Here is a 63,498-nt window from a genome sequence, read left to right as displayed (position 1 = left end):
TTTATAAAGGGTATAATACATAAATAGGCCCTTTAACTTGGATTCGAATCACATTTATGCCCTTCAACTTTTGGTGGGCACAAGTAGACACTTAAACTTGTATAAAGTTGAACAAACAAACACACATGTCCTACATGTCATCCTGCATGTCATTTTTTATCACAACGCGTATTATGTCATGTAGGACTCATGTGTTTATTTATTTAAAAGTTAAACAGTTTAAGTGTCTGTTTGTGTATCATGAAAATTGAAGAAACTTAAAATCAAATTTAGGGTTCAATACACGTATTATGCCGTTTATGAAGTCCCTAACTTTCTTCTTTCGTTTGGAGGTTAAATTAATTTAAGGCCTCTTGCCTACGTTACACAATATGATAATGTGGTCCAAATTAAAATTAAATATTAGTATAGTGGTATGGGCATGTATTTAGTTTAATTTAATATGAGATGTGCACTATGATCCGCTATAATGTTTGATATTGATAGAAAATACTTACATTCTTTGTTTCTAAATAATTAATAAATTAGGAAAAATGGCTAGTTGTAGAATTGATACACACATATACCGTTACAATATATTGGAACAACTCTTCTATATTTCTTACTCTACCGACGTGTGTATATGATTAGAAATTAACGATAGATAAATTTTATAATTAAATAACAAAATTTATTATTGATTTAATTTAGCAACATATTGTCACAATTTTATTAGTTATAAGCAATTTAGCGAGAAATATTGAACGATGACAAAGTTCATAGCTGATCTTATTTTTCTTTGTAGTGCTAGTTTATTTTCGTTGTTTGCCTCTTCCCGAGGGATGCAGAGGTTAGGTTAGTCGAAAAATATTCATGAATTTCAATTTTATAAGGTGAGAAGGGCTATGTAAAGAAAAATATTTTCGAGTCCATATTTGAATATCAGGTGATACAAAGTTGAAATAACTCGTGATAGGACTAGGGAAAAAACCCAAAATTTAAATTGAATAGAAATATATAGGTCGAAAACATAGAATACAAATTTGTTTATTTGATTCAATTTTCGTAGGACTCATTCAAGATTTACTCGAATTATTGCTCAACAAAAAATGAAAGTTTTAGTTTCGTTTCATTTAATATTTTTTAAAAAATATCAATCTACTAGGAGGACATATTTTTTTCCTGTTTTTTTTTTAATCCTGTGAAAATGCAATAAAAAAAATATTTACATAAACTGATATAAAATATTTTTTAAAATGAGAAGAATAAATAGCATACATTATAATCCAAGACAAAAAAAAAATACTAATTTTAGTCACTATAAGTTAGGACCATATAGTTCCCTACCATATATTGACAAAAATAATTATAATAAAACTTTTATATTTTAATCTAAATTACAATATATAAAAATAATCTATTTATTTTCATTTGTTTTGTAGTGAGAAAGTTAGACAACACCACAAACATTCTGCAAATAGTTGTTCAAGGAGAATCATATTAGGTTACATTTAATTTTATTTCATTCGATCCTATTTATAATAACGTTGTTTGTTTAATTATTTATTGATTATGATAAAACATAACAAGAAATAACAATGTTAAAAAATAATTTTTATAATAAAATGTTATTTTCTTTTTAAAAAAACAATTATTATAGAAAAATATGACTGATTGTATTATATACAGGATTATTATTAGTTGACATGCAAAATACTACAAGATTCCATTTATTAAAATAATAATAATTGATGTTTTTTTTATTTGTTAGAGTAGATAAATTAACCATATAGACTACATAGCCAATACCAACAAAATAAGAAATCTTTTTGTTGGTTCAATGAATCACTTAGTAAATGAGTACATAAATATAATGACATCCAAAAAGAAAAAAAAGAGAGTCGAGAAAATAGTTTAATTCTTGTAAAATAGTTTTTAAACGTTCAAAATATGTAGAAAAATAGTGAAACTTTACGTACTAACTCCTCAACTTTCTACAGAGATATTCATAATAATTTTATAAAAAAAAAATATCTAATTGTATCATTAAAATATTCAAAAACTAATGAATACGAAAAATTTAGAAAAACATCGTAAATTAACTTCTAAATGATAAAAATAATACTTCAAACACTAGTCATATAGTACACCATTAATTGAATCACCATGTCTATAGAGAGTTTAATTGCATGCATTACTTCCAAAATTCATTGATTATTTACTGTTGAACTCAATCCATATATATTATGGTATATATTGTTATTCAATCAGATTTTATTATTCTTAATTAGAGATTTTAAATTCAAATTTTAGGGAAAATGCACAAGTACCCCCTCAATCAATGCCCGAAATCCCAGAGACACGTTTATACTATAGTAAGGTCCTATTATCCCCCTGAACTTATTTTATAAGTAAATTTTTACTCCTTCTCGGCCTACGTGGCACTAGCTTGAAAAAAAAAGTCAACCAACATTGGACCCACAAGATAGTGTCATGTAGGCCAAAAAAGGGTAGAAAATTCTTAATAAAATAAGTTTAGGGGGTAATAGGACGTTAACGTAGTATAAATGTGTCTCTAAGATTTCGAGAGCGTAGGTTGAGGGGGTATTTTTACATTATACAACTTGAATAAATTTTTAAAAAGATCGATGATTTTATTATAGGTTTTAGCTCATTGTTTCCTATACTTATTTTTTCGTTTGAGTAAAATGTCGAATTATATGACATGAAATAAATTTGTTCGTCGTTTACAAGCTGGAGTTAAATTAAATTTGCTCGTGAACTATGTAAAATTAAATAATTTGTTTTGTTGATGTCAGTATCTGTCTTTTTTAGAATTTTTCCACAAATTTCTCTACATCTGTCCAAAGACAATAAATAAAGAAGTTGAAATTAACAAGACAAAGTTTAGTGATTTTAATTAGTAACCTCTAAATTAATGATTAATGTGACATCTCATCCTTTTCATTTCATAGGAGGATTGTGAAATCACAAACTTTTTTTTTCAAACTCATTATTCACTAATAGAAAACTCGTGAATCACTTTATCCCCTTTTGGAAAATTAATCCGTGAATATTTATCTGATATTCGATATTCAGTGATTAGATTAATTAAAAATTATATTATATATAGTTAATTAAAAGAGAAGCACTCTCTCATAAACTTATTCATTCCAACGATTTGTTTAGTACTTGAAAATTTTATGAGAAAATATTAATATTATGGTCTGAAATAATTATAAACTATTGCACATATTAGATAAAATTTCTATAAGGTATAGCAATATATAAACAAACATTAAATCCGAGTTTATATTATCCAAGATGGTAAGAAAAAAAAATTCCACCTTATAACATATGATTAATTAAGCAAAGAAAAATTGGCCATGAATTATTATTAGCTAAGACAAAATTTCAGATAGAGATGTGAATTAATATATTAACATCAATCAATTATCTATCTAAATCAATTTAAATGTACTAATAATATAAGGTAATAGAAATTGAGTAAGAGTGGAATTTCTTGAGGGGAGGTCTTTTTCTTATCCTTGAAAAAAAAAATTCATAATTATTTTTGTATAATCATCTGATATTCAATATTTACTTATTAGATTATTTTTATATGTGCATTGAGAAAAATATATCAAAAGGTAAAATATTTCATAATGAGTTTGTAAACATTGAAATTTTCTGAGACTCTACAAGATGTGTTCAATTTGAGTTGAGACTCTACAAGGTGTGTTCAATTCAAATAAAACTCTCGAAGACATCTCAACCCTAAACCCTAATTCACGCGTATATAAAGGTTATGAAATATTCATATAGAGGTCAAATCTAAATCATGCTAGTTCGAAAAATATACAACTAACAATCCTAAAATCGTGAATAATTAATCTTTTAAGAAGAGAATAAAGGGAGAAACAAATTTATACTCATGATCTTGATTAATAAAATCATGTTTCTTCATATTTTATTTGTGTAATTTATTTATTTTTTATATATTTAAAATTTATTACACACAAAGTCATTTCATTTTAAAAACTTGTACTAAAAACCTTTATTTAAAAGATTAGAAAAATCATGCCAAAGGACAAGAATCTAGCCTAATAGATTTTACGATTTTTTTACACATATAGTGTTATAGGGATGATATGTGGACACATTTAATTGCAAGGATTTGGAGAAAAAAAGAAAAAAAAAATTGTTTTTTTTCTTTTAATTAGTTTGTTTTTGTTCCATACGGTTTTCTATAAACAGCCAAACAAATTCTTCGTTCGTTATTTTCCATCCAATCAATTTTTATCTTTTTGAAAAATAATAATAACAATCGGTAAATTATAAAAGTTAAATAATAAAATTTTATTGCTAATAATCGATGACTATCAAAATATTCTATGAGCTATGAGTTATTGATAAGCAGTAGATTAACAATGAAATTCATAACCAATTTTAATATTTTTTTTATAAGCAGTAGGACAATACGTGGTGCCTTACGTGTATTGTGTCATGTAAGACTCATGTGTTTATTTATTTAAAAGTTGGATAGTTAAAGTGTCTGTTGGAGGTCAAAGTTAAAATTTGAAATCAAGTTTAGGGTCCAATTTATATATTATGCATAATATAAAATTATATTCTAGGCGACTCCATTTCTTATACTATTTAATTGTAAAATTTTTCATTATTAAGGATAAAAATATAATTATAATTGCCAATAAATTATTTTTACCAAACCAAAACATAGGGAAAAGCTTGAAACTTTTTAAACAAGGTTCTACATTATAAACACAAAGAATATTTAATTTTTGGGGCAAAAAATGTGGATGAATTTTATTGTGCCATATGGCTAAAACTTGCCCATGATTCAAAAGCTTGATTGTTACTTCAATTTATGATCGATTTTATATTTTATGCTACGTGTGATAAATTGAACGATTCACTAAACTTTTTTTCACAAAAATCAAGTGAAAATGATTTATAAAAAAACATGTGATTTTGATAGTGAGTTCAATTTGTATCAATCCTTTTTTATAACTTCTCTTCCCTTCTGATGCACTTCATTATTAATTAAATATAAGAAAATAAAAAATTAATAATAAAATAACAAATAACTTTGAATATAATGTATCACAATAGCAGAGTTCGAAAAAAAAACACATCTTGTTAGGTTATTAGCATTTTAATATTAATATTTAACATATTAAATTGCTTTATTTTGGAGCTATAAGAATGAACATTGGAATGGATGACTTCTACATCATCCATTAGCATTGGTTATCCATCAATGTATTTCATTCTTAATTCCTCCATTACTCTTTGTAACCTATGTAACTCCCATTGTAATTTATGTAACATATGTAACTTCCATTGTAACCTATGAAACTCCTAAGGCCATTATCTTCACTATTTACTACCTCCATTATCTTCCTATTCATTGCTAGGAAGACTTCTTGTAGTATAAATAGTGGTAGTTTTCATTTGGTTTTTGGCACACACAATTCATAAGAGAAAACAAAGAGTGAAAGAGTTAGTCTAAAAGAGAGTTCTTATTAGTTGAAGGGAAGTGTTCTTTTTTGTGGAGCTTTAGACTCAACTCTTGTCCAGAGTTGTTGAGTTATACTTTATGAAGGCTGTTGTATCCTGGAGGGGACAAGTCAAAGAGGACTACTGCTGGACCGATGAAAACATTTGCTGCAGTGGGCTTGAATCTCCTTAAAGAGAGCGAGATATCCGCGCCTCAGCCTGAAGAGATTACTTTCTTCATTTTTTTTTTCAATTGTAATCTTGCAATTTTATTATCTTGTAAGTTTTTTCACTAACACATCTCAAAAAAAATGATATCAGCAATATACCTTAATACTAATATTAATAACTATTTTTACAACTTCAATCTATGTCCTCTGTTAAAAAATCTCACATCGGTAGATGAATGAAAATTCAATCTCCTTATATTGACTTGAACAAACCTACCCTCATAAGGTAATTTTTGAGGTTGAGTTACGCTCAGCTATCATATCTTTGCATCGTATTAGAATCAGGTCATCCAAATTTATTATTCACCGATATTGACCTCCCATTTAGAAGTGTTCGATCACGCTCCAGTTGAGAGGTGTGGGAGTGTTAAAAGTCATAAATCGATAGAGGAATGAGAGTTCGGATGGACTTGGTCTAGAAATATCTTGTCACTTGACTAACGATTAAAAAATAAGTTAATACGAAAATATAAACAAGCAACATAATTGGTGTGTAAGTTCAAAAATAATAATTTAGTATCATATTTATCCAACTTAACTTACGATAAAAGATATTTCTATATTCTAGATGTCTAATATATTAATTTTAGTTGTTAAGAATATAGTTGGGAAGATATCGTATACAGGACAAAATTCAATGAAGTCAAATTATTGCTAATTATAATTTTTCAATTCCATATAGTATAAGATTCACCTAAAAGTATAATTTATGTGATTATATATTTTCGAAATGATGTCAATTATCTAGCTAGCTAGCACAATCTCTTAATATTCTACAACTTCCATTTTACGTTTTCTCATTCAACAAACTAATTCTTTTTTCTTTTAAGAAAAAAATATTTATAATATTTGTCAATAATTATATAAATAAATAAAAGATATCTAACATAGGTCTTAGGTTATCTCTCTTGACTTCTGTATATTTCAAATTAAACTTGATGTTCCTTAATCACAAGTTTCAATTTTAAATTCTAAAAAATAAAAATAAACTGTGTTGAAAGCATAGTTTTCAACAATCAATTCTATGATAATATTCAAACTCGAATTAATCAATTATAAATATGAAAAATTAGTTAGACTGATATATATAGAGAAAGCGCGCTATCAAAAGAGGACCATTTTTGATATCTTTCTAAATTTTATCCTAAAGTATTTTTACATAATTATACGTGGCTATGAAATTTAGTGCCAAATTATGTGCATGAACATATTAATTTAAAACTATATGATTAGCCATAGTTGGGTCCCACTAAAGTATATAATTAGTCAAGAAAAAGAAATATGAACAGAAAATGAATGGTAATAGAAGAAGTGACTTTATATGTTCTAGACCACCTAATTATAATTTTATGAAAGATTAGTTTCCACTATAACTTACTTTTAATTTTCTTAATACAAAAGGAATCTTTAAAAAAAATTAAAAAAATAGTCAAAACACCAATGTTTGAAAGAAATAATAGCCTATTTTTTTTCTTGAATTTATTAATATTTGTGGTTAGAAAGATGTCAATTCTTAATTAATTTGGTAAGTTAAATAACAAGGTTGATTTAATAAATAAACTAGACCATAGACTGTTCCTTTTGCTAATAGCCCTATATATAATATTTATAAGAAATTAAGTAATTTTTTAGAAGTGAATTAGTGGAGAGAACAAAAAAGAAAAAGGTGGAGCTAAAGCAATACAAAAGATTTAGAAAAGAAAAAAGAATAAAGAAAAGAGGAAAAAGAAAACTCTTGTGGCCAATATTGTAATCCCAAAAAAAATTGTGATATATATATATATAATTCAATATATTCAGTTTTGAATTAATTAAAATAGATTCATGGTCCATTTAGGTAAAAAATATGTTATGTTTAAACTATATTTTAAAGTATATTACATTCAAATCTGAAATAGCGATACAAAATTTAAATACCAATCGAAAATTAAACGTTGAAAAAGTTATCATTCCTAAAATTTTATGAATAATTGTATGCAACATAATCACATGTATGCTTGAAGTATTTGTTGGTTAAATACGCTTAATCAGATATTAATGAAGTTCATAAATAATTAGGGTACCAAACATTCTATTAACCATATAAATAAATTATAATTAATAATAAATAAGAAATTGTGGAGGAGAAATGTTTTCCCTCTATAATAGGGAAAATATATTGGAGAAAATAAATAATAAATAAAGAAGATAGTGAAAGGATAGAAAACAATAGCTAGATGACAAGTTGCTTGCCAAACAGCAACCAATTATATTAAAACATGGTTCTTGTGCTTAGAAAATGACATTATTCCATAAAGCTAATTACTCAAATTTCCAATTTTGTCTCCTTAATTGATAATCACATAAAATTATTTTTTGTCTATTTTCTTATTTTATATAGTTCATATTCATCCACTTGTAAGTGTTATGGATGTTAATAATTAACTCATATTTATTTTTTCATTTAAACAAGAAAAGATAATAGGAATCTATAAATTTTTCTTCTTTTTCTTAATCCAAAGAAATATTATTTATTGTTCCTTTTTTCTTTCTTTTTTTTTTGGTTCTCATAGGTGGTAGAAGGGTGATCTCATATGGAAGAGTCTATAATTGTGTAAAGAATAACTTTTTTTTCCAAATAGAAATAAAAGAAAAGAAAAAGGGAAATTCTCTAAGAAGAGAACAAGAAGTTTGTTTCTTCTTTATATAGAAAATAAATAAATTAGTGCACCATAGTGATCATAAATTAAAATTCCTAGCTTCATTTCTAGTTTTAAGAATAAGAGTTTTAATAACAGAGAAGTTTCGAGTGCTTTTTCATTTCAGTGAATCTTATTTGATAAATATTTAAATGAATTATCACTTTTAATAAAAGCAAAATAAATTTAGATAATCATTTCTTCGTATTTTTCTATGCCTCAACAAACTAAACGAAATTACTTAATATTTATTTGCAAATAACTTATACTCGTTAAAATAATTAATATATAAAAATTAAAGTTAATCCATACACCATCGTTATTAAATAAATAAAAAACTATTGTATACAAGGAAAAAAAAAAAAGAAGAAAAAACTAGTAGTGGCTCAACTACAATTTAGTATACTCCACAAGTAGGTAATTGTATCATTACAAACCACTTCTTTTTATTATTATTATTTATATATAAAAATCTCAAATAATATTATCCTTTTCTTTTCTTTTCCCCCCTTATTTTCCTCTTTTCCTTTCCTTTTCCTCCCCCACAAAAAAAAAAAAAAAAAAAAAACCATATAAATAGCCAAACATCCCCTCCACTCTCAACTCCAAAATCTCATTCCAAAAAAAAATAAATAAAATTAGAATTTTCTCTTCACCATGGGAACTTACAAAGTTTTCTTGATTTTCTTCCTCAATTTTTTTCATCTATCAATAGCCAAAAATCTTCAAGAAAACAACACCCTTTCACTTTCTTTCCCTCTTACAACAACCCCTTTATCTCAAAATTCAACTTTGAAATCAAATTATTTATTTTCATCTAAAGCCATGACAAATAATATTATCCCATCTTTGAACTATAAATCAAATTTCAAATATTCAATGGCTCTTATTGTTACACTTCCTATAGGGACACCTCCACAAGATCAACAAATGGTTTTAGATACCGGTAGTCAACTTTCTTGGATTCAATGTAACAAAAAATTACCTAAAAAAACACCTCCAACAACGTTTGATCCATCTCTATCCTCCTCTTTTTCCGTTTTACCTTGTAACCACCCTCTATGTAAACCGCGAATTCCCGATTTTACCCTTCCAACATCATGTGACCAAAATCGTCTTTGTCACTACTCTTACTTCTACGCTGATGGTACTTTAGCTGAGGGTAATCTCGTAAGAGAAAAAATTACATTTCCAAATTCCCAAACTACCCCTCCTTTGATCCTAGGTTGCGCGACCGAATCGCGCGATGCGGAGGGTATTTTGGGAATGAATCTTGGGAGGTACTCATTTGTCTCACAAGCTAAGGTGCAAAAATTCTCTTATTGTGTGCCACATAAGCAAGGTAATAAAATAATGCCAAGTGGAACATTTTACCTAGGTCAAAATCCTAATTCACATAGGTTCCAATACATAAATCTTTTGACTTTTCCTCAAAGTCAAAGCATGCCTAATATGGACCCTCTAGCTTACACTCTTGGTATGGTAGGGATAAAAATGGGCGGGAAAAGGTTGAATATCTCCGAAAAGGTTTTCCGTCCGGACGCTGGTGGTTCAGGACAGACGATGATTGATTCAGGCACTCAATACACGTTTTTGGTTGAGGAGGCGTACAGTAAAGTTAGGGATGAAGTTGTTAGGTTGGTAGGTCCGAAATTGAAGAAGGGGTACGTTTATGGAGAATCGCTCGATATGTGCTTTGATGCTATAAATTCCGTACAAGCTAGTCAAGCGATAGGCGATATGACGTTAGAATTTGAAAATGGAGTTGAGATCGTGATAAATAAAGAGAATGTGTTGGATGATGTAGGTGGAGGAGTTCATTGTGTTGGGATTGGAAGATCACAATCACTTGGAATTGCAAGTAATATTATTGGTAATTTTCATCAACAAAATTTGTGGGTTGAATTTGATTTGAGTAATAAAAGAGTTGGTTTTGGTAAAGTAGAGTGTAAGTAGGGTACTATAACTAGTGTTAGTGAGTAGTTGTTGTCACATATTATTGGTGCTTTGTTTGGAGTACATATATTAATTGAAAAACTTTTTGAAATAAAAAAAAATTGTATATGTTAATCTAGAGGAGTTGTTGGGGTTTTGTGTAAATAAAATATTTTCTTTGATATAATAGAAAATTACATATTTAATGTACACTGTGTAAATGTAATGAGTTGGTTTTTAGTTTATGTCATCAAATTTTGTTAATCTATTATTGTAGTAGATATTATTCCTTTTAATGATAGTGTTCCCTTTGAAATATTAGTCTTTATTAACATAGCTTTATAATTACTTTATCCATTAAAGTAGGTTAATATGAGAAGAAATTATCTCTTGTTTTCTATAAAAATTGCAATTCACAAAATTGATTTAATTAACAATATAATACAAATTAAACAAGTATACTTTGGAATTGTGGTCCATATAGTTTTTGTAATTGTGACAAGACAAGAACATTAAATTAATTAGTTAAATGTTTGAAATAGTTTGTAGATCCTATTGAGTGTATGATATCTAATTAGAATTCGACTGTATTTAAATTCGCATTAAAAAATTTCATAATAAAATAAAGTATAGTATTTATGATAAAAACGATTTTGTATTCTAAGTAAATTAAAATTTAAAAAAATAAAATGTATAACTCTATTATTACTCTCGTTAGTTGATTAGTCTGTACATTTATATTATTTTTCATAAATATGAATGAAAAAAAATATAATTATTACACACTGGAAACTTTTTTGTACATGTGTCCTGATCCATTAATTAATTTTGTCATGGTCGGTTACGTAAAAATTTAATTCTTGAAGATTTAGTAATATATTTGTACTATAACCACGGACTCCAAATATTTTACACTATAGTTTTGGTTAGCAAAAAAATCAAAAACAGTAGGTCAAAGTTGCAATATAGAAGGAACTACATAATTATTATCAAGGTGCTATGGACGTACACTTCTTCTTTATAATAAGTTGATACTCGAGTCGATTTTCATGTATCTTAATTATTTTATCGGATATTTACTAACTTTTATAATAATGACATATATTCAAAATTTTCACTTAAAAAAAATTGAAATTAAAAAAAGTAAATACAGGAAGAAGTTAAGGTGATTCAACACATGGATGAAGCTAGTAACAGCCGTTCAAAGAATTCATCCAAACCTATTCGATAAAAAATTATATTGTTCGTATATGGTTAAGATTATATTTTTTATCCCCTTAATGAAATTTTGACTCTCCACTGATTCATCATCTATTATCCATACATAATAATAATTATGATACTATATATACAATTTTAATTTTTCAATGAAAACTATTTCGATGAACCTATTGCATCTTCAGTCTCGATCTTTCAAACATCACAAATATCAAATAATTCTGTTCGCCTAAATTTAATTAGTCGAATCTTTCTAATTTGCAATTTGCATGCAACTTAGATGCCGACCTTTGTTTAAAGTGGATCCACATAAGACATTTTCATGATTAAGAAAGATTAAGATGTTAATTAAAGTCATCTAAATTAATCCCCTTTTCTTTTTTTATTTTTACATAAAAAAAAACATTAACACATGTCTAATCGTACTTGAGTCATAATATATCTCTAATTGTTTATTAACGTCTAATAACATTTAAACACGTTTAGAGAATGTTCTTAATTCTTTTGAGTGCAAAGATAAAAACATTTAAAGTACTAAATATTAGTAGCTTTAAAGTATAGCCACATAAAATTTTATGATATATTCAAAATTACAAATTCAAAAAAATCTTCATTTATTTAAATTTTGTCTGATCAAAATTACGATACGATATCGATAAAAAAAAAAGTTATCAAGGCTGGAAAGCAAACACTTTATATTTGCCAACCTAGAAAAGTTGTTAAGGCAATTAGTAAGTTGTAGACTTAAAAGAAGAAAGTTCTTAGCTGTAAAATTATATGCTTCTAAGTAACAACAAAAATATATCACTCTCAAATATAACTTGAAAAAAAAAAAAAACCTCCTTAGCTGTAAATACATTTATAAATAATATATTTTTCTACGATAATGTATCGTCAAATATTCAATATGATTCTACAAGATCTAGTTTCGTTCAAGTAACGGATTCTAGCCAACTGAAAGGATCTTCTGATCAATCCAGAGATCATTTGGATTCCATTAGTAATGAGAATTCAGAATATCACACAATGATTAATCAAAGAGAGATTCAACAACGAAAAGAAAGATCGATTCTTTGGGATCCTTTCTTTCTTCAAACGGAACTAAAAGAGATAGAATCAGGTCGATTCCCGAAATTCCTTTCTGGATATTCCTCAATGTCTCGACTATTCACGGAACGTGAGAAGCAGATGATTAATCATCTGTTTCCGGAAGAGATAGCTATATTATAGTCTGATCAATTCACATTTGTACTACTTAAAGATATTTATATTTTAAAAAGAAAAATGCTCGTTCATTATTGAATTTTACTTTTATTTATATTCAAAACTTTAATTCTAAATCTCTGATTAAAGGTAGAGAAATCTGAAATTCAATTCGCACCATCAAACAATCGATGGTGAAAAAAAATGTAAATTTAACATGAACTATTGATAATTTTTTTATGAATTCCACATTTTAACTATTAGTTATTTCTTTTTTTCTACGTGAAAACTATATATCATCATTTTTATATCAAACAAACCAAATGAGTATGAGTAAATCGATAATAATAGTTCAAATAGAAAAAAATAACCACTAATAAATTTAGAAACTTCTTATAGCTGTAAAAAGCATATACTTGTAATTAAGAATAAATTAAAGATATTACTTGTCAAAATCATTAAATATATTTGTTCTTGATTCTTTACCAACTATGACTTATCAATCCTACTAAATATATCTTATTTTCTTCACTAAATTAAATTTGAGACAGCTAATAGAGGACCTAATTCTTTTCTTTTTGTTATAATTGACCAAACACTTAAAAATAAATTCTTTCCTTCTTTGAGGTTGAAATTATATCTTTTTATACTATTTATAATAATTGATTCTTTCATTCGTTTAATTTCCTACTTCATATTCGATATCCAATTTTGAATTCAGACTAATTCAGATACACGGTTAAAAGTTGCTTTCAAAGTTAAGTTTATAAGGAAACTAAATACTATGAAAAACAATTATAAAGAAAAATGGTTTATGATTTATTGCAATAGTATCAAAAGAATTATTAATTGTCTTAATTAAATAAGGAAGAGCAAAGACATTAGTTTGGTGCCGAATTTAATGGATAAATGCTTACCAATAATACAACTAATTAAATGTAAATTAATATAAAGAAGCCAAAAAGGAGATAAAAAGAGAAATGAAAAAAAAACTATAAGGAAAAAAAACAGCTGGATTATTTAACTACTAAAATAATAATAATAAATTAAAAAAAGTCTAAAACTAACTTGTTTATATAAATCTAAAAGAATTAATTAAAAGTTTTTTTTTGTGCTCCTCGAGAAGTTCATGAATTAAAGTTTGGACCACCTATAGGGATGTGTTATGGAATTAGTGGCGGCGTTAAAATTTTTATTAACGAGATTTTAAATAATAAAAATAATACTAAATAAATAGAGAAATAAAAAATATTTTAACGATATATCTTTGAAACTTATATATATGACATAATTTTTCGAAGGCTCTATGAATCGACTCCCTTGTATCACTAACTATGCTTTTAAATTGCTTCATTTTTAACTAGAGAATTTGTGTTCCACTAATACGAATGGAAAGAAAACCTTTGAAAGGAAGCGTTTTCTTTTCGATATGACATAACTTTTATGTGATACGAATCTGAATTAATCGAATTAGTAGTTTTCGAATACTAAATATTATACATATAACTATATAGTTTAGATGCACGCTTGGAGAATCTTATCTTTAAAGTACAGCAATATGACAAAAATGTTTGGTCTGCTAAGTGTTACTGTATGAACAGACTTTTGACTATTATTTTCACCAAATTTTGGTCCCCCACACTATATACGTATAGACGCGTGAGAGGTTGACTATTGATTATTTTACGAGAGGTATGTCGAAAAAATATTAGCATAAATATGACATAATTTTAATTTATCGAGGATGTGATCTGAAATAGAAAATTACAAAGAACACAAATTAGAATGATAGGTTAACACGTAGTTGAATTTTGTCTCGCTTATTATTTCTTACTAGTAATCGTAGTATTACTTACTCTTAAAGTTGTTGATTTCTTCGAATTTTTGTTACTATTTATTGTTTCTAAGTACTTCTTTTATTGTATACTTGATTTCATCACTTTTGTTAAAAAAAAATAAAATTGAATCGATTATAGTTGCATTCATTATTTCCTAAGTTACTAATCTATACAGAAAATGTTACTACTTAGATTAATTGTTTTTTTTAAACAAGTTAAGTGTGTAAAAATCTTTCACATTATTAAAACATAATTATTAGACACAATAGGATTTTCAGTTAATTTTTGTCAAATAAAATCTTTGAATTTGAATTTTTATCTCAAAAGTAAAAATCATGAATTTATAATATCCAATCATTGGAAAATAGACTTGTTCAAATATAATTGGAAAATTGAGGCTTTTTATGAGTACTTTATATGCTGGATTCAAATAAAAACTTTCTGGCCTCCAAATTATTATTTTTTTTCAAAATTAACGGCAAATTTTGTTTTTGTTTTGTACTGTACTCATTAATCAACCCACACTATTGTCCCTATTTTAATAGTATTTTTTTCCTTTATTGGGATGATATATAAATATTTTCAAATTTCTGTCAAAAAATATACTATATATAATATAGTTGATTCTTTGGCTTATTATTAGTCTATATCTATATATGGGATAGGTATTAGACCTTAACAGTTGCTATCCATTTTAGAGTTGAAAATAGTGACATTTTGTTATTATAGCTTTGGTGTTCACGATTTCACGCAACTCGACTAATTTCATAACTCTTTATCACTTTCTACAACCATAGCTTGAACAAATGAAAAGAAAACACGTAATATTTCCGTTGAGATTTAAACCTGAAAGTTCATGTAATCACTTTACTATTTTCACGTTATGTATATTTTCATTATTTCAATGTGTTTGTCTTACTTTCATTTTTAGGTTGTTTCAAAAAGAGTGTCTTTTTCTTCTCATTTTTTGAGCAATGCTTTAATTTCAACTTTCTACGTGACATGCTTAAAATCACTAGATTAAAAACCATTTCGGTCGATTCCGCATATATTTAGTTTAAGAACAAAAGATTTCAATGTTCTGTTTACTTTCCTAAACTCCGTGTCAAGTCCAAAACAAATGAAACAAACAAATTGAAACTGATGAGTATTATATTATATGATCTCTGTAACAACATTTCTCTATAGCAGCCGAAAAATATTCAGACAAACGACGAAAGAGCTACAGTTTGTAAAAATTCTAATACATGGCCTCATAGGTAGAAAGGAAAATTCATTTTCAGAACAAGAACTCAACATCTTATATGAACAACCACAGCAACATCAATTATGTCATAAAAGATGAAGTTTTTTTCTTATCAATAAATTGTGTTATCACAGTGAATAATCACCTTCTATGTTCTCTTTGGAGAAATTGACTGAGCAGAAATGAAATGATGTTGCGCGATGGTCGCATGGTATTTCATCGTTTTGAATACTCACAGTATGGTGCATCGGTTCAGGCCAACAGACGCGAAAAGCTTTCTCAATTGAGAAAGAATACCTGGCGGAGGGGGAGGCACTGTAGTCTGACGAGTTCTCTCTTCTTGGTCGTCTAAATTGTCAAGATCATCCTTTTCAACATTTTCACTTGTAGCCTCATCATCTTGTCCATCATTAGTCCCAACTTCTGCGATTTCTCCAGGTCTTTTGTCAAACAATCCCTTAAATTGCTTACGAACCCTCCTCTCGACTTCCTGCTCGCCCAAATGATCGAAATTTAGAGTCAAAAAGCTTCAAATGAATAAAGTTCATGCATAGTACAAAGACAAACCTGTTCCTCCTTTTTAAGTTTCAAAAGAGCTGCCTTTGCACTCGCCTCAGATGACTTGTCGATGCTCATCATCTACAAGCATTGGACGTGTAACTTAAAACGACATATTGGCATCTAATATCAGGATAAAACTTAACATTTTAACTCTGTAGTACAATAACCCAAACTTTAATGACCTCATTAAGAGTTCTCATAATAACATTCAACGTGAGGCACACCACTCAGTATTTACTAGTCATTGCAGCTGACGTTGATGATAAAGAAAAGTTCTTATAATAACATTCCGCGTGAGCACACCACTCAGTATTTACTAGTCAATGCAGCCAACGTTGATGATAAAGACTGAGGGTTGGTATTTACGTCACTCAGTATTTGCTAGTATTGCAGCCAACATTGATGATAAAGACTTGTGGGGATGGTGTTCCATGTTAGTTATTCCAAAACCAGGGAAAGACTTTTTAAAATATTTACAATCTTTAACTAACATTAGCCATTGTAAATGGCATTTCTCACAAAATGATAGCGGAAACCTGGAAGGACATAGAACATTTGAAAGTTGAGGGACTATCCAATTCAAGGACCAATACAGTCAACAGAGCGAGTTCCGCGTTTATGAAATTCCAAATACCCCAGAACCTTTTGCACTAATTGCCTAAATACAAGATGAAGAAGAAGAAGAAGAAACTAACCTTATTAAAATCAGCTCTTGCTTCTTCATAATCTCCAGAAGCCATGTAAGCCATCCCACGTCGATAGAGAGCTTTCACATGAACCGGATTCGCATCTAACACCTACACAAGACCACCAGAACGAGTCTAATTGGATATGGAAAAAGGGAGGCCTGCATATATTCCTGCTAGCACATAGTTTGAGGGTCACCTTATTGCACGTCTCAATAGACTTCTTATGCTCTCCCAATTTCAGTAAGCAGGCAGCAACATTGAGATGCAACAAATTCTGTGTACATTCATTCACAAGGAAGAAAAGGAAAAGCCTACAGGAGTCAAACATTGACAGAAAAGAAATATAACTAATCATTTCAACTGTAACGAAAGCAAAATTTTCCTCCTTTTGAAAAAAAAAGCAATAAAATCTGTTCAGCAAACAAAATTACCCTGGTGTTTGCAAATTCCTTTCCTTCCTCGTCATCCTGAGGATGAACATGATTAAACTCACGAAGTACCTGTAAGAAAAAAACAATTTTAAAATCTACCCTAAAGTTTAGAATTCCTCATCGATCCAAATAGAAATGCTGCATAAAATGGAAAATCCAACCTATATGGGACCCTGGTTTCTCACAAGTATGAAGTACCTTGAAAATCAATTACTAGCAACATCTTTAATTTCGAACCGATATTTATTTATAGAAAGCAAATTCCAGTATACTTGATTCTTTGAAACAGTGATCAGAAAGCACTGAATCTTAACCTTAAGTATTAAAACTCTGATGTTCATAAGAAAACAAATAACTTAAGAAACTTATTTGGTCGCAAAAACAGTTCATTAGAGATTTTTGCTTGCCCTAGAAATACAGTCTTGGTTAAATTGGATCATGATGCTTAAAGTACAAAAAAAAAAGTAACGTTATTAAGTCCTCCTTGAATGACAACAGAATGGGATACAGCTCCAATCTTAACTAGTGAAAGGAAAAATCAATTGGTGAAGAGATCCAGAGAGGAGAAGACCACACTTGCCTTCTCATACTTTGCTTTGGCAAGTTCAAATTTCTCTTCCTTGAAAAGCCTGTTACCCTGAAAAAGGAACACGTTGCAGCAAATGACTTCCCATAAAATGTATACTAGTTTGGTAACCATTTTTATCCAGGTATTACAGACTAAAGCGAGAATGAGACTATCGGATTTCCAACTAAAAAGCAAACTTTCTTAAGGGATAAATATCCAGATTATAGGTTAACAATTATGGCGCTAAAATCTAGTCCGAGCACTGAGATTAATGTCATGACAAAGCACCCGTTTGTTAGACAGATGAGCATTCAAAATCATACTCCAAGCTATAGACATGTATTTACCGTGGAAACTCAATAATAATTTAAAAAGAAGCAGATTATCTGTATTACTCAGATTATCTGTATTACTCAAAGATTCTGAACGTATTTGTTTAATACATACCGTGCCTTTGATCTTCTCTACATCGTCCATTATTTCTCTGAAACTGAAACCAGTCCAGTCCTGCAATTTGCATGGAGAGCACACGGATTCAATCCTATTAACTAGAGAAATCAACAAATGAAAATCTTCACCGCTACACACTAATTCTTTCCCCTTATCTCACCCTATCATACTATTTTCTACGTCGCCACTATTAGTAACTCTACCTTCGGTGTGTTGAAGTCGAGAAGCTCAATCTCCCATTGCACATAAGCACCTTCAGGAACATTAGCTGGCCTGAGCCCATGAAAAATGATTGTAAAATGTTACAAGTAGTGGAAATTTCTCATCAGAAAAGACCTGTTTATGATGACATATTTCATCGGGGAGAACCAAGGGTAAAAGTACAAGCACAAGGTTTCTACCTACTAACCTTTCAAATTTGTCATAGGCATAATCAGGCGGGCATGTTACAAGAGATACCTCTCCAGGCAACATCAAACGAACGGACATTTCAAATCCTTGAGGAACCTGATGTCAAAAATAAAGAACTCAATCATACAAACTGAAAGAGTAAAAACTTAAAAGCAATAGACCGTTTACTTCATCCTACATAAAGTAATCCTTACAAGGAAGCTATACTTACAAGGTGATATAAAAAGATAAAACAAATAAGTGAATTAGATCACTTTATGAGGTCAAAGGACTTACAAGCCCTTCTCCAGAGCTGAACTCTAAAGGCTGACCATTGTTGTCGATTCTTGTATCATAGAACACCGTCTTTTCTTCATTAAGAAGCAAACCTTTGTAGTGTACACGCAGTAGACTGTCTTGCAGAGGGCAATCCATAGGAAATTCACCTATTCATTTCATAGAAGTAAGAAAGTTTTTCAGTTGATATTAACCTTATTATAGATACTTTTAACTCATGACTAAAATGACAAAAAGACTAAAAGAACATAAAGGTATACATGGCATTGAAATGACAAGAACATCTAACACCTCCATCACATCTTAAATACAAGTGACAAGGAAGCTTATCAAGCAGGTCCAATAGAAAATACCAAACTCTCGACTCCATACAGAAATCAAGCAAAACAATTATCATTTCTTGCCAAGAATGCAGTTAATATCCTATAACAAAGTCCAGCATAAAAATGATCTTGGTACCTAACTAAGAACATTTAAACCTATAATAGTCAAGGACCTACTGTCCGTCAATAAGTGTTAGCCGTGACTCAAGGGGTCATAAAATAGATCAGCCGGCATCAGACACTAGTCAATAAGATAAAAACATAAAATGAGTGTCGTGACTCATGCAATATAATTCGAAATGCATTTTGTAAAACAACATCCAAGTCTTTTCACCTCAATGCTGGGCATCACTCCTCCCATTCTCTAAGATAATGACAATCTGAAGATGCTAAATCCAGTCAAAAAGTCCCTTCCAATGGATAAAGTGCAGAAGGTGAGAACGACCCTTAAGCTATCCACACAACTAGGGTAAATTACTAGAGGATAATTGTTGTCTAAGAGATTCAATAAATTTGAGGTAATGTCAAATTAAATTGTATTTACCCCAAAGGAGAAAAATAAGCAAAACTGGGTTAAGTAAAATAAATGAGTTATAGCTTCTCAAAATAGTTTGGGATGACACTTGCCATGTCAATCATAAATACTGCAGTTAAATAATTGAAATGATAACCAAGATTCATGAAAAAGGAAGTTAACCAAGGGAAGTAAGTCCTGTGTGAAACAAGGGAACATGATGAATCACCATATGAAAAACAAATAAAGTGCATTGTAGGAGCCCATTTAAACTATTTGATTTTGATAAAAGTAGTATTAGAAAACCAAAAACAGAACTCAATTGTCTTTTTCAGATTAAGATATTCAGCAGAACTTGACGGATCATAGTGATGACTGATGAGAGGTGCCGAAGAGGTATATAAATCAAAGTTATGCTTGGATTAAGTCTCAACAGTACCTCTTCCATCACGTATTCGGCGTTTTATGAGGCGTCCGTCTCCAAGCACATCTCGCACCTGCGTCAACAATATTCACATTTGGATTCTTCATAGCAAAAAAAAAAACAGTAAAAGATAAATTGAGCAGAAACTTCTTTACTTTCCATAAATGGTAGCTCGTGGTTAACTTAAAAGTCAGGGCCCTTTGGGCAGACGAAGGAGGAGTCACAAGCATTAGAGGATTGTTTGCTGGCAGTTTATACATGATAAAGCATCTTTCAGCATTGAAATGCGTGATAAAAATATACAAAAAAGGAAGATAAAAATAAGAGAATGCCACCTTTACTATCCCGAAATAATAAGAAAATGCATAAAAGCGCCCTTGACTTATCTTTGGACATTAAGATATGACAATCATTCAATCTATCATACTTCAATCCAAGTAGTTTGGGTCGTCTGTACAAATTGAAGATTCATTCCTCCTTATCTTGACTAATTTCATTCCATTACTAAATAATTTCTCTTACACAGAAAATTAGGAGTTCTCTAATACTACAGGTCCCTAAATCCCACATTTATCCCCTAGTGACAAATACGTTTATAACTAGACTAAAATGACTGATGAACATCGACCTAATGTAAGTGTAACAATAACAAGTCTAAAGCCTGACTAGTAGATATCACCTATGATGGACCCTTTGCTTCTATTAAGTTCTGTTCTTAGCTATGTCGGCATTGATCTACCTCGATTTTAAGTCTTTGAGACAACTGTCTTCCATATGATTCTAGGTCTACTTTATCCTCTTTTAGCATCTTCAGATCATTATTGCTCAAAGAGGCAAAAAATCTGAAACCAAAATTACACTGTAGGATATAAAACAACCTAGTACTTTGAAGAAGCATGTTCCTTTCTTTTGGCCTCAAGCATGTTAGTCAAGAATAGTGACACAAAAAGGTCAATGAATATCTATGTGAACGTTTGTAGGTAGCTTTTGCACTTTATCCTTATGAAATAGAATGCTAGCATTAGAAATTAAAGATAATAGTAAGGTGGCCATCATAATAATGCTATACATCCTACCGATGGAGAAAATATGATCAAAGACAAGTCAGAACATCATGATTACATCCTGAAAATGCACCAAATTATGGTGACAAGGCTGAGGAAACACCAATTTTTCAAAGAACTTCTCAAAGTATCCAAATTCATGTGATATCTACTCAGCATGGGTATGTCAAGTCAAATGAAGAGTCCGTGTAATATAGCAAATACATTGTTTCATCACCGACATTGTGACTGGAAATTGAAGATTAAGAATATAAAAAAATATACAAAAGAATGTGTCCTGCAAGAAGAAGCACTCTCGGACTGGTCAAGAATAAAGCATCTACCTGAATAAAATGAACAAGTTCCACCTCAAAATGGACTTCGTCAACACCTTCTACCACAGGCATTAAAGTAGATTCTGTATAATATTGGCTTTTAACATAAATGACTGCTTTCTCTCCACGTGGCATGGTTGCTATCGCCAGTTCAAGACCTTTGGGTACCTAGAGTTGGTGAAAATAGAATGCATGATTAGATACATTGCGGTCAAGATAAAAGGAAATTGAAACCCTGAAGTTCTAGACAGCAAGACTAAGGAGCTTGGCATTCCAACACAATTGAAAATGGAACTCCAAACTATATAAAATTTTCGTCGAACGTAAAACACTTGCGATCAAGAGCTTTATAGACAAAATTTCAAGTATGGAAATCATTACCGAACCTCAGGTTTACCAAATGTGAAGAAATATGGTTCATCCTTGGTCCACGATAGAATCACTTTGCCATCTGCTGACTTCGCCGAAATCCTAGAATATATCATAATTCAGATTACACTTACAGACACATATTTAGAACAATCAATGAAGCATCCATGGGAACTAGAAGCCTCAGGAAAAAGGAGGGTTTCTACCAAGCTTTTACTTCATAAGGTTCCCGTGGTGTTTCCCAGCTTTGTCCTTCTTCTATAACCTGTTTAAAATTCCAAAACAATCATTTCACTTATTACATCTAATACATTTTAGTTCAATAAGCCATTTGAAACCACATCTCGCTATGACAATTCTTATTCTGTAGTTGCATTATGTTTGAAAATTGTAAGCTAACAAAATTGCAGCTTATTACACTGATTACAGCATTGAATGAAAACACCAGATAGTAATCAGACACAGATGTGCATGTGTTCAAATAGATTACTGAGGGTGTTGGTGTGGATGAAGGACAAATAACTGTTAAGCAGCAAGCTGTGTACCTTCTTTAGGACTCCCAAATCATCAGTGATCACCTGAGAATGAAAATGAAAAAGATAAGTTTTTTGAGACACATCCCCTACCATAAATGAAACTACCAAAATTTCTAAAAGAGGGGGAAAGGTAGGAATTCAAAGGTCTGACTGAAAAGCTTTCACGTAACTTCAGGAAATCTAGTGCTGATCTGAAAAGGAAAGACTTTAAATGTTTGCTAACAATTTCTTCTAAGTAGAAAATTTGTTTTTGAAGTATTACCACTCTTCTAGTAGCAATTTGCAACAATCAGATGCAGTAAAAAGATAGGAAACCATACTACAACAACAACTACGCTTCAGTCCCAATCAAGTTGGGTCCTCTATATGAATCACCACTTCTTCATTCAAGCTCATTTCATAGCCATCATACTAAATAAGGGACAACATAAGTGATATCAAGATGTAGCATACGGAATAAATAGCAGCACATACAGCTCCAACAAGACTATGCAGGCACTAATTCATATGAGTACAGGGCAGAAAGCACCAAGAAACTAGAGGAGCAGATTCATATGGATTGCAACTTTAATTTCATTGACGTTAAAAGGGATGTAAGGAGCATTCTTGCCTTCACTTTGGAGAATTCAATCAACTCAATCTCAAAATGAAGCTCAGAATCCTTGGGAAAGTTATCTGGAGCTGCAACTGGACAATCCTTCTCTCCATAGTGCATTTCGGGTTTCATTTTGAACTGAGGTAACATCAGGCAACAAACAGTGAGCTATGAATATGATTTTTCTTATCATCCATGTAAAGATGTAAGAAAAAAGAGAAAATGAATTCACAAACTCATATTAATGGGCTTATAAAATTATCAGAGATTATTTTTTTCTATTTTATCCCTTTTAACAGCATCTAAATATTGGAGACGTATTATATTCTGAAGAGGTTACTAAAAAAGTAGATTTAACATGTTCTTTTCATGAAACTAACAAGAAATTACTGGAGAAAGTACCAAAAGCTTCACAATTTTGAGATGATTTAGCAGAGAAATATGACATGTTATGAATTGTTTACTTTTGAAGGACTTTAAATATACAGATTCGGGTCGCAATAACTAAATGAAAAGTTCAAAAGTATATACCATTGCAACTTCACCCTTCAACATTGTTGGAATCCCCTCCAGCAATCCTAAAATGATCTTGCTTTTCCCAACAACATGCCTTATTGGGGTACCCTTGCCTGAGTAATAAAAATGTAAAAGAGAAGAGATTTCAATGCATTAAGGCAAGATTGGCATACTACAAGCTTACAGAGTTCATGTTCAGTATATTTAAGAGAGTCTAAAACTAAAAAGTAGCGAAATCATTCCAAGAAACGAAATTTTAAAAAAATTACTGAAATGATAGCAACCGACTGCACAGTTCTAGTGCAACGATGGAAATACGACTGAGTTAATTTATAAGACAATCTAAAAGTAGTGGTGGAGATTTTTTCTGTAAATCTTATCAGCATATATTTATTCGTGGTACTATTTTACTACTCAGTATTCTGTACTCCAGAGAAGAATAATGAAGTAAGCAGCATGTTTATATCCCTAATCCTTCTGCATAAGTGTTACCCCTAAAATCTATAGTTTCTCACAGGTTCCATGTATCAACCCTACCTCCAAACTCTGACCGTGTCGATTCAACTGTAACTCCATCCAGTGTTCTAACTGTACAATGATATATTACCTGTTCAAATTCATCAAAAACACAATAAGTAACCAATACTTTTTTCCTACTTAGAACTCACAGAAGCTGATTTTTGCATCAATACGAACCTTCATCATCATCACAAACACAATTCAGAAAATAAAATGTACAAGTATACCTGATTACCCTCAGCAGGTTTTGATTCACCACCACCAGGCCTCACAATAGCTTTCATCAAACTTCCAGGAACAATCTTTTTTCTTCTGCATACAAGTCATCATTGAACAAAATGTGAATAAACAGTAGGTAAGAAAATGTAGTCTTGCTAATCCTTCCATATTAATAACCATAGTATTACTCCTGTAGTTTCATGTACTTCGATTATCTTATTATTCTATTGTCCTTTTCCAATGGTCTGTCATGCTTTCTATAGTATTTTGCTATTGCTTCTTCACTTACATTATTTCTATTTCCACCTCCCAAGGTAAGAGTAAGATTTGTGTACATTATACCCTCCCCAGACCCCATTTATGGGATTACACTGGGTATGTTGTTGTTGGGTCAATTCCTAAGAGAATAATGACATTTTTTTCATCCCTGGTCTCTTATTTCTTGAAAGAAACTGAATAACAGCTAAAAACACTTCTATTTTTATAAATTCATGAACAAAGTAAACTGACTTGATCGGAGGGTCTATCGGAACTTATCCTACCCTCCCCAGGCCCCACTCGTCTTGTCGGATTACACTAGCTATGTTGTTGTTGCTGCATGAATAAAGTGAACTGGGTGAATTCTAAAATTTGATCTTTAGTCGTCCTCAGTCTCTTGTTCTTGAAAAGAAATGATTAACAGCTCACAAAAACTATTATTTTCATAAATTAATGAATAAAGTGAACTGGATCAATTCTTAATAAAACAACAATTTGACCTTTTATCATCCTCGGACTCTGGTTTTTTCTTTTCTGGTTGCTTAACTTGTTGCTCATGATCATCATCAGCTACTACTGCCATTTCCCTCTTGCTACTGCAAAGTGTAACAATACATTCCAAGAACAGATTTTTATAACCAAAACTATAATTAGGATAAAAAATTGAGCAAAAACACATAACCCCACTTAATAAAAACATACAAAAATCAAGAATTCGAAGAATTACCTTACTGAGTATGTGCAAAATTGGAGTAAAAGATTGAAGAAATTTATCAAGAACGGCTAGAAAATCAAGTGGGTGTTGCGGTTTGATATTCTTGGTGACCAACCAATCACTAAAAGACTATCAAAATTCCAACTTTTGGCTCTGATTCTGTGAGTACTGACAAAATATAGCTGAAAATTTCGATTTCATTAGAACAAGAATGGGCTGGAGCCAGGGATTTAATGGGCTGCTACAGTTTGACCATAACCTGTTGGACCAAAAAAATACAAATATTTCCTCTTTTTCTTTCACTAGATTTTCCTAATTTTAATTTTAGGATAAAAATAATTTTCAAATATTTTAAATAAGATTGTAATGTTCTAAATATAAAAAGAAATTCTTAGAATTCTACTTATTTAGGCGTTTGATCATAGATACCAAATAATTTTCACTTTTTACTTTATTTGATTTTAAAATCATGTTTATGTTCGAATGTAAAGATAACTTTATAAGCGAAAAAAAGGAGTTTGAAAATAACCTTTTTTTTAATTTTAGATATATTTTAACTTGAATTTGTAAGTTTCACCCCTACTATAATGATTTTTAAATAAAATGAAAAATTATATCTAAAAAGAAATGAATACCCAAAAGGAAAATGCATCGTAGTGTGTAGTTAATACAGAAAAACTCTTTACTTTGCAAATAATAAAAATCTTACAACTTCAGATTATAAAACTAAATCTGTCTATTTCTGAATATTGTTAGAAATATATTACTCCTGTTTCAATGGCTCATGCAACTAATTTCGATAAAAACAAAGTTCAGTATAATCTCACGAGTGTATTTAGCAAAAGAAACATCATAGAATGTTTCCTATAGACCCTTTGACAAGTTTTAGTTAATAACATCATGTAAGAAATATGAACTTGCAAAAACTTAAAGAAAAATTATAGTATTAGCTAACAGATTATAGAATGTTGTAAAGTTTGCTATTACAGAATGACAAACTACCATAAGTGAACACAGAAAATAGTTTCATCTGGACCATATTATTTATCACACAATATTTTAGAGCCTCCTTAGTTGCAATAGCTTTCACCTCCATGTCTGTAGTAGCATGAATTTCCTCGGGGCGTGTGCATAGATAAATAAGATCATTAAACAGCCTCTATTAATCCCCACAAAGGCAGCGGTAAGGTCTGTGAACATTCTAGCATTCCCAAACCCTACTCGTGGAATTACATTGGATATGTTGTTGTTATGGGCATAGATAAGATTACTTGACGCCTCAGCATATAAAAAAGCCACAAGAACTTTTCTGAGGAATTCTTGGACATGTATCATCCATCCGTGTTGCACTTCAACCAATTCATTGGAGGAAAAGCCTGAAAAAAACTTTCTTGCAAATGGAAAAACTGCTTGGAACATGTCTCTGTATTGCCTTTCTTATTTGTTAAGAGAGACAAGGATACTCGAAATATATTTCTATCTCTTACCTTGAACATGACTTTTCAGCAGAGCTGTTGAACTTGGTATACATCATCTTTGAATGTCACAGCTGAAGCTTACTCATGTCCGATTTGTCGTCTCCATCACTCAAGGTAGGGGGTGTATGGTCTGCGTACACTGGGTACTTGGTTCTTATTGTTGTTGTATCACTCATGCCAGATCCTTGAGGCTAACTAGAGATGTACTAGCTTCCTCTCAACTATCAGAGAAAAAAGATAGCCTTTCATCACTGGTGTATAAAGACTGCAATCTTGACGGACTAGTTTAAGACATCTGTAAGACACCTTTTACATGACCTGAGGGAAGCGCAACATGTTGAGATTGCAGTTCTAAAATTTTTCAACGAATGAAATGTAATACACTGCAAGATACCACCAGAAAAGGAAATAATATAATATAGATGATGAAGAAAGGACCAAGATATAGGATCCCTTGCTATAACGAATCCAAACAACGAAAAAAAATTAATGAGAGGGAAAGGGTCAAAAATAGATTGTAGCAGTTAGAGGCTATACACGCATTTGTAAAGTTGATATGTGAGCTAACTAGGAGCAGCTTTGCCAATATAGCTATTACAAAATATGCCTAAAATAACGGGACTAACTTGGTTATGCAAAATCAGACATAATGAATAGTACTAGCAAAACAAACCAAAATATGTAGCCAAAAGTTCAAACCACTTCCTATATGGCATTTGACTATGGATAGGTTCCATTAAAGCATCAATATAACATGTGGACAGATTCCATGATAGCGTCAATATAGTAAAAGTACATCATCAAATCAACAATCAAACGAGAAAAGACGACTACAATCAACATCGATCAAATAAAAAGTAAAGAATTATCATTAATAGGAGTAGAAATATTAGTAGTGGTAGACCCGCTCAAGGTAGTGGTGCATTTGCTGAATTAGAAACATTTGGCCCATAAGATAGTTCATGCTGTGATGGCAAAACACTCTCCTTCATTTATTTTTCCTTACTTGGTTGTGCTAAAAATCAATTTCTCTATGAATCAAGTGGATCAGTTGTGCTTTTTGGTACATGTATTGCATGCAGACATGTTTTTGTGTCTAACATTTTTCCTTTATCCAAAAGGTGTCTTGTTTGTGATAAGATAATAGAACGAAATATCATGCATCCTTGTACACAAAAACTTATATGCACACAAGGGTCCATATAGACTATTGGCTTTTTCTCTTTTTGTATATTGTAGACTAAGAATGAATATAATCATATAACCACAAGAAGAAGATGAACGAGGACAAGTAAAGGAACTTAAGCCTTTTTCAAGCAATTTTGTGAGGTAAAGAAAGATCACCTGGCAACTACAAGGCATCCATCTTACAGCATCATTCACAAGCCAGGAGAAACTTGAGCTGATCCATTCAATATTATTTGGATAACATCTTGCATCATTCTTACCTCTGCTTCTATAAACCTCATTTGTATCTAGCCGCATGAATTAACCTACCACCCAAATAATCGTTATTCACAGTGTAATTAACTTCATGGAATAAACTTCACCTACAATACGGCAGCAGTTACGAAGCAGTCTGATCAGAACTCCAGCTAGATTCATAAACTGAAAGAATGGACTGCCTCAACTTCAATTTACAACCAAACCCCCAAAAGCCAACATGATGAACCCCAATGTATGCGCTCAAGTGATCCATCAATACTCATAAAAGCAGGAAAGATGAATAAATTCACATTCAGACAACCCGTCGAAGTTCCATGGATCACCATGGGACTCATTTCCCAAGAGAGCAAGGGAGCCTGCACAGTTTCATTGATTTGAGCTCTCTGATTACATGAAAGACTTCTTGGGCTGACGTTTTGAGGTCCTACTTAAGCTACCAACTAGTGAAGTATAAGTAGCATAGTCATGCACAAGCCCCATTTCACCACGTAGCTTATCATATTCATCAGGATTCCCATGCTTGCAATGCCCTTCCAAGAGAATGTTATAGGTAATGTCATCCGGATTCAAACCTAGATTAAGCATAGCTTGTAATAGCATTTCAGCATTCCTCATCTGTCCTTGTCTGCATAGACCATTCAAAAGCACGTTGTAAGTTATAACATTAGGTGCATGTCCATTACTTCGCATCTGCCTTAGCAACTTAAAACCCATCTTCATATCTCCCTTCTTACAGAAACCATCAATAACCACAGTATAAATGGGGTCATCAGGCTTTAAACCGATATTCAACATTTCAGTTAAAATTCTCTCTGCATCAACTGTTCGCCCTTGACGACACAAACCTGTAATAAGGGCTGTATATGCTACATCATCAAGTTCAATTTTGTTATCAACCATCACTTTTTTAATCTCAAATGCTCCATCTAAATCTCCCTCCTTACAACATCCATCAATAACTGTTGTGTATGTGATCTTATCGGGCTTCAAGCCCTTTTCAACCATCACATGAATGAGCTTCGTCGCTTCCCCTAAATCCCCACTCTTACAAAGTCCATTGACAAGTGTGTTATATGTGATTAAATCTGGTTCCACTCCTTGCTTCAGCATTTGCTGATAAGTGTCCATAGCCAAAGCAACACTACCACCCTTGCAATGGCCATTAATCAAAGTCGTGAAAATAACAACGTTAGGAACCAAACTTTTAACACACATCTCACTAAACAACTCATTTGCATCACTCATCCAAAACTTCTTGCAAAGACCGTTGATTAAAGCACTATACGTATAAACATCAGGGGAAATTCCTCTTTCCTCCATTTCTTTTTTCAACCTATACCCTGCATCCATATCACCTAATCTACAATAGCCATTAATCAAAGTATTGAAACTAACAACACTAGGTCTCAAATTCCTCTTCCACATCTCAGTAAACACCGACCGAGCTTCCATCATTTTACCTTCCTTACACAACTTACTCATCAAAACATTAAAGAAATACACATTTGCAGGATATCCATATTCCAAAAGCTCCTTATAAAAATCAAAAGCTACCATTGGTGAATTAAGCTTCATTAAATATTCAAGAACCTTAGTACAACTTTGAAAAGGAAACTTAATTTTATTCTTTTGAATAAGCCTAAAGCACTGAATAGCATCAGAAACAAACCCCAAATCCAAATAAACATCTATAAGTCCATTCAAAACATTCACAAAAGATGTAAAGTTTGTACCTTTAGCTTTCAAGAATGCTTGAAAAACAGTAAAGGCTGAGTCTTTACCTTTTCTTGAAACAATAGTGTTGATAAAAGAGTGACCTTGTGGATACATTTTGTGGGTGTAAAGAAAAAGTGTCATAGAGGAATAGGTATGAAGTGTGTGGCAAAATCTTGAAGGGTTGGAAGTTGAAAGCCATGTGAAGAAGGAGAGAAGAGAAGAAGGAGGTAAAGAGTGAGGATTAAGGTTAATGAGATTGATTATGTGATGGGGTTTAAGAGATGGAAGGAGGGGTTTGAGGGAAACTTGAAGGGGTTTAGAAGGAGAGTTTTTTATGGCTTCTGAAAGGGTTTTGAGTATTGGGTCTGATGAATCTTGATGGTGGTGGGGTGGGGGTGGGGGTGGGGTGAACCATGGAGGGGTGGTGGGGGTGGTGGTGGAGAGGTGGTGTAAGGGAGGAGAAAGGGTTTTTTTTAGTGCTTTTCTTGAGATGGTCATTGTGAACATCTCTGAATTGTTTGTTTGAGGTTCATCAATGGGGTTAACAATAGTAAAACACTGAACCAAATTTTAAGAAAATAATAATAATAATTAAAAGAAAATCAAATATTTGAGTATACCCCGTTTAACCGTTTAAGATAACAAGTCTCGCATCGACAAAACACTTAAGACATTTTACCCACTGGTCACAAGCCACTGTCCATTTGAATTGACTTATTTTTAGGTGTTTTTAAGTCAAAATAATTTTTAATAAGTTTTGAATTGTTTGGATAAATCTAAAAAAGTATTTATACACACTTATTTTATAGTCAAAATAACAAAAATAAGCAAGTGTCATAAGTTAAAAATCCTAACTTATAGCTTTTGGCTTTTAAGTTATAAGCCCAAAGTCAATCCAAACGGATCCTAAACACTTTAAAGTCATGCAGGCCGAAGCCCAGAGCGGGCTATATCATTTGCGGATTAGAATGTCACAAATGGTATGTCACTCTTGTTTGCTTTGCAGTGGGGCAAACCTCAGTGTCGTAGTAAGCATATCTTATCCACTAGTGATACATTTTAAAGTTGAGTGTGTATAGGTTCGAAGCGAACAATATTACCAGCGGATTAGGCCGTTACAATTTTGCTCTTCAAATGAATCGTAATTTAAATTTTATTCTTCAAAAAGAAAGGTCTTTAATCTCTATCTTCAGAATTCAAAGTTATGTATGAAAGAGAATAAATTCTTGAAGGACGCATTATTTAAAAATATAATTATGATGCATAAGTTCAGCAACCTATTCAACTGGTTGGATTTTTTCCCTTTCATCCTTTGGAGTTTATGGAAAAAAATACAATCATAATATTTTTAGCAACAAAAACTCATCCCTATCACCTGCCCTGGTGAATAATAAAATGATTGAATACCGACGTTATACTTATCAAGCGCAAGATCCTCAATCTTCCTACCTCGTTAGAATTAGGTGGTCCCTCCCCTCCCCCAGGTATGATCTTTCAAACTTAACAGATGCGACTCCTTTTCAAAAGTTTGTAATAAGGGTGGTATTGGAGTAGTTATCAGGGAACAAAATAGTAACTGTGTAATGGATTTTTATCATAACATATTACTATCCAAAGCCACACCATGATAGCTGAAATAAAAGTTTTTCTCGATGGTTTAAGATTAGCTTATGAATATTCTATTGTTCCTGTTGAAAATTGAAATCAAGCTAGACTCCATGAGGTAGAAGCATTAGAAAATTCTCAACCTATTTATACAACAAAAATTAATTTTTGCGGGTTGCTTATGAAAAGGTTGGGGAATCCACTGGTCAGGCAGCTTCCGACAAGCAAATAAGGTGGCAAACTTTTTGTCAAAACTAGGTACCAAGCTAACACCATCCAATCAAGCTACTATATTACCTGCTCCTCCAGACCATATTGTATCTCTTGTCAAGGATGATCAACGAGGGGCGATATATACTAAACTAGTTTTAAGGATCACTTGTAATAATATGTTAACATGTTTTGGTAATGTAATAGTACTAGCCAACTATGGCAACAACATAGAGGCAGAGATGCCTCAAAACTTGGTAAATCCCTAGTTTATATAAAATATGTATATAATCTTGTCATCCAAAAAAAATATTCATGTAATACGAAAGGAAGAAAAACTAAAAACACATAAAATATGAGCAAAAGTAAAAATCAATCAAAAAAAAATATGAAGTTGTTAAATGAGCAAGTTGGGCTAAAGTTGCGCGAATTAGAGCGGATTAACTTTGTCAATAGTCAAACAATTTGTTTAAAAAATTGGAATTTATTCAAAGATTGAGTTTGTTCAATTAGAGCGGATTAACTTTGTCAATAGTCAAACAATTTGTTTAAAAAATTGGATTTTTTTTAAAGATTGAGTTTGTTTAATTGAAGTTAATGCTTAGGTTAAAATGAATAGATCACTTTGAATCTTTTGCTAATTTATTGGTCATAGCTTAATCGGTCTAACTCAAAATCGATTTTCTTTCTTTTAGAATTTATTTAATTACTAAATATTGTTTTGATTGAAAAATAAAATTACTCAAGAAAATAAATTAATAGGTCTAATATTATGTTGATACTTATAAATGGATTTTTACACTTTATTTAAGAAAAAAAAGGAACACTTGGTCTCACTCTTTCAACCTAATAGTCATGTTTGAGAATGAATATCAAACATTCATTAAATATTTTATAGATTAAAGCTAAATATAATGAATCATATCCATTAATTAATTTAAATATGAAAAATCAGATATCTCCCAATTTTAAAAAGCTAACTTGCTTCTTGTAGAAATAAATATATGAAAAATTATTTTCTATCTTTTTGGCTCTCTATAATTTATAGTTGTGTTTATGAGCACTTTGACACCACTTCTTTAAAATAAATATTGACAGATCAGACCCCCACATAAAGTATTTATTATGGTACCATGCAGAAGATATTATTCAAATTTCAAGTTATATAATAGCAACTTGTCACCACATTGTTATATATTGCAATAAATGAAAATGGAATTAAATTCACAATCTCACAAACTTAATTAAAAGTTTGACTTTGAATTTTGAATATAAATTGTCTTTATGAGGAAACTTTTGTATCATGACTTAGAAATTTAATTGAGTCATAATATAAGTTTTATTTAATATCAATAATAATAAAAAATTTAAATAAAAATATAGTCACAATTTTATTTCTAAAAGAAAATTAAATAGAGCACGAACAATGGATGAAGTTAGTTCACTTCTAATCATATATTTTGAATTTGAGGCATGAAAATGAAAACGAAAATCAAAATGAAAATCTTATTTTAAGTGTATTTTCCTTACGTTGCCAAACATTAAAGGAGGAGTCGAATACAATATTTTAAATGTGTAACATAATAAATATGTACATGAAATACGTTACAAATTTATCCAAACTCGCAAGTTTAAAGATACAATAAATTCAACGATAGAAACCTTTAATTACATCAAAGTAAAATTTTAAATCCATCTCTGACCACGACGTGACAAACTAGACATGCTTTCTCTGTGGCCGGCAAGTGTCAAACTTCACCACCGGCGCCGGCGACTTTTCCGGCAACCGTGAATTGTTGTAAACATTTTTCTCCATCACCACAACATCATCATATGAACTTGTAACACACATCATTTTATAATATCTAAACAATAAAAACCCTTTAAAAATCTTAAACTTTTTATCATGACTACTCTTAATTATTTTCTCTTTAGAACTATTTTCTATGTATTTTTCTAGTTGACTTGATATTCTATCAATCTCATATTTATCAAAAAGAGAAATATTATTATTATTATTATTATTATTATTATTATTATTATTATTTAAATTATTATTATTTAATTGTACAATTGGAATAAAAACATTAGGTGAAGATGACAATTCTTGAACTTCTTTAATAACTTGTAATTTGTACCTTGATGATGGTTCTTGAGCTTTTTTATAATTTCTTGAAAGTACTTCAAATTCTTCATACCAATTAGCCAATGTTGTTGATTTCTTTAGAGATAAATCATCAATATTATTACTACAAACTTTTGATGATTTTTTTATGTGGAAAGATGAAGATGACATGATGTTTTCTTGAAAGAAAAAGAAGAAGAAGAAGAAAAAAGAGTGTATTTTCTTTTGGATTTGGAAATAATGAGAGTATTAAAAGTTTGACACTTTTTGTAAGTATGAGGAAAAGTAGTTGGTTGCTTTTCCACCCGCTTAATAAAATGGTCGAGAATTTTAAAATTTTAAAATTTTAAAATTTAGTGAAAATAAAAAAAATATATTTTAAGGTTAATTCTTTTCATCTGTCCTAACTTTAATAGATAGAGTTATCTGATGTATGTTGCTGATTGAAGATGAGACTTAAAGAGATTTTTACGAAATTAATTAAAATACGCAAAAACTAGTCCGACCATAAAAAAAAATAGGAAAAGGAGTTGGTTGCTTTTCCTAATGCTTATTAAGGGTAAAGGTCGTGGATATCTTTTTCGAATTTTATTTTCGTTAGATACTAAATATGTTGTTTTCGTAATTAGAGTGCAAAAATATTGTGCATTTATTGTGTGAAAAATATTTATATAAAATAAAGCTATTTATAGGTAGTAAATTTCTTGAAAAATATTGATAATTCCATAAAAAATAATTACTACCTTGTTATGATATGTTAAAATTCATTAATAGTATTAAAAGAATATTTGTAGAATTTGTGTCTATAACATTAATCCTTGTTATTTACTCTTGTCCTATTTTTGTCAAGGTTATTAATAGAATGAAATTATTTACGCTATCAATTTAACTTAATTTGGTATCATAAATTACGTATTACTCTTCTTTAGATTACGATTTAAGTTTTGAAATGCTAAGTTTAATATGTTGTTATAAAACGACTTAATTCAATAATATGGAAAAAAAATATAAATATTAACAGTCTGCTAAGCTTAAATTCTAAAATAATATATTACATAAAGTTTTTTGTCATGTAAATGTTTTAGGATAAAACTAATAAATCTAACGTCTAATTTTTGACTTTTGAAAGTGGAATTACTTTAAGCAATACATGAAGATTTTCATTTAGCTAATTATAATTTTTTAAAAATATTTTTATAATACACGACGAGATATTTCGAGCTTGAATTTTAAAATAAAATTATCTTTAATAAATAGCATTTTATTTTCTTTTTAAAAAAATTAATTTATATAAATTTAAATTGATCAAATTCTATTCAGATATTAAACACAAAATGAGAAACGATTTAAAAAATCTCAAACGTTACTAAAGGGAAGCTAGAGCCTTAGAGGTCATAATTGTTATGATGTACACATTAATATGTGTATATTTAATTTGAATGTACCAAAAAAAACTATAGTATTTAAATTTAATTGAGTCATTTTGGGGCCCTAGAATGACTTTTTTAGGTGAGAAACTAATTATATTGGGGCCACTCACTTTCATAAAAATTCTAAGAATTTATTTCTAAAAGTTATTAAATTCACAATAATGACAAATTTTTTATTTACTTTTACTCACTCGTTAATGCTTTTTATTTTCTTTCGTCGATTAATTTAAATTTATGACTCAGTAATATTTATTAAAAAGAAAAAATCATTAATTTCAAGACTTCTTTTTATATTTTAACTCAATAAGATTGCAAAATATTTATTCATCTATTACAATCATTAGTGATTATTTATTGATTGTTATAATTATATTACAAGGACATCGATTAAATAAAAAGTTGGTATGTAATTTATATATGCTTAATTTTATCATTACAATATCGTAATTTTTTAAAAAATATTTCAATTTCATTCTCAAATAAATATTGAATTTTAAAATGAAATTTATATTTTTTAAGTTTTTATTTTATACATTATCGCGTTTGAAATTATCAAATATATAAATTATTTAAGAAACAAAACTTCATAAATCTAGTTTTTATATATTGTCCCCTAGTCAAGTTGCATATGCAAATACTCCACTACTAAATTTAAAATACGTCCTATCATATAATGATATATTTGTGGCGTAGATACGATAAAAATAAGATTGTATATATATCATCTTCATACATTCAATTTATAAGATAATACACAATATATTTTGTTTACAATTAGTGAAATCTTTTTTTCGTATCAACAAGATAGGAATAAAATTGCATATATATTATTTTTCAAATTCGATTTACGAAATTATACGTGGTATGTAATTTTCTATAATTAGAGATATTATTGTCGGCAAGGCAATGGATATTATATCTATGGTCCAAATGAGGAACTTAGTAAATAATTTCAAACAATTTGAATAATTAAATTTTGTATTATTATGTAGACCCTTCTAATTAGGCATCTAATTATTTATTTAAATGATTGAGATGGAAATGTAAGTGTAGTGTTCTTTAGAATAATATAAAAGTGGAATTATATTTGGTTACGGCACGTAATTTTATCTTATTTTTGAAGAATAATTAAGGTCTTTATCAATTGCAATTAAGTAAAACAAAAATAAATAGTAATCAACAAAGATTATAATTTTGTTTTTAAGTAGAATATAGATAATTAGTCACCAAATTCTAATCAAACAACAATTTAGCCGTCGGCTGTTTGATTAGTCTAATTAGAAAATTGCAAATATAAAATGTATAATTAATAATAAAATCAAATCAACGGCACCACTTAAGAACCAACAAATACTAATCAAGATTCACGTCGAATAAAGCTCAATAAAAAAAAAGTACTAATAAAGACTGATTCAAAATTTTAACTTTAAGTTCGAATTTGAAATTCACACGAAAGCTTGTGAGGTAATGATATCGAATTCAGATGAACCCGTAACTCACTCGTTGCTCATAGTCTCTAGCAGAGACAAAGCCAGGATTTTCATTAAGGGGTTCCAAAATCTGTAGAAATAGACACATGAAGTAGCCAACGGGATAAAATTACTTTAATCATGTATAAATAATGTAATTTTTCATCGAGGGGAATCATTCGAACCCCTTTCGGTGAAGGTGGCTCCGCCCTTGATCTCTAGTAAAATCCATTCTCAGAACTCGAACACGAGGATTACTAAAAAAGATTGTGGACTCATGTACATGTTACACCTTATTACAAGTAGCAAAAAAGGCAAGGTTCTAATAATATAATGCTGAATTAACAAGACGATATTCTTTTGAAAATAGTCACTCACTCTGTTTGAAATGACACTTTTTTTATTAAAACATATAAGATTCAGTAAAACCGAGGAAATGAAGATTCATATAACCGACCTCAACTTTTTTCAGACCGAGGCTACGCAATCTTCCCTTTTTTCTTTGTCCGATTTTTCGTTTTACTTCCTTCCTCCTACAACTATTACAAAATGGCATCAATGTCTTTACAGAGTTGAAGCGTTTATCTCTGTACTTGATTGATATGGACTTACGCCATTGAGTAGCTAACTTCTACGCCCTCCTTTCTTCGAGAGTTCAACTTCAACGCGTTTAATTTCATCTTTCAACTCTTGTAAAGCAGCATTGCTGGATCGATCTTTGCTCGTTTTTCTGTTATCACGTAACAGATCAACTAGATGTTTCAAGCACAAGAGGTATTCAGCTTTTACTCCAGGAGCATCAGATAATGACTTGTCATTTACAAACTGCACAAACAACAAATAATAACTAAAACTATATGAATGAATATACATCATATACATAGGCAAATGTTTGAGTCGCAGCAGACCATTGTGTTAGACAGAAGTTAAAAAAAAAGCCTAACATCATACCATGACGTGAGTTGCAGCAGACAGTGTGTTCACAACACTGGTTTACCACTCGGTGTCTAGTACCCACTTTGTTGCCCAACTAGTCTAGATTAACACCAGGAAATCCTACTTTTGGGGGGGTAAAGCACTCCCTACTGTTTTTCCTATCATAACATGACGTAATTGAGAAGCATAACATTCATCGTTCAAAAAAAATTGTGACTCCATCCAAGGAAAATATATCCAGAGAGATAGAAACAGAAGTTACTCGACGAATCATTGGGACTTCCTATTTAGTGTATTCTATTTTCTCATGTGGTGCAGCTAGCAAGAACTAAGAATAAAAGGTAATAATTAGTCAAGTCACAATATCATGAAACGAAGTCAAATACGACCATTCAACTAATTGGAAACCTGGCTAAAGCACCCATAATTCTAAATAACAATTGCGAACTTACTGATAAAACTAAACTTCTCATACCTCCTTGTATGCAGAAATGCATCCACGAAGAGCACTCTCAGCTTCAGAGTTATAAGGATCCAGTTTCTGTAGAAGGTGCAGTCAAAAATCAGTTTCATCATGTTTCAACGTTGAAATATCCAAGAGAAACAGATAGGATTGTTAATGAAAGAGAACATGATATAATCTAACCTTTGAATCTTCAAGCTCCAGCCTTTTCATCTCCAACAATGAAAGAGCATCAAGTGACTGCAACTGCAGGAAAATCCACAATAAAGCTAATTTAAATAGCATAGTTTAAGAAAATAAATTTTTTAAAAAGGTCGCTAGTCATCAGTCAGTTAAGCTACAGTACAAAGGCCAAAAAGATGAACACATTCTCCCATATATGTCTGTACATTAACTTAGGCAGCCTTGTAGTAGAAAATGTAAGAAATTAGAAGAATTTTGAGAGATTGGAAGATATAATTTGCTAAATCCTGCTTAATACAAGACATGGACCAAACAAGACGTTGCCGTCTTTGGCTGCTAGTTTAAACTATAGCTGTATGTTATTGTACCCAAATAAAGGAGTACTATATATTTATATATGCCTCTACTTCACAGAAAGAAAAGCAATAAAGGATCTAAGAGTTTTAACATCTTGAATAAATATTGGTAGGATTGCTCAAATAACAGAAGTTAGCAGAAAATAACATCTAACTGGCTGTTTCCCTTCATAAACAATCAATAATGAGACTGACCAGGATAATCAGTGCTGATTGCCTGCTCCTTACTGTTGTCTCAGATTCTTTATAAGACTGTTTATTTCCTTCCTCTCTCACAGAATGCACCAGGTTTCCCCGAGCCACACTACAATCAACAATTTTGAAAAACAATTGACTAAGGAAAGTTGTCATGATGTCACCAATATTGATAATGCCCAAGCTTGTGGAACCCGCTTACAAAGGGAAGCTTCTAGTGGCTCCGAGGTGGGACAAGGTATAACTTATGAAATAGCATAGATATCACACTCATCAGACAGAAGATATGTTATCCAGAGTAAAAAAAAGATTCCTCCCAAAAAAACTCAATTCTTTGTTCAGTTGTAAACTACATAGAGCAAAGCATTTATTTTGACAGAGAAAAACATGTCAAACTTCTTGCAACCAATTACACATTAAATAAGAAGATTGGTAACATGTAGTTTGAGTAATTTCTACTTGGTTGAGATGAGTCAAAAGAACCATAATTTGATTAAACTACAAGCTAAACAATGCCAGAAGAAAGTGAGAAATAATACAAGAGTTCATCCACTACTGATACACAGAAACTCTTTTCAGACTTGAGGTTCAAACAGAAACCTGCAATACTGAGAGTGGACAAATTCCAAAACTTCACCTTGTAATTGTACAAACAGATGAATCATGATACATGGAGAAGGAGCAGAAAGTGTACTGGAAGAAGATATAGAGCATATACTTTCACATAGTATGGAAGCATGCCATCTATGATTGTCGGTGTCAATTTGATCAGCATACAGTGGCAAACTCCAGCCAAGTGTGACATTCAGCTACGCTTCTAAAGGGAAAAAGTTGTGGTGTACGGGATATAGCCCTCTTGACACTTGCATGTGTAGTCCAGAGAGAAAACGATAAGATAGTCTTTAAAAGAGTGGAATATTCTTTGTCTAATAGGGAAGTCTTTAGTGCCTTGTAAATTTTTGGATAATTGTGTCTCTTTTCCGAGAATCATATTTGCATATTCTAGGGTAGATTCTCTTCTTATATATACGTGTATACCTACATATCTACAATTATTGTCTTCTTATATATACGTGTATACCTACATATCTACAATTATTGTCTTATCAAAAATATGTAGTGGTCATGCAACTTTACCTGGGTAAGATAGCTCATATTTTTGGTTCCGAATCAAGATAAGAAGGATTGCAAGTATATTCACGGTCAATGTAAAGCTAGTCAATTTTGCTTGGGTTCTGAGAGTGGTGTGATAGTATAATGCGCACAACAGAACAGGTATTCCTCCACTTTTATTTAAGTTAAGCACAAAATATGATGAATCTCAAAGAGAGAAATCGCAAGGGAAACTAACAAATCAAGAGATATTTCAAACTGAACTTTGACTAAAACAAATATACCTTTAATTATAAAGAAAAGATATTAGCAGACAAATGTAAGATGAAAACCTAAGATAAGACTAATAAATACCTTATTGACTTGCTTAAAAGATCTTTTGCCATATCAAGCTCAGCCACATTACTCTTGTTGAGCTTACTGGAGTCGAGCATTTTAACTCTAGCAAGATGTAGCAAATTTGCAGCTATCTATGAAGGAAATAAGGGAAATTACACAGAATTCATAGTAGTAAAATCAACTGATAATATAATCGTCTTGAATTGCTAGTATGATGTTGAGGATTTAGAGGGGAAACCTGAATGTGGTTTTCAGGGAGTAAAGCTCTTCGGGCATCAAGACACCTACTCCAAAAATTATATCGTGTCATGCTAGATCAGAATCTTAAAAGCCTCCACCCTACTCACTAATTAATTGGGGTAGAAGATTCACCTCTGAAAAAGCTCTTGAGCTTCTTTCAATTTTCCAAGCGACTGAAGGGTCAAGGCCAGGCGTTCAGCTGCAATTACAGTCTCTGGAGAATTCCAACCCTGTAAGATATAGATATGAGCAACAACATATGAGAAAAATGAGTATGGATATAGAGCGACAAGATCTATGAACACAATGAAGATCTCAGCACTCCAGAAACGGATAATACAAACTGGACACGTAACTTCAGATAAGCAATTCTACAACAGATTGGAACAATGAAAGATTCCAGAAGAATAAAAAAAAAGGGTGTTAGTATACCTTTGCTAATTCCATAATATGCAGGATCTTCCTCAGAACATTCTCAGCCTCTTCGATCCGGTGAGTTGTGATGTATATCTATACAGGAGAGTAGATTGTAAGCCAACTTTACCAAGTAATTCAGCCTTCTCTGACCGACAAAAGCAGGCAGATCTGTTACAATTACACACGCATTTTGAATTGAGCAGTAGCTCAATATTTTCAGAATATTAAGGCTGGTACAAGATGAGGAAAGGATGAAAAAGGAGAGATTTACAACCTCCTTAAAAGAAAAAGAAATAAAATAGGAACCCCAATTATAAAAAAGAAGTCATTTGCAATGCCTTTACCCTAATGTAGAGAATGACAACTTTCATTTCAAGAAACTTCCTTAGTGTACAAGTCACATGCTTTCTCCTTTGATCCACTAAGAAGCAAATTGTTGAATTACTAACAAAATACATGAAGAATAGTCATGGTTCAGATGGCATTCCTTATATGATCAAACACTTCCTCATATTGCAGAGCTAGTAAAGATCAGAACTACTACTCAAGTATTGAAACTATACAGGCTAGCAAATCAGTTATCTATGCAAACAGTTGGAATGTATCCTGGCTAAGTTTTGACAGAGTTACTTGCATTATTAAGAAACAGAAGGAACATATCTAGCTTAAGTTACCAGGTCATCTTGCTCTTTCTACTCTTGAAAAAGTTTTTTCAGAATAATTACAAGCATAACTGTTAGGAGGACATATTCAGATAGCAACATTTAATCAATCTTCTGTAGTATCCTTTACTTGTCCACCACAAAAGTTTAAGTCTCAATCATACAGAATTGACAAAAGAAATAGTGCTCTGTCCCTTCGTATGGGACTAATTTAAGCTAGATCAAATGTACCCAGCGAGAGTAACCTCAATGGTTTTCACTGTATACACAAGCAACATTTGCATAACCTTGGTGCAAAAGCAAAAAAAAAAATATGGAAGCACAACCTGAGCTAGCTGTTGCATCCTCTTGGTACATATCATTGATTCACCTTGACCACCATCCTACAATGGTAAACAAATTTGTAAGAACAGATACACAGATCATCTTATTACAGAAAACCCACAATCAATGTGTATCAAATTTGGGAACCTCCAAAATCCGAATAGAATCGCGAATCAGAGCCTCTGAATCCTTGTATTTACCCTGAAGAGACAGCACCTGGAAACGGAGTGGGATTCTCTTGTCAGTCAAAATAATGACATACTACACAAGAAAAGACTGCCCATCAGCAGAAGTGGTTTCAAATTTTGGGAGAGTCACTGGAAATTATATGCATTATCATATCAAAATTTACTTGTGTCTACGTTTTCAAATTAGCCAGCGTATAAATGTAGAAGCTAACTATTGAATAACAAGGGTGACCAAAGAGGATCAAGTGAAAGAGAGGAAACATAAATCATATACACAGGAAAAGAACCAAACATTGAATTTACTATGCACAAGCCAAAAGATTTAGGTTCAACATTATATTTTAACTAGAACAAGAAATTAAAGATAAAAGAAGACTTTAACAAATGAAATGCACGTAGTTGTAGGGGGGAGAAAAGGATTGATTAGAGATCTTGCATAAGAGGCAGAAGCTGTGAAGGAGATCTCTTGCTTCAGAGTTTGACATGCCAGCTTTGCTAAAGGCATTACTCCATCCATTTTGGAATAAACCTATATCCTAACAAGAGATACAGAGAAAGATAGTGAAGTAACAAAGTCTGTGAACAAATGGTGTGTCCCTCTGGATAATTGTTTTTTAGCTTCCGGGTAGCTATATATCTGGTATTTGACTTGTTTACTTGGAGTTGAAGTGTTATCCTGTTCTCCATCACTTTGGGTGGAACTCCATTTTAGACTGGTTATAAGCTGTTTGTAACCAATATAAAAGCGTTGGCCTGTTGTGCCCCAAACTTAGGGTGCATCAAGAAGTATACTTTTATGCAGACCATCAGAACTATGTGAAGATGAAGTGGAAAGGAAACTGTGGCCTTACTGTTCCCAGATGATACATGGTATCAGCATAGTCTAGATGAGCCTCCCCTAAGACACGCCTCTTTATCTACAAGGTCAATGGTGAAAGATCGATATTTAGAAATTTTAATAGCAACAACTAAAGAAAATACATTGCAAGTCCTGGTAATAACAACATACCTTTAAAGCACGCTGCCATGTTAATAATATGGATGAAAAGAAAACAGTATCAGTATCAGTAAAAAAAAAAAAAAAAAGCCAATTGTTAAATAAAAGTTATATTAATATTAAAAACGACTATCATTCCTCAGCATATATCAAGTGACGGACTGGTGAAGGCAAAATTTTATCACTCCAACCATCCAAAAGAATATATCTTGTTCTATCCCAAGTCATATCCACTGAATTGAAAAGGAAGGTTCAATCATATGCTTTGCAGAAAGTTGCATAACCCCTACTCTTGCACTTCTCAATAAACCTTTCTCTTATATTGATTATTAAAAAACCAAAAAGTAACTAATTGGCCCCAACATGTTCCCTTCATATTGCAGTCCAAATTTTCAAATTTTAACTTGATATGTGTATCGCGTCAAACAAACCATGCAATATGCAATACAGGTATGCGCAACTTAAGTACAGTTTGATAAGGTTTATTAATTTTCAACTTCAATGAAACTAGCACTCCATGCTCAAGTCAGCATTAGAAGCATTTAACTTAAGAGTAGAACTGTTTCCAATGCTAATACATAAGTTTAAAGTCACAGAATATAAGCTCTTGAAAAGCAAAATCATGCACACGGGATATCATGGCAAGAAGGTGGTATAGCAAAGACATCCATATACACCAATGTGACTCCAAAAAAGAAAATGTAGCTTGGATCCAATTCAAGTCCTTTAATGAATAATACAAACATATGTTTGAGATGGAAACACTAATATATTATGCCAGCCAAGCACATAACATCCAGAACTTCTAAGCAAACCTATCTAGTAGCCATGGATAATAAACCACAAGGAGATATACATCAGCTTAATAAACAATATAACGATGTCATGAACATTTCTGTAATGTCATAAAATTTTATGAATAAGAATGGAGAAAGAAAATTAAGACTCTGAAAATGTTTGCCCACTTACCTCATAGACACCACGAGCTTGTTCCAGTTTTCTTTGCATAAGATAGAATTGTCCTAGATTATGAAGGGCTGCCGCAACTCTACGACACAAAATCAAGCATATAAAGGAAAGTGATAATCAACTTTCAAGCAACTAATCGAAGATGCAGATAGATGGACTGACACAGTAATGATTACTCTATAATAAGATTGTAGCCTTGGAGACTAACTATGATATAACTTCTAACACAATGAGAAGAGATGCCTTGGACCTAAAACCACACAGAGAAACGCTGTTTTCAAAGACGTAAAAACACTCGGAATCAATTTGGACTTAACTAAGAAGACAACACAATGAGGGTATGGGATCCATATAGACGATATCAACTAATTGTGATTTTAGTTAAACAAGTGTCTATGCTAGATAAGTGGAAATATCAAGAACTCCTTATTTGTCTAAAAAGACAAAAAATAGTATTGGAGATAAATGGACTTTAATGAGCATAATTGCAAAGAAAATTCATATAATTGACCCAACAACCTCCGGATTGAGGCTTAGTTCAATGTTTGAATATAAAAGAACTGAAGACTAGCGTGCAACAATTCTTTCTCATAGAAAACCATGGAAGTTATCAGATCTGCTAATAGATGACCTGTTTGCAAACGTTGACGATTCACCATGTTTCTTCTATGCTTTTCATGACCCAAGCTTAAGTGTCAAGCTTCAACACAGGTGACTCACTTTGGGCAGTATAAGAGTAGCAAAGTTCATATATAAACTGCTATACTACTCAAAAATTTGACCCCATATAAGGGAAAGGTATTAATTAAGGACCAATTGAAAAGCATGTAATCAAATGGCACACATATGAATGCCCTACAACCAGGTGTAACTATAATGCTAATATATAGTAAACATAGGCTGCTTTATTAGAAGTCCTTTCAATACATACCGTACATCTTCTTGTCCAAATGATTCCTCGAGTATTTTGATTGCTTCCAAGTACATAGGTTCTGCTTTATCAAATGCCTTTTTCACTCTATATAGCTCTGCCTGTCACAAAAAACATAGCCAATAACCTTCCAAAAATAGACTAACCAGTCAAGCGAAAAATGAGTTTCATGCAAAACTGTTACTTAAAATTACGTGTACTCACTCTATCCTGTTTCATGTGGCATATTTGTATTAGACATTCAAAGTAAGGGACATTTTGTACACATGTGACTACTACATTGGTATTGGATTCATCTTAAGATTCAACCTTCTTCATGCAATACAATCTTAAAATTGGAGTCTTAATAAGAAATGAGAATCAGCACATCTCCAAGAACCAAATTCTGTGAAGTGACACATTATTCATTGACTTCCTTGGCATGTACAAATTTAAACAATCACCCGCCAAATAACTAACATACAAAATGCACCTTGAAGACTCACTTCCCAAATTACCACTACTTGGTGATTTAAAAATACATGGCAGCCATTGCATTAGAATTAATTTTGAAAAATATCGTTATAGGCATAAGATTATTTATTTTTTTATAAGGTAAAATTCTTTTATTAATAGCCTGAAGAAGATTATATTGAGTGCCTGAAGGACAAAAGGCATCTAATAGTGGACCTACCAGATTGTTGTAAGCAGATGCAACATGTGGATCCCTATCTCCAAAACCTTCTTTAGCTTCTTGCAATGCAGCCAGGAACAGTTTTTCAGCTTTCTTAAGTTTTCCCTAGTTGAATAGAAATACTACTGCAAGTTCAGACAGTATGAATACCAAATTGAATTGTAACGATGAATACCAAAGTATCAGTGATAACAAAGGAGGCTTGCATGCCTGTAAAAAGAAATCCCTTCCACTGTCTGTAAAAACTCTCCATTTGGATGTGTGTATATTAGATACTACAGACCCATCCTCAATTTTGCGCAAGCCACTGATTTCGACATCAATTCCATCAGAAACCTCTTCTGCCAAGGCAGGACTGACATTTACTCCAAGGATTACGGCTGCAACAGGAAAATACGGTTAATTTCTTACCAAATAGTTCTGATGGCAATTCACATTGTACATGGCTTCAATAACAAAATCTCCAGAAAAGAACTACAATTTGAAAGAAATATGACATGAAAGCACTGAAAACTCTCCATGCAAATGTATGGTGTGCCAAGAACGTTCTTTCTTATAAATAAGAACTGCACTCACACAGATCTAAACTTGTAGGAAAATGAGAAGCATAGAGTGGAGACAAAACCAGATACAACGTCATGATGTCAGAACATATATAGCTCTATCTTAAGAAAATTATCACTTTTTCTTCAAATGATGACATCTAGAGAAAGATGCTTCCTTATACAACAGAATATTTTTCTCCTGGAGTCCAAAAAATTGCAAACAAAAAATGAATCTCTCTAACATATTGTGTTTAATTCAAGAAACAATCAAAGATCAATAGGACCGCACAACAATATTGCCTCTGCTACATTGAATGACCATACATGATTACAGGTGGAGGTCCTTCTTGCTAAAAGAATTCTGTTTCGGATAGCTGGACATTTGTTGTTTAGAAAATATTAATATGCTACTAGATAAATATAAGCATCCGACATCAACAAACAAATGGATTACCCCATAAGAGTAGTGAATACCAGCTGGTCCAAACAGAAAAATCCATCGAAATGAGTCTGAAAAGTACCCTCCAGAACCAAGCTCACTGGAAAATCTACATTGTCCTGCCAAGAAATGAAAATGTCGGCTGATGAAAAAATGATGGAAATACAAAATAGCACTTAGCATCATCGTACACTAAATCTCAAATGGCTGCATAATTATCCCAGATGTGAATCTTGATCATTCAACACAATTTAATATGAACAAAAGATCAACTCTTAATTCTGATGAATAGAAAGTGGGTTCTTCATTAACCAAATGCTGGAAATACAAAATAGCACATGGCATTGAGTACTATAGCTCAAAAAGCTGCATAATTATCCCAGATGCAAATCTTGATCATCAAACATAACTTAATAGGAAGAGAAAAATCAACTCATTAATTCTGATGAACAGAAAAAGCGTTCTTTATAAAATTGTCAGCTGATTAACAAAATGATGGAAATACAAAATAGCACATAGCATCATTGAATACCATAGCTCAAAAAACTGCATAATTAGCCCAAATGCAAATCTTGATCATTGAACACTAACAAAAAAAACATTTTTTTATCCTGATGACTAAAAAGTGGCCTCATTGTAAAGAGCTCACAGTACATAAAATTCAAAACTTAACAGCATACTGTATACAGTAGCGCAAAAAGCTGCATAAAAGTCCAGATACAAATCTTGATCATTAAACATGAAATAAATCTACTTTATCCTCATTAAAAGAAAATGGGTTCTTTATAAAGAACTCAGAATAAATAGAAGTTCAAAATTTACCAGCATCACTATATACAGTAGCTCAAAAAAACTGCATAATTAGCAATAAAATTGATTCTTTATCCTTTTAGTTCATTGCAAAGATCTCACAATACATAAAATTCAATATTTACCAGCATCACTCAATACTGTAGCTCAAAAAGCTGCATAATTATCCCAAATACAAATCTTGATCATTTAACAAAGTTCAACATGAAAAAAGATCTACTTCATTCTCATTAACAGAAAAATGGGTTCTTCATAAAGAACTCTGAATACATGAAATTCAAAATTTACCAGCATCACTATATACAGTACCTCAAAGAAAAACTGCACAATTGGCATAAAAATCGATTCTTTATCCTTATAGAGCATCGCAGAGAACTCAAAATACATAAAAATTCAAAAAATTACCAGCATTGGGTAGCAAAACAGGGGAACTTCTGTGAAGTGGAGTAGCAGCAAGAAATTTAGGGGAAATTCGAAATCTTTTAATTAAACTAGCAGAAGCTTGTCTGAGAAGCATCATTCGAGTAATCGAACAGTTCAATTTTAGAAGAAATTATAGAAAGATGAATGATCTCTTTTTTTGGGTTTAATAATATTTTCTAAATTCAATTTACTAAAGTAAACCCTAAACCAAGGTTCACAATTGGGCGGATCAGACCAAATTTAGACGGGTTGGATCAAATTTGAGTAGCTCAGTCAAGATATTAAACGGATTAAGATCCAATTTAATCTAAATTTACTTGGATCATATCGGGTCAAAACTAGTCGGGTAATGAGTTAATCGTACATAGTAAAATTATTTTTTATCTTTTATTAAAATAATACAATAGCATATCATATTTTAATCAAAAGAAAATTGACAAGATTTTTCTAGAATTAATTCGAGTTACGTATCAATATAATTATAATAGGTTGAGCTAATAAATAAATAAGTCAATAGCCCGCCTCAAATTTATACCGATTAGACAAATTAGATAGATTGAGATTGAGTCAGATTTTGCTAGCAATACCCTTACAAATTAGACAAAATAAACGGATTGAATTTGATTTTACCATCAATACCCCTACAAGCAGGGGTTGGTTAGTGCATTGATAGACACCCTACAAGGGGTCGCTACGAACGATAATAGATAACTAATTTCGAAATTAATTTTGATAGACAGACTACAAGCGATAATAGATAACTAATTCCGATATTAATTTTAACAAGCACGCTTCTTTTGTGTTTTGGGAAGTTGAGACTACACAAAAATAATTACAATTATAGTATATACTTGCAAGATACTAAAGAGCTTTTTTGACAATAACCTTAGTCTAATTGAAATATATATCAAATAAGACTATATGTACGTTATCGTTAACCTATCGCAACCTTCCTCCTTATTTTTTTAATGTATCGAGTAAACGAAATCGCGCTCTTGATAGAAACAAGGGTAAAAACAGTAATGAAGTGAACCAAACCCTTTCAATATCTTTGTTATTAATAAGAATAACATTTGTAACACAGCATTGCCAAATCATAGGCAATGAAATAAGGCTTTGCTGTATGAAAATACAATTCAACTGGGGCAAATAAACAGAAAAATAACCAGAGACAAACTATCCCTATAACTAAATAACACAGGTGAAGTCCAAAGGGTCGTTCCACAATTCAATCTTTTCTCCTATCCCAAATTGTGCAAACCAGAAACAAGCGATCCCTCGAGCAAATTCATACTATCAAGTCTTCAAGGTTAACCGATGATGGTGGTTTCTGCAATCATGGAGGTAACGACGTATGGGTCCATATTTGAGGCTGGCCTTCTGTCCTCAAAGTATCCCTTGCCTGCCTTCTCTGTGTCTCTTCCAACACGGACAGATGCACCACGGTTTGCAACCCCCTGAACACGTCAAATGAAGTTGTGTAACGTGAGACAAGGTAAGACGTTGGACGTGTTTGGCTTGACAATTTGACTAAAACGGAGTTTAAGAAAGAAAGAACGAACTACTAGGCGTTGTTCTTTTGTGACTAGCTTTAAAGTTACTCTATTGTCAAATGAGAAGTGATGAGAAAGGCAAATGGTAATATACCCATTTGAATGTGTTGATGTTGGCTGTTTCGTGCTTTCCAGTGAGACGACGCTCGTTGCCTTCACCATATGCAGCTATGTGTTCTTTGTGCTTCAAGCCAAGCTTCTCAATAGCCTTTAAGATTATTTCATAGCCTCCGTCTTCCCTCATCGACTTGGTGCTGGAAAGATAAAACCAAAGTATTAGACGTAAAGGACTACTGAATTTAAAGATAAAACGTTGCAACAACGAAGTGTATTCCTCTACCTGTAATTTGTGTGAGCACCTGCACCATTCCAGTCGCCCTGACAAGAAAGGAAATATTCATTGTTAATACACCAACATTATGCTATAAATGATACATCGGTTTTCCTAGAAAGGAAGACCAGTTTGTATCCTACATGTTTTGATAATAAAATCAAATAAACGCCTGAATTACATAGAGTAGAAAGCTCACCGGAATAGGCTTGGGGTCGAATGACACGACCACCCCAGCAATCTCTGCAATCCTCTGTTAAACCACCAAGTCAATAAGTAAATTGCATTCAAGCTCTCGACAAGATAGCAAGAGAATTGAATTGAAATGGACCAAAATAGTCGATAAAAGTTTCAACTGTTAAGCTGCAATACCTCTAGAATGTAACGAGCTACCCACACTTCATCACCAGCTGAGATGCCAACAGAAGGTCCAACTTGAAATTCCCACTACATAAGATTTAAAAAAACATATCAAATGTTTGTGAAACAATTCAATTCCAGCTAGATGAGCAAACAAGAACAACTCTATACCTGTCCCGGCATGACTTCACCATTGATCCCGCTGATGTTAATCCCAGCATAGAGACAAGCCTTGTAATGGGCGTCAACAATGTCACGTCCAAAGGCCTTGTCAGCTCCGGTTCCACAGTAGTATGGTCCCTAGACACAAAAATAATTACGATTAAATAGACAGTTAACTAACTCTTGATCAGTATGGTCCCTAATTGTTAAGTAAATGCAGCAGTCACCAAAACAAATAAAGTATTAGGACCACAGATAGAGATCAATGCATGAGGCAATAGATAGAGACCTCTTAGGAACACCAATAATCACCATGAACGACAGCAATACATGACATTTGTGACACAATGTAATGCGAGCAATATGAGAAAATAATCTGTGACTAAGGAGATGAGCTAAATGAAAGAACTAATGCCAAAAAGACACGGAAAAAAAAAGAAAAATGCTACAAAATGTATAGCCGGTATTAAAGATATACCTGGGGGCCAGGAAAACCGCCAATGGGCCATCCAAGAGGCCAGTTGACCTCCCTTTGCAGCAAGGTATATTCTTGTTCAATACCATACCTAATTCATACACACAATTTCTAATCATCGTATCCCAGAAAAGAGTTTAAGCTATACTTTAAAAGCTTAATAGAATATGTCAATACCAAGTTTCCTCAGCAGCCACATCAGGGTGGCTGAAGACCTTGGCGGCGGCGTGCCTCTTGTTTGTTGGGATGGGCTCACCAGCAGGAGTATAGGCATCACACATGACCTTCAGTACAAAAAAAGAAAAAGAAAGAATCAAACAAATGATTCACAAAAATTAGTACCATCATAATTCTCCTGCCTATGTTGCTGATACGTGTCTAGATCCTCGAAAAATCCACTACTTTTGGAGGATCCAACACGCAACTGTCAGACTTCAAGAAACGTAATCTAAAGTCACTGACGTATAGAAGTTAAACTCTTTTCAGATACTCAATAAAAGTCAACTAGAAAAACTTGGACACTGGAATTAATGATAGGTAATAAAATAAATCTTGAAACTGACCAAGATGTTGTTGCCTCTTCTGAATGGGTCCTTGAAGATTGCTTGTGGACTTTGTCAAATTTCAATTAAATAAACAATAGTAGTCAGAAAAAAGTTCACTTCACAAAAAAATTTAGCAGATTATGCACATCGAAAGGCGAGCTTACTATAAGATCACTTCACTGTCTTCTCCGGGAGCTTGACCAGTGCTCGATCCATCGTAGTTCCATTTGGGTAGTTCTGCAGGACTAGTAACTGGACCAGGGAGAGTCTGTAAATCAAAATTAACACTCATATAAGCAAACTTCAACTTATTCGAAAAATCGCGAAAAATATATAAACTTAGAATCAATAAAAGAGATTATACCCTGGCTTTGCTCCTCATGTCCATGCCTGATCCACCAATCCTGGTAATAAACAGACAAAAATATGTATATTTTAACATCAAAATGTACTCTTTATTTAATCACAAGTAGCTAAGAACTGAAATAAATTTCCAAATAGGAAAACTGATAAAAAATCAGATCTTTCTCCAGAAAATATCACTTTCCACAAGAAACTAAAAAAAACACTTATAAGTTTAAGTGAAAAACAAGTTATTTTTATATGTAGAAAGTTTCATTTGTTTACTCAAAGCAAATGAAAAAAGGATCTCAATTGAAGAGGAAAACTACAAAAGAAACAAAAAAACAAAGGGAAAATAGATAGATCTAATGAAATTGACAGATTAAACCACATAAACACTCTTAACATTTCAATCAAAAAAAAAATTAGCACTTTCACTACATCACAACAGAGACATTATACTCAAAATCCAGAAATACACCAGACACCTTTTATGAAGAAAAAAAAACAAAAGAATCTTACTAGATTCAAGAATCTTTAGATCCATAAACAGGCTACCAAAAAGTTGTTTAGAATATCAAAGAAAAGAATCTTGCACATGTTAGGTGTAAAAACAAAACTAACCCATTAATGAGGTGGCAAAGAACCAAACAAAATACAATTTTGAGTGGAAGATCACTCAACAAGTCATCATACTCAAATTCCAAAACAAAAAAAAAACAGTAAAATAAAAATATTAGACACCCATTGAGGAAAAAACACAGAAAATCAATCCTTCAAACTTCAAGAATCATGAGATCCATACAACTAGCACAAAAAAATGATACAATCAAACAGAAAGAACAGAGCTTTTTCATATCTGGTGTGAAAATAGAGCAACCTCATTATGAATCTCCCAAAAAAACACCACTGGGTATACAATAAGACTATTCACTAGATCACAAAAACATATCATTGAGTAAACTAAAATTTCCAAAACAAACAAAAACAACACCCTTTAAGAGAAAACCCCAGAAAACAATCTTAGACATCTTCAAGAATCAAAATTTATACCAAAAAACCATAAAAGATCCAATCTTTTTCATTCTAGTGCAAAAACAGAACAACTCCAGCACACCACCCAAAAAAAAATAACATATACAGAAACACTCCTACTCAATAGATCACAAAAAAAACAAATCACTTGGTACACTAAAATCCCAAAACAAACAAAAACACTGGGAAAATGTCACCCTTTAAGTAAAAACCCCAGAAAACAATCTTAAACACCTTCAAGAATCATAACATACACAAAAAAAAAACATAAAAACTAATTAAAAATCCAATCTTTTTCCATTCCAGTGTAAAAACAGAACAACCCCATTAAGAATCTCCCACCCCCACCACAAAAACACTCAAGACTACTCACTAGATCACAACAAACACATCACTTGGTGAACTCAAATCCCAAAACAAACAAAAACACTGAAAAAAACAACACACCCTTCAAGTAAAAACCCCAGCAAACAACCTTAAACATCTTCAAGAATCATAACATACACCAAAAAAAACTTAAAAATCCAATCTTTATCATTCTAGAGTAAAAACGAGAACAACCCCATTAATGGGGTGGCAAAAAAAACTCACCATATGTATTCAGCAATGATCTTCTGAGTATCACCTGAGAGATTGAGGTTGATAAGATCTGAAAGCAGAGACATGATGATGATAAACTTCTTAAATTAAAATTCTCTATAAGATGAATTTTCTTTGATGAGGCAAAGACTAAATTTTTATACACTTTATATAGGCGATTTTCAGGGTTGCTTGTATTAAACTATTACACTTACAACTTAATTATTCCAATTTTTTTTTTTATTTATTTATTTGCTATTTTAATTTTTAATAATAATAATGGAAAAATGAAAATAAATTAGCATTGAAAAAAGAACAAGTTTTGGTTGTTCCAAAGAGTAGGTAACTGATGAATATGAATATAAGGAAAAAAGAGAATCCAATTTGAGGATTCCATTGCTTTTTTACAGGATACTTGAAGTGCCGGTTCCCTTTTTTTTTTTTTTGTATTTTTTAAAAAAAATAATCAATTTAATGTTTTTTGACCAAGTTGAAAACATTAAAATTGTTTGGTGAGTTGGTGAAGGTTAAACTAGTCTTTTTATTACTTATTATTACAAGACAATAATCATCATTCATCAACACTTTTTCTTTGGGTGATAGAAATTATTATCGGAGTTCGAAGTACGATCACATGAATCTTTATTAAGAGGAAAATAACTAAAATAGAGGAAGAGGAGAGCACAAAGAGAAGTATGATTCCATACGATTTTTTCTTAGTGCGTTATTAATCAAGAGTTTTAACGATTGATTTTTTGAATTATAATATAAAATTTTATACTGACTCATGAGTAATGTGTATTAATTGATTTGATGGTTTTGGTGAAGTTAATATTATCTTTTTACCATGAAATAACAATTAACGTGATCTTATATGACAAAAATGATAAGAGCTGTAAGTTGAGAAGAAATAAATAAGTTAAAAATGTAAAAAAGTAGAGGAAGTAATTAGATTCATAATACAAGTTTTAATAAAGGGTCTCATTGGTCAATCATCAATGTATTAAATTTTTAAGTTTGACTTATTGATATTTAGATTTTTTTTTAAGAACTTTTTATAATGAAATTTCCATATTAAACTTTATACATTTCAATTGTTTGGTGGGTTGGTGAAGGTTGGGATTGTCTTTTTACCATGAAGTTTTTTTGTACTAGTAAAAAATGACAAAATTTCAAGTACAATTATAGAAATTTTGTAGGTTAAAAGAGAGAAAACAAAATTGGAAAAAAATTAGAGGAAGAAAATATAATAGGATTCGTTGCTCATATTTAATAGGGATCTCAATAGTCAATATAATTTATTTTGTTTGAATTTAAGTTATTTATATAAATCATAATGGGATTAGTTTAATTTTCAATTATCTCATGAGTCCTTCCTTAATTAGTAGTAGATCACCCTTTTCAATATTTTCGTCGTCCACTTTTATTTGTTATGATACATTTTTCAAAAATTAAATTGACTTATTTTAAAGTTAAATTAAATTATATTATTTTAATTCTTAAACAAAAAAATAATATATTCAAAAACTACACGAAAAACATTATACGTTGTAGTTTTTTACATATCAATATGATGAAAAAAATTATCCTAAAATATTTGTCAAAATTTATATAGTTTAATTTTAAAAATAAAAAATATAACAGAGAGTATACATAATATCCTTAAAAAGGAAAGTATGGTCATATTGTTCCAATTTAAAGCTTTTTTAAGAGGAAAAAGATTAAACCAAGCAATAACAAAAACATTTATTTGCTTAAAAATTAATTATCAATTTATTTCAGATTTTCATAAATTCTAAGAATTGACTAATTTGTCATAAATAGTTTTGATGGTCAAACTGTATTTTGTTACCAAACTCCCAAGTCCCAACGTTATACTAATTGTCCACTATTCTTTTATACGCTCCTAAAAATTCATAAATTTATTACTATTACAAATTTAATAAAGTCTAAAATTAAATTATATATTTTTATTTCAAAATTTAAATAATATATATATATTATAATTTATTAAGCAAATAAACAAAAAGATATGAAATTCATAAATTATAAATTTTTACTCTGACATTAATTTCTTACTTGGAGAGGTAGAGATAGATCGAAAAAAGTATTTGGAAGAGATGATTTTAAACAGGATATGTCATACTTGCAATTTATCGATGACACTATCTTAAGTACGTAGATATGTAGGTCGAAGTTTATGATAAAACTTAAGTTATTAGGTATACTAAAGTACTTGTCTAGTAATACGTGTCGGTATTATTATGAATACTCGTATACCATCTTGGTTTTTAATTATATTATTCCATGTTCATTTACCTTGATTATCGTATGATATGCTGCTAAATTCACGACTGTATAATTCTTTTCAAACTTCATTTTATTATTCATTTACTTGATATGAGAATCTATTAAAAAATAAAGTACACACTATCTTATTCGTATCTTATTTACGAATTACACTTAGATATTTTTGTTATGGAATTATGGTTATTATTGTTGCCTCTGACCTCATACAACTATTCTTTCACTTTATTTAGGACAATTTTACCCTTATATATTCCATTTAATTTGGTGCAATTATTGATGTATATATAAGAAAAAAATAAAATAATTTCATCAAGTTGTACTCATGAATTATGATCACGGGTCACTAGCTATATTACAAAAGTAGTCTAATAATAATAATAATAATAATAATAAAATAATTTACAATATTATTCCATTATGTAAAACTTTTACTTTAGAGATATTGTCATGTGCTTCTTGTGGTGTAGATTTTTAAACAAAAAGTTTTTTTTAAGAAAAGAAAAAGAAGACATTATTTAGGTTTAATAATGCATTTCTTTTTATTTTTTTAATCATAATTCTCCCACTTTTAATGGTTTATGGTGAACTATTAGTAATATATGGAGTGCTAAGTATTTTTTAAAACTCATTTTTGGACAAATTACAAGTCAAAAAACTCATTATGGTCCTCAAAGTGGGGAATAGTTAAATGGTCAAACATACTTTTGTTACTTGAAGATCTCATTTTTTAAATCTTTTATTATTGAGGTTAAAATTTAATAGTTATAAATTTTGAATTTATTATTAATTTTATAAATTATTTAATTAATTAAGTTTAACAAAAAATAGCACATTAAAAAAAATACACCTATATAATTCCTCATATAGGGTAAGGAACTGATGTGTATGCTGATCTTGTTTTTATTTTCGTAGTAGAGAAGTTATTTTTAAAAGATTCTTTACTTTAAACATAAATATATTTACTAAATTATTTTAGTACAAAATTATTTGGTGCACGTTTAATATTGCATTTCTTTTCTATTTTTTCACACCTAATGTTTCCACTTTTCATGGTTTATAGTAAACTAAGGTACATATTGGACATATTACAAGTATAAAACTCATTTATGTCCTCAAAGTGAGGAATAATTATATTATTTAAACTTAATTAAAAGTTATACTTTTGCTACTTTAATTTTAAAGTCTCCTTTTCAACCTGTGACTTTATCGTCACAAGCAAAGCCAAAATAAAATTGAAGATTCTAATTTTACTTTTTGACTACCATTCTAATATTGAACACATTCATATCACTTATATTTATTACAATTAGCATCTCAACGATTATTTTCTATAATAATACTTTAATATAACAGTTAAATTTCTATTTTGTTATTTTTAAGTACATATACTATATAATAAGATAGAAAAATATTTAAACAAACGATAAATATCGTAAAATTCAACCCCTATTTGTCCACAACTTTGAAATTTGGCACGTTTGAAAAGTAGTTATTCTACTTTTTTTTTTAATTAAAGAAAGGCAAAGACAATGTACTCAAATGTATCTTTTTTAGAAGGCCAATTCGAATAAAAAATGAAACAATTAAATAAAAAGCAAAGTTCTCTTAAAATTTACCGTTTTAAGCCAGCATTTTTAACTAAGTTAAAAGACGATAATAACGAAACTAGAAATTTTAATAAATGAAGTTTATCACGTCTAGCATTTGAATTTGTATGTTAAGAGAATTCAATTAATCTTTTTGGGTATATTTTTTTTCTTTCCACTTGAAGAATGCAATTTGAAATAAGAAAAAGACGTGTATAATAAATTATATTAGTTCAATAAAATCTATTCCATGAATTGTAGTATTTCTTAATTAAAATAGATTAAATTCAATATACATGTAACTTTTTTTTATCAATTGAATAAGGAACTAATATCAAGTGTAAATAAATGTTTTATAATATCAAATTACTATATATGATTGTTAGGTAAAAAATTAAAATTGAGTAGGTGAAGTAAAATCGTAAAGAAAAAGTAATATGATTAAAATTAAAGAAATAATGTACAAGTATCCTCTCAACCTATGTTCAAAATTTCAAAAGCACATTTATATGATACCAAGGTCTTATTACCTCTCTCAAAATATTTTATTTCGATCTACGTGACACTATTTTATGGATCCAATGTTGATTGACTTTTTTTTCAAGTTAGTATCACGTAAACCGAAAAGGGATAGAAAATTACTTATAAAATAAGTTGAGAGAGATTATAGAATCTTAATATAATATAATTGTGTCTCTAAAATTTTGAACATAGATAGAAAAGGTACGCATTTTCTCAAAATTAGAAGGAATCTTACTGACGTACTACCTTTACAGCCGGTGTAGTTATTTGGCTAGTACGGTAAAGGACGAATACCAAAGAATTAGGAAAAGCATAGTTTTAACCGACACGTGTCGTTTAATTCGAGGGTTTTATATTAGTGATAAGAAGGACTTGATAAGGAGACTTGTCAATTATGTGGGTCCTATTTTGCATTGAAAGTATAAATTTTTTTGATTAATTGTTTTATTATATGTGTCGTGTTTGGATCAAATAGTAGAAAGGATAAATATTTTCTCCGTCTCATTTTTATGTGATTTTTTAAAAAAAATTGAGATTTAAATATATTTAATTTTGATTATTAATTTTTGAACAATTTGAATTATTAATATATAAGTTTTGAAGATTACAAATATACAAGTTTCATTTCTAAAAAATTTTCATGCAAAATTTTTTTTATCAAACTTAAACTATTTGACTCTTAAAAAACAAAAAATGTTACATAAATTGAAATAAAAGTGACATTCTTTGTCGGAAATAAAATCTTTAACAAGTGTGGTTGAAGGTGGGTTTAGAGATAAGACATCGATATGCAGACTTTATTTATATCGGTGAAGATAGAGATTTTATTTGTGATAGTTTTTTGAGAAAAATAAAATATATTAAAATATTTTTTTTAAAAAATAATATTGATATGAATAAATAACAACAAATAATATGATAGCTTGAATTGAATAAAACAACGTGTAATAATTGAAGAATGAGATAATTAGATAGTGATAAAAAAAACAGATAAAAAAAATCAAATAAACACTCATCAATTTACGTACTAAATCTTTTACCTTAATCCTTAACCTTCATAATCTTTTATATATAAGGTCCTATTGTCAATTAATTTACAAATCTATTGTATATCTTGTCTAATCGATTGTCAATTAATTTACAAATCTATTGTATATCTTATCTAATCGATCTCTAAATTCTCCTCGATAATTTAAAAAGCTTATCTTTATTAACTCCATTATAGCTAACTTTCTATATTTTCTACTAATCTATGTTAGCATTTTTTTTCAAATTTTCATAGATATAATCTCTTATTCTACTCCTAAAGTTCACTTAGGGGTACTTTTAACATATATACATCACATTAATGTAAGTAATTTTAACAATTTTGATGATTAATTACTTTTATTAGATCTTTGAATAATTCAATTTAGCTGGCTTACGTGGCAGAATATTTACCACACATTCATGTCCCTAATTTTAAATCTTATCAAATTCAACGGTTCAGATTTATTCTTCGTGCCGAAAAAGTTGACTTTTCCATTAACAACGACAAAATATATTGTGGCGCTGCAATCTCCTGCGTGCCGGTCCACAGTAGTTCCTTTCTTATGCTACACTCTCCACCAGTCAAATTACAATCAAAGTCAAATGATATTCGATATTTAATATCGCTTTAAAATTTAATTATTTAAATTTATAAAAGAAAATTTTTAAAAAATATTTTATAGTAAGTGCGTATTTTTCAAACTGAATAATTCATAATTTGTTATTTGAGTTGACAATCCATAGTTTGTTATATGAAATTATTCATAATTTGTTATTTCAGTTGACAATCCATAGTTTGTTATATAAAAAAAATTATGTGTGTGGTGATCACTACCAAGATAGACCATTCTCATTGATTTAAATAAGATTTAAAAATATATCTGACTTTTATAGTGATTTTCAATAATTATTTTTAAAATATAGTGATTGTTATGAACGTGGAGAGGTTAAATTTATAAATATATTTTATTATTGTTCCATTGGCTCTATGGAAAAATATTGATGCAAAAAGTGTATTAGAATAGACCAACTAGAGATAGAGAGCGAATATTATCAAGTTTAGAATTCGGAATCTCTTAGATATATTGGTTATTATGCGTTATTTATGTATAGTGTTATAGTAAAAAATATTTTATTTTAAAACATGATGATACAAAGTTATGACGTTTTTAGTTCAATTTAAGCCGAAGAAATTGATTAGAATAACTTATTATTGAAAGAGTATTACTGATGAATTTGTAACTACTTCTTTTTATAATATTATATTCTTATTATTTGAATATTTTCACCTACCTTGCAATATTAAAAAAATAGCTTCTTTAGAATAAAAATGGAATTTTAAATGAGAAGGAAATAGTCTTCTTTTGTGTCACTTTCACATTTAGAAATTATTATAATTACAGGCAAATATGACTCTATATTTTTCTATATTTATATAAATCAATTGAAACGGCACGTTATGTACTAAAGTCAATTAACGTGAGTTTGATCACTACTAATATTTAGCCATTATTCATAATGTAATTGACAAATAATCACTTTTTCAGACGAATTTTTTTTTCAAGTATGTGTCAAAATTCTAAATGAAAGAAACTTTACACACGTTATTCGAGTTCGAACTTCAGCATATGTTCATGAATTTCAATTGGATCAACTACCAAAATGTGATACCAACATTGTTGTATGGCAAACGTAACTCATTATATTTACGCTATATATATATTATTTTAAAATTCATATTCAAACATAATTTTAACATCTGAAAAATATTTCATCTAACTTCAAGTTTACATACTTTCTCTATTTATTTTTTTAATTTCAACTAAGTAATATTCAAATATACATTTTCATTAATAAATTAAAAAATATATAAAGGGGGACAAAGACTTGACCTTTACAATACAATCAAGAATTCATTACAATTTTTTGACCTATTTGATAATGATATGTGAAGGAATTAAAGAAGCAAGCACGAGGAGGACCCTTCTTATTTCAAGTAACTTCTAAAAAAATTATAACGATGTTTGATAATTATACATAATCAATTAAATTCGATTATGTATCAAACATTCAAACTAAATCTAAATTTATATCAAAAAAGAGTTCTGAAACATCAATTCATGATAAATAAGTATTTATTATTACTCCACCAAAACATTCATGATAATGAACTCATATCTATTCTTTACTTTCTTTTCTATGAGAGATTTATGAAAAATAAAAATTAAGTCCTCTAAAAACAATAAATAAATAAACAACTTGCACAAAAAATAAAAAAAAACATAGTAATATTATGGGGTCATATTCTGTGTGGCTGTTGTGACAAATTAAATCAAGAGGCAGATGTAATGTAAACTTTCTTTATTGTGATTGAGAAAAACAATACAACTAATTTTTTTTAATCATTCGATATTCCATATTCATATATAAACCTCAAAAAAAAATTAGATCCGAATTGTGTCTTTTAAGATCCATTTAAGGAGGTAATTTAACCCGTTTAATCAAGTTTCTTTTTAGTCAAATTTAAAAGTTGAAAATAATACGTCAAATTAATTGATGAAACTTTAAACCTCACAATTCATTACTTTGTGGATCATAACACATAATTACAATATACATGTGTTTTATATATCCATTAAGATTATCAATTAAGATAAAATGTATATTTTAATTCGATAAATCTCTTCAAAGAGGATTAATGTTTGTATCTCATATCGTCTCACGTATACACTAGGTTGGAAATACAATTGTATTTCAAAAAGTGTAATACAAACAATTACTGTATCCTAATACAAATATTAACAATTATTTTCATAATTTAAACTCATGACCTATATATCATATGGAAATAAATTTTATCGTTACGTCGAGACTGGAGATTAATAATTTAGATATACTTAAATGGACATTAAATGACTATATGGTTTAGTAGTTGCTCATTAATAAATAAAAAATTACTTTTTGCTTAATTATTGAATTTATCAATCATATAGTTGCAATTATAGTTTTCAGAACCAGAAAGGTCACTGAACCTTTAAAAGGGCAACAACTAGCAACCAACATCAGAAACCAATAATACCAGAAAATGACATTTTATTATATTCTTAGATATAATTAAAATTGGAAGTTGACTAAAAATATGTATATTTTATTATATTATATCAGTCCTAAGTCTTCCAATCTAATCATATGTAGATTGTAATTTTCTAGGAGTCCAATTGATTCAGATGACATATTGCGATGTCCATTCAAAGGTGACGCTCTCAACAAGATTATCTTTCATATCTAAGACTCGAATCTGAGACCTTTGGTTAAGGGTAAAACGTTCCCACTAATGTAGACGATCATATTGATTTGTAATAATTTATATAGCTAGAACAAATCAAATATTATCGATTTTTGAATTAAATTAAATATGGATTGAACCTTCTTATAATGTATTGAACTGAGTTCAGTACTTTCGACATAGTAATATATTTAAACGTTCCTAATATCTCTTCAAAATATTAAATAATGAGTCCATAATTTCAAATTATATTGAATTTAGTGTTAAAATTTTAAAACTGAACTCATAAAGTTTAATTTTAGATCGAATCTGAATCTAAATAATAATTTCTTTTTCTCAATATTAATGTAAAATTTTTGACAGTTTGCTTTGTCAAATCCTAGCATCACATTCTTTCACTTTCAATTTGTGAAAATTATTTTTCATTATAACCATTAGATTTCAATAGTGAAGGTAAAGGATCAAGTTTGAGTTCGGATGAACCTAATAATTTTGATTTGGATCTTGTATATGTATATTTTTCATAAATATGAATAACGGATTTGAAATATATTTTTTCGAACTAAAACTCATTTATTTGAATTCTTAATTCATATGTAAAAAGATCTCCTCCATTTCATATTCATACCGTAATACTTGAGATCACGAAACTTATGATGAATGGTGAAAATAGTTCATCCATCCCACTACGATCCTTGTAGAAAAAAAACAATATACCCATCATTGTTATGAATAGGGAAAAGGGTTTGATATACTCCTCAACTTTGTTATTTGGAGCTGATATACCCCTCGTTATAAAAGTGACTCATATATGCCCTTACCGTTATACAAACGGCTCACATATACCCCTGCCGTTACAAAATGGCTCACATATACCCTTCATTTAACGGAAGTTAAAAAATTAATTTTAAATTTATATTTATTACTTCTAATTTTTTTAAAAAAATTATTTAGGGGTATATATGATTCTTCTATCAAAGTTCAAGGTGTATTTTAATTTTTTTCATACATAAATTATTTTTTGACTTCTTTTATTCTAATTATTTGGATTTCTTATTCTTATTTTGTTTTTTTCTTTCATTCCTTAGTTTAAAGAATGAAA

General features: G+C 30.5%; 5 protein-coding genes and 1 long non-coding RNA gene across 9 annotated transcripts; 1 reads left to right on the top strand and 5 right to left on the bottom strand.

The window, feature by feature from the left end:
- The first annotated feature begins 8,934 nt into the window (after positions 1–8,934).
- On the top strand, positions 8,935–10,606 carry LOC101262373 (aspartic proteinase PCS1). Its single transcript, XM_004250151.5, has one exon. It carries the CDS (start codon positions 9,065–9,067, stop codon positions 10,361–10,363), a length of 1,299 nt encoding a protein of 432 aa, XP_004250199.1. The 5' UTR covers positions 8,935–9,064; the 3' UTR covers positions 10,364–10,606.
- A 5,129-nt stretch (positions 10,607–15,735) lies between these two features.
- FKBP72 (peptidyl-prolyl cis-trans isomerase FKBP72) lies at positions 15,736–25,844 on the bottom strand. The gene is made up of 21 exons (XM_004250150.5): positions 25,612–25,844; positions 25,385–25,480; positions 24,635–24,719; positions 24,426–24,495; positions 23,904–24,001; positions 23,388–23,510; positions 22,787–22,819; positions 22,448–22,506; positions 22,259–22,343; positions 21,882–22,040; positions 20,510–20,567; positions 19,234–19,382; positions 18,956–19,053; positions 18,750–18,819; positions 18,544–18,603; positions 18,109–18,165; positions 17,529–17,597; positions 17,294–17,371; positions 17,104–17,205; positions 16,415–16,486; positions 15,736–16,337 (listed from the first exon to the last, which is right to left on the bottom strand). Exons 2-21 carry the CDS (start codon positions 25,465–25,467, stop codon positions 16,080–16,082), a joined length of 1,866 nt encoding a protein of 621 aa, XP_004250198.1. The 5' UTR covers positions 25,468–25,480; positions 25,612–25,844; the 3' UTR covers positions 15,736–16,079.
- A 682-nt stretch (positions 25,845–26,526) lies between these two features.
- Positions 26,527–32,872, bottom strand: LOC101268057 (putative pentatricopeptide repeat-containing protein At1g09680). Of its 3 annotated transcripts, XM_010314387.4 has the most exons (3): positions 28,422–32,872; positions 27,087–27,395; positions 26,527–26,975 (listed from the first exon to the last, which is right to left on the bottom strand). In XM_010314387.4, the coding sequence occupies exon 1, from the start codon at positions 30,744–30,746 to the stop codon at positions 28,911–28,913; it is 1,836 nt and encodes a 611-aa protein (XP_010312689.1). In that variant the 5' UTR covers positions 30,747–32,872; the 3' UTR covers positions 26,527–26,975; positions 27,087–27,395; positions 28,422–28,910. The 3 variants fall into 3 exon arrangements, with proteins under 3 accessions (XP_010312689.1, XP_010312688.1, XP_025883907.1); XM_010314386.4 differs by having other exon boundaries at positions 26,527–27,395; XM_026028122.2 differs by having other exon boundaries at positions 26,527–27,298.
- A 745-nt stretch (positions 32,873–33,617) lies between these two features.
- Positions 33,618–34,487, bottom strand: LOC101261567 (uncharacterized). The gene is made up of 2 exons (XR_738370.4): positions 34,193–34,487; positions 33,618–33,919 (listed from the first exon to the last, which is right to left on the bottom strand). It is a non-coding gene; the product is annotated as an uncharacterized lncRNA (long non-coding RNA).
- Positions 34,488–37,332: 2,845 nt separating this feature from the next.
- LOC101261087 (uncharacterized) lies at positions 37,333–48,485 on the bottom strand. 2 transcript variants are annotated; one of them, XM_004250147.5, is made up of 18 exons: positions 48,264–48,485; positions 47,084–47,167; positions 46,275–46,444; positions 46,065–46,169; positions 45,392–45,492; positions 44,461–44,539; positions 43,504–43,515; positions 43,346–43,411; positions 42,454–42,522; positions 42,309–42,365; positions 41,336–41,413; positions 41,036–41,133; positions 40,902–40,947; positions 40,679–40,794; positions 39,212–39,320; positions 38,661–38,723; positions 38,490–38,555; positions 37,333–37,903 (listed from the first exon to the last, which is right to left on the bottom strand). In XM_004250147.5, exons 1-18 carry the CDS (start codon positions 48,376–48,378, stop codon positions 37,703–37,705), a joined length of 1,635 nt encoding a protein of 544 aa, XP_004250195.1. In that variant the 5' UTR covers positions 48,379–48,485; the 3' UTR covers positions 37,333–37,702. The 2 variants fall into 2 exon arrangements, with proteins under 2 accessions (XP_004250195.1, XP_010312687.1); XM_010314385.4 differs by having other exon boundaries at positions 47,064–47,167; positions 48,264–48,423.
- An 827-nt stretch (positions 48,486–49,312) lies between these two features.
- On the bottom strand, positions 49,313–53,894 carry GS1 (glutamine synthetase). The gene is made up of 12 exons (NM_001319855.1): positions 53,676–53,894; positions 52,072–52,111; positions 51,872–51,975; positions 51,726–51,774; positions 51,340–51,446; positions 51,166–51,253; positions 50,697–50,825; positions 50,538–50,612; positions 50,365–50,418; positions 50,175–50,212; positions 49,929–50,088; positions 49,313–49,738 (listed from the first exon to the last, which is right to left on the bottom strand). Exons 1-12 carry the CDS (start codon positions 53,747–53,749, stop codon positions 49,592–49,594), a joined length of 1,065 nt encoding a protein of 354 aa, NP_001306784.1. The 5' UTR covers positions 53,750–53,894; the 3' UTR covers positions 49,313–49,591.
- Positions 53,895–63,498: the final 9,604 nt, after the last annotated feature.

This window comes from Solanum lycopersicum, chromosome 11 (genome assembly GCF_036512215.1).
Source record: "Solanum lycopersicum chromosome 11, SLM_r2.1".
In the NCBI taxonomy this organism is placed as follows: domain Eukaryota; kingdom Viridiplantae; phylum Streptophyta; class Magnoliopsida; order Solanales; family Solanaceae; genus Solanum; species Solanum lycopersicum.
Note: the sequence above shows the minus strand (reverse complement) of the source record. Positions and strands in the feature narration are given on the sequence as shown.

Bases quoted from the DNA above. Each gene is read 5' to 3' on its own strand.
- LOC101262373 (XM_004250151.5), top strand. From the start codon at position 9,065: ATGGGAACTTACAAAGTTTTCTTGATTTTCTTCCTCAATTTTTTTCAT.
- FKBP72 (XM_004250150.5), bottom strand. From the start codon at position 25,467: ATGGCAGTAGTAGCTGATGATGATCATGAGCAACAAGTTAAGCAACCA. The intron at 19,383-20,509 runs GTACTGTTGAGA...TGAAATGAATAG, and splicing joins CCGAATACGTGATGGAAGAG to GTGAATTTCCTATGGATTGC. The intron at 16,487-17,103 runs GTTAGTTTCTTC...CAATGCTTGTAG, and splicing joins CAAGAGCTGATTTTAATAAG to ATGATGAGCATCGACAAGTC.
- LOC101268057 (XM_010314386.4), bottom strand. From the start codon at position 30,746: ATGTTCACAATGACCATCTCAAGAAAAGCACTAAAAAAAACCCTTTCT.
- LOC101261087 (XM_004250147.5), bottom strand. From the start codon at position 48,378: ATGATGCTTCTCAGACAAGCTTCTGCTAGTTTAATTAAAAGATTTCGA. The intron at 42,523-43,345 runs GTAAGGCCACAG...CTCCGTTTCCAG, and splicing joins CCATGTATCATCTGGGAACA to GTGCTGTCTCTTCAGGGTAA. The intron at 37,904-38,489 runs GTATGAGAAGTT...TTGTTTGTGCAG, and splicing joins GCATTTCTGCATACAAGGAG to TTTGTAAATGACAAGTCATT.
- GS1 (NM_001319855.1), bottom strand. From the start codon at position 53,749: ATGTCTCTGCTTTCAGATCTTATCAACCTCAATCTCTCAGGTGATACT. The intron at 51,254-51,339 runs GTATTGACATAT...TGTATGAATTAG, and splicing joins GTGGCTGCTGAGGAAACTTG to GTATGGTATTGAACAAGAAT. The intron at 50,826-51,165 runs GTATATCTTTAA...TTTTGTGTCTAG, and splicing joins GCGGTTTTCCTGGCCCCCAG to GGACCATACTACTGTGGAAC.